This window comes from Magnolia sinica, chromosome 3, assembly GCF_029962835.1.
Source record: "Magnolia sinica isolate HGM2019 chromosome 3, MsV1, whole genome shotgun sequence".
Taxonomy (NCBI): domain Eukaryota; kingdom Viridiplantae; phylum Streptophyta; class Magnoliopsida; order Magnoliales; family Magnoliaceae; genus Magnolia; species Magnolia sinica.
The window spans coordinates 44,646,664-44,713,560 of NC_080575.1; the positions used below are offsets into that span (position 1 = coordinate 44,646,664).

At 42.2% G+C, this 66,897-nt stretch overlaps 1 non-coding gene across 1 annotated transcript; it reads right to left on the reverse strand.

The window, feature by feature from the left end:
* Positions 1–42,610: 42,610 nt before the first annotated feature.
* Positions 42,611–42,717, reverse strand: LOC131241575 (small nucleolar RNA R71). The gene has a single exon (XR_009169135.1). It is a non-coding gene; the product is annotated as a small nucleolar RNA R71 (small nucleolar RNA).
* Positions 42,718–66,897: the final 24,180 nt, after the last annotated feature.

Here is a 66,897-nt window from a genome sequence, read left to right on the forward strand (position 1 = left end):
TGCAGTTACTCCATCTGGGATACACATTGTACACGCATATATGGTGGAGCAAGTGATAATCCTCAGTTATGTGCAACGTCTTAAGGCTGTTTTCCCGCCTCCACTCAACTAGTCAGCCCAAAGTGTGTGCGGCGATCTCTCTCCCGTCCCTCAGTGAGGTTAGTCTCACTGGCATGCATAACACCGCACTCTATTTCCAAAATGTGGGCTATGATGTTCACATCAACTCTAGCTTCTGTTCTCCCCAAGGGAATAGTAAACTGGAGGGGATCAAGGGTCGGGTCCCTTATGTGCACGTAGAAGGCTAGCACAAAGCCCTCACTAGTATGCAATTTTCCTTCAAATATGGGGCCCCACCCATTCTCTAGAAGGTGGTCGATCATCGAGTACATTCTAAACAACTTCTCATCCATATATGCTTCAAAGATAATTCTACGTTAACAGAACTTACCAAGTTTAATGCCCGCCGGTAGAGACCTCTCTATCGGGATTTGAGGGTCAAGGTCCCACTTTGACCTCCGCTCGACGCTCAAACTTGCCCCAATAGTCGTCTTCGTCTTGGAACAAGTCGGATGGCTTAGCCCGGCCTCATCCGGGGCCGCTCATCTCTTCCCCATGAGGGAAAGAAGTGTAGAAATGGAGAAAATGGTGGCTACTACAAAAAGGGCCATGGAGGTGGAAAAGAGTATGGGAAGGAGGGATTTTGAGAAGATGAATGTTTTTGGGAGCCCTAGGTGGTTGATTTGTGCTCAAATGGGCAAGGAGGAAATGTAAAGGATGATTTAGGAAGATTGAGATGGAGGGGTGTAATGTATAGGAAATGCAATGAAGAGATGGGACTTAAGAGTTTAGGAATGAGGATTTGAGAGTGAGAATGGAGTTTAGAGAGGCTTAGGAAGGGTAGAGGGTTTGAAAATGGGTAGAAATGAGCAAAGGAGGAGTGGTAGGGTCATTTAAGTGGACTCTCACACGTGGGAGGGGCCCACACACTCGGGCCGGTGGCGGCGCGCTGCCGATCTCGCGGCACCGTCGCTCTCCGCTTGACAATACGGCAGTGCGCCGCTGATCGTGCGGTGCCGCCGCGCTCCGCTGGACAGTCCGACTGTGCGCCGCCGATCTCATGGGACCATCGCACCCCACTGGCATTTTCGGTGGTCCCCCCGCCGTTCGGCGGTGGCCACCTCCCTCGGGCTAATGTCCTCGCTCTGTGGGACCCCCTAGGCCCTACTGACTTATTAGTTTAAGTCCCTAATAGGTTAGGTCCACTCATCGTGGTTCAACGGATGTTTAATTGCATCTTATGGATCTGTCTCAAATTTAAAATTTGTCAATTAATGACCCAAATTCGTTAACTGATGACCCAGAGGCTACTTTAGGTCACTACTCATGATCTAAGTCCCTCAATTATAAGTTGTTGACGAAACTATAGTGCTTTGTCTCATTTATCAGTGAAACCTTGGGATTCTAATATCATCTCTAAATTCCATCACCCCCTTCCTAAGTCAGAGTGCGTCAGAGTGCGTCATGATAACCTATTACCCCAGGTCCAGTTTAATCCAATTCATGATCTAATACCAACTTGTAATGCCCTGAATTTTGAGGGTCGAGCAAAGCTCTACTCCTGAGATTCCGAACATCACTTATGTCTTATGGATGATAATATTTAGGTTTCTTTCATATTCATGAATTTAGCATGCATGGGATTATACTAAACAGGACATCATACTCTGGATTTAATGAAGTTAAGTGCAGAATTCTAAAACATGTCTATGTAAGTATGCAGGTATTGTACAAAATTTCTTCCAGAGTATGAGTACGTGACCGGGTTCAATATAGATATATGTAAAATTTCAAAATGTACAAAATGTGGTAGTGTAAATGTGTTTAACTAATCCCTGATGCCCAGTGTCCCCTGCGCAATGATACATGGCCTACATCGACCCGCCCGAGAGTTGGAAGTAGGAGAATTCCTCCTCCTCATCCAAGAAGTCCTCCTCCAGAGCATAGATGTCGTTTGTACTTACATCTAAATCAGTGTCTGGTTGGTGTTTTAAGACACCATCCCAGAGTGGGAGTGAGAGATCAACTCAGTGGTTCTATAAGGCAAAAGTGACACATGTTATCAAGTCAATCAAGCAGTAATGATAAAGTAATCATAAACAATCACTTCCTAACTATTCTCTTTAATGCAGAAATGGAGTGTAAGTAATGATGCATGCCCTCACCCATCAATGCTCCCTCAACACGCGACTCCGACCGCCTGTTTCGCATATGACAACACTTCCTTAGATGTGCAACTCCAATGCCTTTTTGCCACATCCTAACTAATGTAGTGTGATGCATGGTCATGTTATCCAAGTGATTAATTATACTCATTCAGACAGCAAGTTTGGGAAGTTAGGGTACCTCCCTTCTTAATATCGATCCAAATCAAACATTAAGCATCATACAACCACAACAGTCTTATTCCTGTGTTCTGGATCCATCTAGGTTCGTCACTCCTAGATAAACTCATACGATAGGCAAGTTGCAAAAAGTGGTGCTCGCGGTCACTACGGGGAGGCTCATTACCCCAGCGTAGGTCGACAGCACGAACACGGTGTCCCATACCACCATGCCCGGCTCATGAGTCTTGAGGATTGGGCTACCATGGTTAAAGGTGGATCTTTACATTTATGAGGGGTACCTTAGATTCGAACAGTCGCATCCATATAAGATAAACACATAATAGGTCAACCGGTTCCTTAGGCAGGCTCGATTGGTATAGGCGCACGTTGACTTAATCGGCATGGAGTGCATAAGCGCCCCTCATGGCCTAGCCACTGTCGGTAATCATCATACGACTCATATTCATCGATTTTACCCAAGGTGGTAAGACTAATTCAGCCACCCAAACATGGACGTTTACCGATTGCCTAGACTACAGTTGTAGCCCTAATCCTATCCAAATGCTGCTAACAACCATGTGTAATATCTATCCCGACATTCAAGAAAAAATCCAAGTGGATTTCTCATTTGGGCATTTCATCAAACACATAGACCATGTTAAATACAACTTGCATTTTATCAATTAATTTCATAGAGAAAAATATACATATGCATAGGACAGTAAAGAATCCTACCTTAATACTCATAGTAAATACAAATCATCAACAATCTCTCATTTAGACAATTTATCAAACACATAGACTACGTTAGTTACAACATATGCTTTATCAATTCTTTATACAGAGAAATCCATATGCATATGACAATGATGAATCCTAGATTAGTAATCATGGTGAGCACTAATCATTTTCTACTTCTCATTTAGACATTTCAACAAACACATAGGTTGCATCATTTACTTATCACAGTTCCTAGGTGTATCTCATACAGAAATCAATGTATTTAAGACAATACGGTAGCAATCAAGGCAAGCATAAATCATTAGCTGTGATGAAAGCATTCATAAACCGTAACCTAAGCGTTTATAGTCTACACCTTTCGTTGGTACGCTTGACTCAGACTCGGTCTAAATTCTACATTTCAAAAAATGAAACGTCAGTCACCTAAATGATGAAACTGGTTAGCTAAGTTAATGAAAAACTATCCGGGAGCTCTACATCGATATTAGGGTTGGTATTTCTTACCCAAAATCATAGCCGAAAGAGGTTTGGTAGTGTAAAGGGACGACGATTAGGCACGTGGATTTATGAGAGATGATCTCCTGCGGCGTTCTCCCAAACTTCCTCTTCTCTATTTTCTCTTTTCTCCTCTCTCTCCCTCTAAGGTTTGTGAAATTCGTATATGGGAGAGAGGGGGTGAAATGAGAACTATTTATAGCCCCAAATGGGGTGCAAATGACCTCAGGGCCTTCTTATACTATGTTTATACCCTGTGGGCGGCCGTTTCTGACGAACAGGGCTCTTAGGGAGGCCCACGGCTCATCTACGTCATACGGTACACTTCCTGACAATGGATTCATGCCAAGTCATGATTTCGGTGCGATCGGATGAGCCGATCGACCGTAGAGAGCCTGTGTCAGATCAATGGTCATACATGTCCAATCGGGGCTACGGTTGTACGGATATGTGCAGGAAAATTTCCTTTCTTCATGTGTGAAGTTTGGTCATAAACTAAGGGTCCGAACTCCTCAACTTTGCGTAAGAGCAAATGGCCCAATTCACTTAAGTTTCAGTCCATTTTCCAAGGATATTCGCATTTCTCATGCTCTTAACTCATGGCTCAAGTCAGGCATTTCTGGACACTATCTGGGCTTGATTCCCTCAATGGTTGTCAAGCCCAGTAGGACAAATATCTTCCTATAATTTCATGATCATCGAACCCTCGACGTGCGGTCTAGGTCCGTTATAGAGTTTTAATGTACTCCCGAGAGCGACAGACCCTTTGAATTTCTCCTAGGTCTTAAGATGACATTGAGCCAATGGTATTCCTGGTTCTAGGCCTTCCTATTTGTGAACATGGTGGCCCAAGGTTAATCTACTACTTACTTAACATTTAACTAAATCTCATCTAAATTATACGACCGGGTACGGTCCTTGGGTTGTTCCGCCTGAGGTTGTACTCGGGTCTTTGTACGAATTTTTTCGAGACATTACATGCGGCCCACCTGAATGTTTGGTGCGGCCCACCTGTTTGTGAGGTGTAGCCCATCTAACTATTACTTTTGAGCATCTCATAGCTACAGCCGAGCCTTTTGGCTCGACCCAGTTGTGTGGCCCACTACATTAACCAATGAAGCCCAACGATCGTGGCCCACTGAGATGAATGGTCAAGCCCGCTGGATATCAGCATGAAGCCCATTTGATGCTGATGTGCAGTCCACCACCTGCAACCCCATTCATTGTCCAGATTGGGCTTGATTTCAGCCCAACTTCCAGCTTGATTTTAACTGGAAATCAAGGTCCAGACCTGGCCTATTTTCGGTTAGAAACCGGGCCCATTTGCTGGGACATTTATGGCCCAACGTGTAGCATGTTGTGGTTAGACTAGAGGCTCAAAACTCAGTCATTATTTGACTTAGTTTTAGCCCAGCTAAAACCTAATTCCAGCTTATTGCGAAGCCCCATTTAAGGCCTACTTCTAGTTCAAATCTCAGCCCTATTTGAGGGCTAATTTTGGTCCATATCGTGGCCCATTTACAACCCACCAGTGGGGTTTGTTCAAGGCCCATATGGAGGTGCTTTATTGGTCTGCATCCCTACCCATGCCAGGCTCACATTCTGACCAGAACCAAGGCCTGCTTAAGGCCTGATCTTAGTCCGAATCAAAGCCTATTTACAGGCCATCCTCGACACGATTCTAGTTAACCTTAGAGTCTAGACGGATGCTCACTTTCTGCCATGGTTCTAGCATGAAACACAGGCATTTCCTGGCCTGATTTTGATATAGAACTGAGTTGCTTCTTGGTCTTTATCGTGGTCTGATATACAGTCATTAATTAGCTTGGTTTTAACCCAAACTATGGCCATTGTTTGGCCTGGTTCTGGCTCAAAACAGAGCTTCTATTTTACCTGGTTTCAGCCTAAAACACTACCATTTATTTGGCCTGATCAAAGGTTGCCTTTCCCATGGATTATGTCTGGACGTTCGGCCCAAAACATAGCCATGGCGTAGGCTGGCTTCGGTTCCTAACTCAGCTAGGACGAAGGCTAGCTTCAGCCCAAGACACAACCTGCTATTTGTTTGGCCTAATCAGAGGCTTCCTTTCCCATGGATTATATCCGGACGTTCGACCCAAAGCATAGCCATGGCGTAAGCTGGCTTCGATTCCTAACTCAGCTAGGACGAAGGCTAGCTTCGGCTGAAGACACGGCCATTATAGAGGCTAGACCAAACCTTGCTTTGCCAATTACGACCCTAATAGCTAGGTGCAGCTGAAGGATAGGCTGTTACCTGGTAATTTCAGGCTATGGGAGGTGGACACGGCTCTCACCTTCTCTCCCTCAACTGAGTCGACCCACAGACAGGCCGAGTCGACTCACGGACTCAGCTCTCCCTCTCTCTTCTCTCTCTCTTTGTCTCTCTCTCTCTTTTTCTTTCCTTTCTCTCTCTCTCCTTTCACTTTTCACCCTTGCTGGTGAGAATCCCAAGGGCATAGTGCTCTTCTTATAGCAATGGGAGAGAACCTCCAACTATTAGAAAAAGAGCTTCATAAGCGATGGTCATGATTTCAAAGTGGCCACACATGGGGTCCATCCATATGCTAGGATGAATTGCTGACGTTCTGATCTATCAAAAAAGTAAGTTTTTAGGTCTGGTGTGGCCCATCTCGTGATTAAATTCTGGTGGGTTATCGGGGAAAATGATCTGCCCTTTAATGGCAGATCACTACTCTACGTATTTCAACATAATCTGGTTCGTTTGAGCGGACCAGATGGGACCTTTGATCAACGTGGGGCCCACTTTTTGGACCCCAAATATTAGTTTCAAATCCTCTCATGAGAATGTCCGGTTTTCTTCATTTTCTCATGAGATGAGATGCCCTCCTTTCTTATCTCGTACTATCTCCCATGAAGGGCTAGGATTGCTCCATGTGGCCCAAGGAGTGGTTAGAAATGTGCCAGCACCCCCTTCTTAGAGGGAAATGTTGCTTTTTACTTTTTCTTATGCAGGACATTGTTTGGCCATTTTTGGAAATGGGAGAGCATGCCTCTCCCTAGGAATGGACGGTTGGGATGACATGATCAGGCCGATCGTGGGCCACCCATGCAGCCACAAATCGAGCCCACATCACAAATCCTAGCCACGCGTAGGTCTTTAGACGGTTCTATTCTAACTTCTTTGTTCCTTAGCATAGGCCTAAAAGTCTATACCGTTATGATGGGGCAGGCCCCACAAGCAAAATGAACGGTTTGGATCACCCGGAAAGTGCCCAGAGTGGGCAGCTTTGGGAGGTGAAATCCATTAGATTTGAAACACATGTTGGCGGGAGGAATTCGTAATTTTTTTTCTCTTTTTTGTAAGAAGCTCAGTTAAAGCTCGTTTGATCGAGCCCATTGCTCCAGTGCACATTGTGCACAAGTGCATGGGGCGCACATGCACTCTATGTGGGGGTCCACTGCGATGATTACGACAAATCCAGTCCGTCTAATCACCTTGGGAGCATCCCCTAGGGGTACTGGCCCATTTTGGGGTGGGCCGAGGCCCAAGTGGGCCATATCACAGTCCCAAGCTCTATTTATTCTCATGACCGATGATCCGATGGCTGGATCGGTTTGATATTAAACTTCAACAGCTTATTGTGGATTTAGAGCGCAATGGGTGCTCAGCTGGCTATTCACTAGCCTTTGAAGATTGATCTATCAGGTATTGCTACAGTTAGTTGATTTAAAACTATCCTGATTTAAGGTGTCTAATCAAAGTTACCTTCTAGACTGATATGGGGTGCATTTCAACTCCTAGAGCCTCTGATGAATGGTCTTTAATGGTGCCTGGAAGTCCCATCCTGCGTATCAAGTTCAAGTTGTCTAGTTAATCGATCTTGATTTTCATAGAAGTAGTTTTAAGGGGTAACACCCATGTACCAGAGGTACGGGGTGTTACAAATGACCATCGAATAGTCATTAGGTTCTTAAAAGAAAATATCCTTTCCCGATTTGGAACGCCTCGGGCCATAATTAGTGATGGAGGTTCACACTTTTGTAATAGGTCATTCAAAAATTTAATGAAGAAATATGGCATCTCTCATATGGTGGGCACTCCATACCACTCGCAGACAAGCAGACAAGCTGAGATTTTCAACAGAAAAATTAAACAAATTTAGGAGAAAACAGTTAACCCTGATCGTAAGGATTGGTCAATTCATTTGACAGATGCTTGATGGGCATACCGTACAACTTTTAAGACCCCCATTGGAATGTCTCCCTTTAGACTCGTCTATGGGAAAGCTTGCCACTTGCCTGTAGAGTTGGAACAAAGAGCCCACTGGGCTATCAAAAATCTGACTTTAACTTGGACAACGCTGGCTCACTACACAAACATCAATTGAATGAATTCGAGAAAATTTGGAATGATGCATACGAGAATTTGAGAATTTACAAGGACAGGATGAAGGTGTTCCACGACAAGAACATCCTTCAAAAATCATTCTTAACCGGTCAAAAAGTCCTCCTGTACAATTGTTGGTTACACCTTTTTCCAGGTAAACTCAAATCTGCTTGGACTGGCCCTTTCACTATTACTAATGTCTATCCGCATGAGACCTTCGAGATAAAGAACCCAACAAATGGCAATGTTTTCAAAGTAAATGGACACCAACTAAAGTCATTTCTTGAAAAGTTTGATTCAGAGGACATGTCCATACCTCTGATTAATCCTGTGTACCAGGATTGACCTTCTAGTCTAATAGAGGTGTGATTAGGTTTATTGCTTTCATAGGATTTAGGGCTAGGATAGTTTGCTTTCAGCTGTTTAGTCATTGTGCTAACTCATCTTCACATTGAGAACTTTGGAAGAGCTGCAATTAGCCTTCTTTAGGTACTACCTTTCCATCACTTCTCCATTCTTTTCGTTGTCTCATTTGCATTGTATGCTCATATCTTTTACATTGAGGACAATGTAGATTTTAGGTTGGGGGTGTGGATTAGGTAAACTAATCAGTGTTTCCTTAATCTTTGAGCAAATATGTTGAAAATTTTCAATTTCTCAAACTAAAAACATGTTTGGAAAGTGATAGTTTGTGTGCTTAATAATGCCGTGAGTATGATAAGATTGAGATTGAACTTTGAATTGTTGGAGTTTGATCAACCAAGTAAACTATCACCTAAGTTCTTACACTCAATTGATTAAAAGGAAGTTTTAATATCATGTTGATCTAAATCACAAGACACATTCAATTTGCCTTATGTGAAATGTACTAGAAAGTCTCATTGATAACATGTACATCATTGATAGATATGGAGAATTAAGTCTAGAGAATTTTATCCACCTTAAAAGATGAAAAGAACTAGTTTAAAAAAAAAACAGTAAGATTGACAAAAAGATCATGTCTGATGAAAAGACTGGAAAAAGTTTGAAAAAGAATGAAATATTCTGAAAAGAATAAATAATTAAAAAGGACGGTCGATAAAAAAATCAAAAACTAGGAAAAGAAGGAAAAAAGGGGTAAGTTCGGAATCATCACTTGATTATTCAATTAGTCTTGAAGTGATGAACATGGAAAATATTATGAAAAGTTCGTATTTTTATGGAAGTAAGTTGAAATTCACTAAGCATGTTGGGAAAACTTGGTATATGAAATTATTCTCTTAAGTGATTGATAGAGAACCTATTTGACTAATTGCTTGTTTGATTTGGCTATAGGTTTTCAGTTTTCACTCTCACGTATTTGGATTATACTCATTCATACTTGTCTGCACAGAAAATTATTTTCTAAAAAATGGTTTGAACTTTGAGAATTGAGGATTACTTCATGCATGTTTTGCTCGGGACTAGAAAATGCTGGTTGAGTAGTGTGTTGGGTGTCAAATATTGCATATTCTCCCCTATTTTTATCTTGGTCTTATGAACATGATAATGCTTAATGGTCTATTTTATACATGTCTGAGAGCTTCAATTAAAAAGAATGCTAAAAGCATGGATTTGATGCTCAAGAATCACCAAGGCAAGGGATGGATCTTAGGAGACCAAGAATGAAGAATTCACATGTTAAAGATCCAAGGAAACCAAGTACAAAGGATGAAGAAAGGACTTAAAAGACTTTGAAATCCGTAGTAGAAAATAGATAAGGTTGGTCCGACCAAACCCATGTTCGGTGTGACCAAACTCGCACAAAACAGTCCAGTGACCAAAGATGAAATTTAGAAGCTAATTTGGTTCAGCTGATAGAAAATTTAGTCTGACCAAAACCCAGTTCGGTCCGACAGAAAGGAGGATTCAGTGCAACCGAAAGTGCACAAAAAGCTCCAGGGAAGAATAATGAATTTTGGAGTTAATTCAGTTTAACCGAAGATTAATTCGGTCCGACCAACAACTTAAGTTCGGTCTAACCAAACCCAAGCTCGGTCCAACCGAAATCGAGTAACTGATGAAATAGAATCCTATCGGAGCTTGGTCTTGACTTCGGTCCGACTGATGCCTAACACGACTGCGTAAATTGATGCGGTTTGGCAATCAGATTGCGAAAATTCTAAGTCGGTGTGTAAGGTGGAGTTTTATAACTATAAATAAGAGTCCCTAGGACATTCCTAGGGATCTTCTAGGGTTTAAGGAGGGGAGTAAAAGGGTTGAGAGCCGCCACTAAGAGTTTTTCTTCTTCTTCCTTAGTTTGTTTTCATGTTTTATTTAAGAGATTTTGGTTTAATCATGTTTATGTTTAGCTAAACCTCTTAGCTAGGGCTAAAGGGTAAAGCTTGTAGCGTAATTGGGATGTTTATCTTGCTTTGATTCTTATTTATATTGAACTTCATTGATTTCTAGTTTATTTTAAGGAATATTTTCAGTTTTCTATGGTTTGTTATGACTCAAACTACAATAGACACTGCGATAGCTTTGAATATCTTCTTTTTCTATTTGAGATTGTGGGATTGGTAAATTTTGTTATTCACCATTATCTCCTGGGCATGGTAGGGTGATGGAATCCCTTCTAAATCTTTACAATTCTCATCCATTGAGGCTAATTCAAAGAAAAGTTCAGAGATTTAATCGTCTCTTCTTCCAATTGGATAAGATAGGACTTTGATTCCAATTGTGCTTCTTAAATCAAGTAAGGTAGCATCTTGATAGCTACAAGTGGATCCTTGGCAACCTAGTTCCCACCTTTAGATTCACAAGTTTTAATCAACAATATTCACAATCAACTTCAATTATTCTAGAATTCAGATTTAGATCTTCTTCTAGTTGTAGATCTAGTTATTTCTAAAAACGTACAAGATTAGTCCCTGTGGATTCGATCTCGGTCTCGCCGAGATTATTACTATATCGCGACCCTACACTTGGGGTTGTGAATAGTGGTGGGCTCGGGGTGCTCAGTAGATCTCTAGCTTCTTCCCGATTGGTAGTTGTTCTTTTGTACCTATTGTAATTATTGTGATTTGTATAATTCTCGCATGGGTGGTCGCCACTTTTGGAACTATAACTTCTAAGTGTTAGCCCTATATTGTTAGATCTTGCTATCTCTACCTCGCTTTGGTTCCGCTAAATTGAAATGTGTTACTATGATTATTTGTGTGAAATAAATGTGAATTTGAATCAGGACACATGTGTATTAGAAATAGAAATCATCCAGTGTAAGAGAGCAGACTTTGGATTACGGCCAAGGATTTGACTACTGGTTATGCACATGAACGTAAGTGACCGATTATGCTAGGATAATTAGAAGATAAACTTAGTTGGTTGAGTTGATTGGGTTGGGGTGAGACCCCTTCTTTCGTTGAATTTCCTTGATATTTATAGGCCTCTTTATGCACTCTTAGGATGACATTTTAGACTTAGAAACTATTTAGGCTCGGTGAAAACTTAGGCATCTATTAGATTGAATGTTAGGTCCTGTCAGTATGACCCTTAGAACGGTTTCTCCAAGGACTTATTATAATTGGGAACTCGGAATGCTGAAACTACAGATGAGCAAAGTATTCACGGTTTGAATCAAACTCTAAATCCTGGTAGTTATCAATAGACTCAATGCGTTACCAAGCAGAAGACTGAATATCACCAGGGTTAGGAGATCATACAATGAACCATCTGTACTGGTCAGGCAGAGGATCTATATATCAAGCTCAGACCCACTACAACCGTCATTCCGTGTTAACTAGCCCCTGAAAATAAGAGTTCATTACTTCACCCCTTCGGAATCCCTAACAATTCCTAAGGTAGTTGATATAACTTAGAAACTATGCTTAGAATCATGTAGGAAAGGGCGCCCCACCTAATTGTCCCCAAGTCACGATCATAATATAAAATAAAGGTTTAGGCCAAAGAAATTTTTTGAATGGGCACCGGGTAGTTAGGAAGTTAGGCCCCAAATTACAACACATTCTATCATAGATATTGTGCATATGAACTTAGAAAGATAGTTGCCCGTTAACCTATTTAGTCCAAATTCCTTATGTACTAATAATGTCTATATTATCTTGTAGTATTAAACTAGATACGTTTAAAGAAGTTAAGTCAAGATCGTGGCAAAAGTCATTTCTTTTGATAGAATTAGACAATTTGCCAGAAACTCACACCCGTCCCTAAAATCAACCACTACACCCATCATTTTTCGCTCCTTTCTATAACCATAGATACCGATGTCATAATACACATCATCGATGAAAGGAAGACAAATGTATTGAGAGATCATTTCCCATTTCATATCAAAAGTAGATCCCAAATTACAACTTGTTCTAACATACAGATTGAGACATAAGTTCTCGAGCCTTAAGGGTAGAAATGTTTTTAAGGGTGGTAGAAAATTATGAACCCAGCCTGGTTAAGTAGGTATACACGTTTACTCGATCATAGGCGTAGCGGAAGTATGGTATGCCCTTAAGACCACAATCCCAAGATTAAAAGGGATCTATCCACGTTACATATAGGGCTCGATTGCTAAACAGGATTTGAGTCAACCTAAACGTTTGTATTAATGAACTCATCGAAGGGAAAGAGTTTGGATTTAAGAAATAGACCAAGTCATATAAGTAGATCGAATCATTAAAGGATAGGCCTGACAATAGGTGCAAGCTAGATCACTATAGGCGAGGTCAGTGTATTCACAAATGGGCTCTTTGTTTGAGAACCTAATATAAGACATAGCCAATTTCGGGGATGAAATTGTTTTTAAGGGGGGTAGATTGTAATGCCCCGGATTTTTAGCATCTTGGAATTGGACGTCCTTGGACAGTACATTTGATTTTTGGACTTAAGTGCAAGTCCATATGTGTATTCACACATGTTTGGGACCAAAAGGAGTGACTTGGATCCACCAAAACTGCACAACCAAGTGAAACTTGAGAATTTTGAAGAATATAGATAACAAGGTTCAGTTGCACCGAGTAAAACTCTGTTGCACTGACCAAACTGAGGCAACTGGGGCAGCAATGCTTGGTTACACTGAGTAAACATTGAGTAATTGAGTAAATTTGGACAACAGGGCTCGGTTGCACCGAGTAACTCTGTTCAACAATATTCTGCACATTTGGATTTTGACAGTTTCAGTGTACTGACTTCAAAAAGTCATATCTATTTTTCTACAACTCCGATTAAGGTGATTCATAATCTAAATTGAAGCTTGATAAGTGCAATTTCATGGAAAAATAAATAAAATATAAAAATAAAACTAAACAGAGGTTAATTTTATAGTTTTTTTGAAATAGTACCAAAATCATTGGTTTCAGACACCTGGTACTCCCGTAATTTTTAAAATTTTTCTATAACTCAAAATGAGATAAAATTTTGTGGGGATAAATTAGACTTAATGATATAATAAAATAATTTTAAAAATAATTTGTCTACTAAAAGTATCAAAAAAATTACAAACAATAGACCTATTGAAACCGAAAAACTTTCTGCAACTACGCGTTGTCGATGTGCATGTATATCTTTTTCATCTTAGAGTTTTTATGCTCAGCCTCTTCTTAGAAATTGCTTCTAATCATATTGGAAATCATCCCATGTGATTAAATTAATATTTTATATTTTTAGTACATTTTACAAATTCGGGTATTTTTTTAGTATAATTGAATTAGGGTTCTTAATTAGGGTGATTAGAGTTGAATCACCGTTTTCGCTAATTGAAAATAGGCCACACTATGAATTTAACTAATCTAAATCCAATCATCATGCATGAAAAATCTCGTTAATCATTTCGTTCCAAAAATGCCTTGATTATTCAAAAAAGCTCAAGACCCCTCGTTAGTGGGCCACTAAACCCGAGACTATAGAAAGACCTTCGTCTTAGTGGGCTTGACACCCATCGTGAGTAGCAAAGCATGAAAGTGCCCATAAATGCTTAACTTACACCAAAGGTCGAGTGCTTTGGATACGCGAATGCCCTAAGCAGAAACCTGAAATTTAAGTGATTGGGCTCTCTAATCTTTCACGAAGTTGTGGCTTTCGGACCGTTATATTGTGACAAAATTTAGGGCAACAACTTCGATTAATATCCTACAAAAATCCATATAGTCACAGACTCAATTGAAGCTCGGTGACCGTCGATTATTGATTGGAGCGGTCTGTACTCTCGTGGGAACTGTAATCGAGATCGGCTTCATTAGGATTTCGGTTGTGCTCCGATTCTGAGTCCCGATTCATCGAACCGAGTTGAGAGATCATTCTAATCGAATTAGTTAAGCCATAATTCATTGTTTAACATTTAATTAGGATTAAATGAACATCATTAGTGATAGTCTTGTACTTTAATTTAGGTTTGGAGGATTTTCCCCAATTTTCCAACGCTAGGGCTGCATCTGAGTCAATGATGTGACTATAAGGTGAAGATCTACCCCCAAGCTTCTACTTTACATTTTAGAATATTTAAATGCATTTATTTTCTATTTAATTGATAACATGCTTGATAAAATTCTTGAATGATATGAAACTCTTAATATTAGAATTTTTCGATGTTGAATGCTTACGTATGCTAATATGATTGAATTGTGTTGTTGCGGTGCATCGAGCTTCGCAAATTATCTAAATATGCGGATAGCCCGCTTTAGGGAGACTATCCCAGGATTATATGACTAGCTGGAGTTGAACACGGACGATCGACAGTAGTTGGAGCTACACGGGATGCTTTGATACTAATGTTGGTTTGCCCGGGGTCCTCTGTAGTCGATCGCATCAGTCTAATGCAAGCTCGATCATTCTTGTGTTTGGTGATTGTATAAAATTTAATAAAATCTGGGATACCATCGTTACCATTGATTTAGTCTACTCATAACCATTATTGCGTTACGCTCCCCAAAGACTAATGAGCCGAGCATGGTAGTATATGACACCATGTTCAAGCAGTCAGCTTATGCTTGGGTGACGAGCCTCTCTATAGTGACCATTGAGCACTAATAGAGGTGATATAATGTTGTTCAAATAGCCCCTGTCAAATTACTTGGCTGATAGTTCAGTGTCAGAGTACCGTTCGAACAACCAAGCATAAGTGGAATTGGGTGCGAGCCCTTTTCCTTTGATTTATTTAGTTTTGAGTAACAAGCCCACACTTTGAATTGATGATTTATACTTGTTATTGGGTGATGAACCATACGTTGTTGATGTCTTAATTTGGATCAAGAGACACTGGTGACGAGCCGCCACATGCCGCAACGAACCACGTGATCTAGATAATGACATGTGATACGATAGCGATATGTTAGCTTCGCAACCTGCTATATGAACTGAGACTAATAATCACTTGGCTAATCATGTATATCCTAGTATAGGTTGCGATTTGCCATTGGAGTGGTTGTGAGAGAATGTTATCATTTACGAAATAGGCGTGGAAGTCGCTTGTGAGGGAATGTTGGATTTGAGGAACATGTATTATTTCATATGGTATGACGAGCCCCAAATCACACCTATTCTGGCATACATATTGTGTATATGAACTTAGAAAGATAGTCTGCCCATTAACCTATTTTGTCCAAATTCCTTATGTATTAGTAATATATATATTATCTTGCAGTATTAAACTAGATACGTTTAAAGAGATCGTGGCAAAAGTCATTTCTTTTAGTAGAATTGGACAACTTGCCACAAACTCACACTCATCCCTGAAATCAACCACAACACCCATCATTTTTACCTCCTTTCTATAACTATAGATACCGATGTCATAGTACACATCATAGATGAAAGGAAGACTAATGTATTGAGAGATCGTTTCCCATTTCATATCAAAAGTAGATCCCAAATTACAACTCGTTCCGACATATGGATTAAGACATAAGTTCTTGAGCCTTAAGGGTAGAAATGTTTTTAAGGGGGGTAAAAAATTATGAACCCAGCCTGGTTAAGTAGGTATACATGTCTACCCGATCATAAGCACAGCGGAAGTGTGGTGGGCCCATAAGACCACAATCCTAAGATTGGCAGGGATCGATCCATGTTACATGTAGGGCTAGATCGCTAAATAGGATTTGTGTTGAGCTAAACATTAGTAATGAACTCATCGAAGGGAAAGAGTTTGGATTTAAGAAATAGACCAAGTCAAATAAGTAGATCGAATCACTAAAGGATAAGCCTGACAATAGGTGTAAGCTGGGTCACTACAAGCGAGGTCAGTGTTTTCACAAATGGGCTCTTTGTTTGCGAACCTAATATAAGACAGCCAATTTTAAGGATGGAATTGTTTTTAAGGGGGGTAGATTGTAACGCCTCAGATTTTTGCCAGGTGGGAATTGGACATCCTTGGGCAGTACATTTGATTTCTAGACTTGAGTGACCTTGGATCCACCAAAACTGCACAATCGAGTGAAACTTGACAATTTTGAAGAATATAGACAGCAAGGTTCAGTTACACCGTGTAAAATTCGGTTGCACCAAGCAAACTGAGGCAACTGGGGCAGCAATGCTCAGTTGCACCAAGTAAAAATTGAGCAACTGAGTAAATCTGGATAGTAAGGCTTAGTTGCATAGAGTGGGACTTGGTTGAACCTAACAACTCTGTTCAGCAATATTCTGCAAATTTGGATTTTGACAGTTTTAGTGTACTGATTTCAAAAAGTCATATGTATTTTTCTACTATCCAATTGAGATAATTCAAAATTCAGATTGAAGCTTGATAAGTATAATTTCATGAAAAAATAAATGAAAAATAAAAACAAAATAGAAAGGAGGCTAATTTTATACATTTTCTATAACTGTACCAAAATCATTGGTTTCAGACACCTAGTACTCCCAGAAGTTTTAAAATTTTTCTATGACTCAAAATGAGTTAAATTTTGGTGGGGATAAATTAGACTTAATGTTAAACTAAAATAAAAAATTTTAAAATAATTTGGCTACTAAAAGTATCAAAAACATTACAAGCAATAGACCTATTGAAACTGAAAAACTTTCTACAACTACATGTTTTTTATGTGCCACGTATATCTTTTTCATCTTAGAGTTTTTATGCTCGGTGTCTTCTTAAGAATTACATCTAATCATACTAAAAATCATCACATATGATTAAATTAATATTTTATATCGTTAATATATTTTACAAATTCGGGTAATTTCTAGTATAGTTGAATTAAGGTTCTTGATTAGGGTGATTAGAGTTGAATCATCATTTTCGCTAATTGAAAATAGGTCACACTATGAATGTAGCTAATCCAAACCCAATCATCATGCATAAAAAATCTCGTGACCCATTTCATTCTGAATATGCTTTAATTATCTGAACAAGCTCTAGACCGCTCGTTAATGGGGCACTAAATCCAAGACTATATAAAGACGTTCGCCTTAGTGGGCTTGACGCCATCGTGGGTAGCAAAGCAAGAAAGTGCCCATAAATGCTCAACTTGGGCTAAAGGTTGAGTGTTTGGGATACGCGAATGCCCTAAGTAGAAATCTAAAATTTATGTAAATTGGGCTCTCTGCTCTTTCGCAAAGTTCTAGCTTTCGGACCGTTAGATTGTAGCCAATTTTAGGGCAACAACTTAGATTAATGTCCTACACAAATATGTATAGTCCCAGACCTGATTGACACTTTGTGACAGTCGATTTGGGTTAGGGCCTTTCCGGTTGATCGGCATGTTCCATCATCATATGGTTGTGTCCAAACATAAATCGCCTAGTGGGACACCTATCCCATGGCTTAGATTGACCTGTACACCTCCCGGTGGGTTCCATTGGTATGAAACAACCCCCTCCAAGGTTAATATAATGAATAAAGGGCCATTAGGGCTATTTTAATCAATTTTGGCTTTATAAAAGAACCTTATTTGCACTCTCCCTCTCCCCATATGAATTTTTGCAAATCCGAGGAGAGAAAGAAGGAGAAGAAGAGAGGAATGAGAGAGATGGTGGGGCCTGCTGCCGAATCACATCGTCCAATCCCCATGCTCATCGAATCTTGGAAGATCTCATCTCTATGTCTGGTCTCATGTCTTCCACGGATGAAATCCAAAGATTTTGGGTTGAATTCTCTACTCCCTTGTTAGGTAAGAGGTTTCCTACATGTCTTTCCCTCCAATTCTTTCATTTCTTGCATTTTGAGCCAATAGGGTTACAAACCCCCTTTTGTTTCCATCGATTCTTGCAAACCCTAATGTTAGGATTGAGTATGTTAGGGTTTTAAGTCACAATTATCGATTGGAGCATTCTGTATTCTTATGGGAGCCGTAATCGAGCTCGACTTCGTTAGGATTTTGGTTGTGCTCTGATTTGAGTCTCGATTCATCAAACCGAGTTGAGAGATAATTCCAATCAAGTTAGTTAAGCCATAATTCATTGTTTAATATTTAATTAGGATTAAATGAATATTATTAATGATAGTCTTGTACATTAATTTACGTTTGGAGCATTTTTTCCAAATTCCCGATGTTAAGGCCGCATCTGAGTCAAGGATTTTGAGTCTAAGGTGAAGATCTACCCCCAAGTTTCTACTTGGCATTTTAGAATAGTTAAATACATTTATTTTCGATTTAATTAACAACATACTCGATGAAATGCTTGAATGATATGAAACTCTTAATTTTAGAATTTTTCGATGTTGAATACTTACGAATGCTGATATGATTGAATTGTGTTGTTGCGGTGGATCGAGCTTCCCAAATTATCTAAATATGTGGATAACCCACTTTAGGGAGACTATCCCAAGCTTATACAATCAACCGGAGTTGAACACGGACGATCGGCATTAGTTGGAGCTACACGGGATGCTTTGCACCCAATGCTAATTTTTTGGGGGTCCTCCGTAATTGATCACATCAGTCTAATGCGAGCTCAATTATTCTTGTACTTAGTGATTGTATAACATTCAATAGAATCTGAGATAACATCATTACATTGATTCAGTCTACTCAGAACCATTACTGAGTTACGATCCCCAAAGACTCATGAGCTGAGCACAGTAGTATGGGACACCGTGTTCGAGCTGTCGGCTTATGCTGGGGTGACAAGCCTCTTTATAGTGACCATTGAGCACTGATAGAGGTGATAGAATGTTCTTTGAATGGTCCTCGTCAAATTACCCGGCTGAGGGTTTCATGCTAGAGTACCATTCGAATGACCAGGCGTGAGAGGAATTGGGTGACGAGCCCCTTTCCTTTGTATTTAGTTTTAAGTGACAAGCCTGCACCTCTAAATTGATGGTTTATACTCGGTATTGGGTGACGACCCGTACCTTTTTTATGCCTTAATTTGGATCAAGGAAAACTGGTGAGGAGCCACCACATACTGCAACGAACCCCATGATCCAGATAATAACTCGTGATATAATGGCGGTATCCTAGCTTCACCAACCCATTGTATAAACTGGGACTAATAATCACTTGGCTAATCATGCATATCCTAGGATAGGTTGCGATTTGCCATTGGAGTCACTTGTGAGGGAGTGTTGGCATTTGCGAAATAGGCGTGGAAGTCGCTTGTGAGGGAATGTTGGATTGTGAGGAGCATGTATCATTTCATCATCGCATTAATATACTTACCAAATATATTAGGAAACTGCTTGTTTGTTATGCTTATTAATGGGCTCTGTTGTGTTGGTAACATGTGTAACTTGTTTAGTAATTGTGCGTTAAAGATAACATGCTTGAGTGTATAATATGTATTAATATGTATTTGTTGTGAACCAGATGTAACACCCGAGCCAACCAAAACAGTGTCCTGAGGCGTCCACGTGGGAACTATCGTAGGACCGCTTGATTAAACCGCTTGTGTGAGGGATACCACCAACAAATTAATCTGGGTTATCCCATTAATGCGGTCGCATTTGATTATCTTTAGACCAAGTGTGGGCCGTAAAGTCGATTCGCTTGATTGTACCTAGCAATTGCCTGTGCGGATTGGGTAATGGCCAAGGGTAGAAAAATCTAAAACTTAGGGAGGTTGTGGACCTCACTGGGCTTGTGGTCCGACACAAATTACGGGGTGCCCAGAAATGAAATATCCATACTACCCAGTCGGCACTTGCCAAGCGCGACTCACCCCAGCCTTAACCCAAGGATTAAAATTTTAAATCAATGGCCATCTTATTTGAAACAGAGAAATAAGGAATTTCAGCCATCTGATCTCTTGCAAATTTACATCAAAGGCCAAAAACATTTCTCTATACCTGTCCACAAAATCTGAACCCTGATCGTGGAACGGTGACCGTTGATCGCAAATCGGCCCCTTGCAGTAAAACTCCACATTTGTTTGCCTTCAAACTTTGCACAGCCCTTCATCTGGCCATGGGGCACCTATCCTATAAATTTCATGGCCAAGGGGGCATCGGGGCAGCCCCATCAGCCAAAACGAGGTCCCGCAAGGCCATTTGAAGGGAAATAATAGAACTAAGGGCCATTTGGCCCAAAATTCAACGTATAAGACCCTTTAACTCTCTCTCTTGCTCACTTCCATAGCAACTCTAGCAGCAAAAGAGTGGACAGAGTGAAGAGAGAGAAGAGAAAGAGGAGAGAAAGGAGAGAGAGAGAGAGAGAGAGAAGAGGGAAAGAAGAGAGAGAAGGGGGCTGTTGTTGAAGGTGGGGCTCAAGGGAGGTAAAGCCTAATAGCTCCTCTTTCCTTTTCCTCAAGGAACCCCATATCCACAACTATAAGCACAACTTTCAACTGATTGGGGAGGTAACCACTCATCTTATCTAAAAATTCATTATGTTCAGCTAGGCCTTGCATGTAATCCTAACATGCAAATGCATTTGACTAAGGACCTTAAGAAATCAACCCACGAGTTCGGCACCCCTAGGACGATTCCTCAAGATCTCAGCGATCCATATGTGCGAACCATTATCCTTAGGTGGCCAAATACCAATTATATGATAAATTTAATGATTGTGGATGTTAGAATGATGTGCATGAGTAACTTAGAGAAAATCTAGCTAGGAACCTACATGATAGGTCTACCCAACATGCATGCGATGATAAATTGTTGTTTGATTGGTCTTCAATTTATTTGGGCATGAAATTGGTACTGCATGTTCATTCTTGCATCTGATTTTTGCATGTTCTTCCTTGTAGTATGCATAATTGTATTTTTCCTACTATATTTTGCGGCATTATGGATGATGTGTTATCCTTTGTTTCTTAGGTAATCTGGCACCACATGCACACACATCTAACATATGTTGTTAAGAATAGTTGCATTCATTTCTATATCTTAAAATTTTATGCTTGATGCGCTGTATGCTTAATTTCATCTGTACTTGAAGATGAACTCCTAGCTGCTTAGAAGTGTTATTAAATATAGTACATTCTCTGAGTTGGTCAGGAATTTGAGATTAGTAAGGGTGGTACCATTGGTTAGGCCATCCTGTGACTCGACTGACTGATTTGGGTGGACGCGAATGAGTGATAGTAGTGGGACTACGTGGGTTGCTTGCACCCGATGTCTTGCGTTACACGCTCACCTGAATTTGGGTAGGTCTAGTACACCGACTGACCAACCATGCTTGTTAACCATGTTTGCTGCCTGTTTGGAACCTAGAACACCTCTTACCCACAGACGCCCACTGATAACAGCTAGAAATTGATCCACAGTCTCGTGAGCCGGGCATAGTGGAATGGGACACTATGTCCGAGCTGTCGACCTACGCTGGGGTGACGAGCCTCCCTATAGTGACTGTGAGCGATCTCGCTTTCTAGCACTCCTCACGTGCTTGCAATTGGGGGTGAGGAACCCGATGGGGTCAAAGATCACAAGGCCCTGGCCTCACACATTAAGGGGTCATGGCCTCTCAAAAATGATAAGGGCATTGATATCGTCGGGGTGTACCAGTTTTTTCAATCTGCTGGATGAACGTAATTAATTAAAAACTCGGCTAACACGTTCATGATCGCTTCACATTAGTTAGGTTAGCGACTCGGCAGTTGAGGTCGCAATGAGAGAGTGTCGGTCATGCACGAACGTTAGACGAAGTCGCTTGAGGGAATGTTGTTGTGAGGTCATGCATCATACCATAATTCATACATATGCATTAACAAGATTATTTAGAGATGTGTGAATGTATATTTTTCATTAAATTCATCGTAGAATTGATATTTGATGTAACTTATGGCTAATGGCTCCCACTGAGTTGATCACTTACTCCCACTCTGGGACGGTGTTTTAAAATACCAACCAGATGCTTCATTAGATGCAGGTGATACAGAGCTTGATGAGCCGAGCGGGGTAAGCATAGACGAGGAAGAGGAGCTATCCTACTTCCAGCTTATGGGCGGGTCACTGTAGACTGAGCGGGCTGACTATGGGTTGTTAAGCAGGGGACTCAGCGCACTATTCTTTTAGACATTTCACATATGTATTTTGTCAGGCGATGCCTTGTGCAGCCCATTTGATATCTTTTTGTAGACTTGTATATCTTAACCGCCTTCATTTCAGTAGATTAGTTATGGTTATGGTTTATGTTCCAGTCGATTTCATTTCTGCTTATTTAAATTAGATTATATGCAAATCACTAAAATTAGGTTATAAGTGATACCCAGGAACTTGGAGGTCAAGTGTTTGCAAGACCCCCAAATTTCAAGGCGTTACAGGTTGGTATCAGAGCAATGATTTCGAATCAATTGGGCCATAGGCTTTAAACTCACTGTAACGCATCCGTTGATGTAGGAGGGGGCGCAATAGTGATATTGAAACAATAGAACCTATCCCAGGTACCCCGAATCATCAAATCTTAGATGGGAACTCTAATTTCCAAAGGGTTTAGACTAAGGTGAGAGAGCGCGACAAAACTGGGATTAGATCTAGGAGCCTTATAGTGTTCCAACCCATTTTTAGAGACGAGCTCGGGAACTTAACGATAGCGTTCCAGCCCATTTTTAGAGACGAGCTCGGGAACTTAATGATAGGACATAGTCCGACCAAATTAGGTGTTTGAAGTAAACATGCCGCTCACACCTTAGACAATCGGCATCTAAATTGCTCAACTTGGGCTCTAATACGTTTGCCGCCGGTTCGGAGGGATGAGTACCTTACATTTCCCATCGAGGTGTCATCTGGCCCACCTATACCACTGGACCTACGGATCTAATTCGAGTAAGCTAGGGGATGAGAGAGAGAGAGAGGAGATGTATGGGCTTAGGATGCCCGAGATCATTGCCCTAGACCTAATGAGCCAACGCCGGGTTGAACTTGACACTTCCGACCCATTCGAGGATGATGGACGCCTTTAGAAGAGTTTTTTTGTGGAAACGGCGTGAACTAGAGGCCAGGGACCAATGTGGCCCCCCCTCCCGGCCGGCATGGCCCCCGCTCAGGGAGCCAGACTGCGGCATGGCCCTCGCCTAGGGAGCCAGTGCTCCGCGTGGCCCCCGCCCGGGCCTCCGAATGGTGGCCCCCTTTGTAATTTCAAGTGCATATGGGTCCACTTCCTTGCCATTCTAAAAACCCTACAGCCCTTTTTCTCTCTTTTATTTCACTCCATCCCTCCCAAACCCTTAGAAAACTTCTTCCTCTCCAAAATTTTGAACCCATTCTCAAACCCATTTCTCAACCTTCACATCCACTCTCTCTCAAACCTCCACCTTCAACAACCCACCTCTTCTTCCTCACATCTAACCCATCCTACAACATTCAACATCAAACCCATCCTCCAACATTCAATCCCCAAAACCACCTTCCAACAATCAATCATCTCCTTCCTCCTATTTACATTACCCCATCCCAACTACCCCCACACCACCACTCCACTCCTCATCTCTAGCCTCTAAGAAACCCATCTCTAGCCGAAGAGGATGGCTTTCCTTGCAACTATCACCTCCATTTTTTCCATTCCCGTGGTTCTCTCTTTCATGGAAAGAAAAGGCCAACCCCCGAAAGCAGGACCGAGCCGTGAGAACCAGAGTAAGAAGAAGGCCAACCCACGAGAAGGGCCGATCCAAGAAAGGCGAAGCAAGCGTAATGCGGATCCAAGAGGGAGATCAAACCCCGAGGTCCGATCCAAGAGAAGAAACGATCCCCAAAAGGAGCTTGTGATACAAGCTGCCCAACCACCCGTTGAAGGTTTAGGAAACTTATGCAAGTGCAAGGTCGCCTTTGAGGCCTCAATTGTTCAGTAAGTATGACCTACTCAACCGGCTTATGAAAAAGGGATGGGGTCCATGTTCGACGGAAGCCCACGGGCTGATGTAGGGCAAGCTAGAACATTCTATACTAGAATTAGAAACCCCCAATACACACCTTTGGGTTTTGATATTGTAGTGGGTGGCCAGAACATCCACTTTGGAGTGGAGGCCTTCTCCCAAATACTTGGAGTGCCACTGGGAGAAGTGCAGATGGATGAAAGGAATGTGGAAACACATCGAGGTCGTGATGAGCGTGCACACTTTTTATGCGGCCATACGGCTAGTGGAAGCGGGATGCCGGCTTGTGTGCGTTAGCCATGACTCCAGAATACCTTAGAACTTTCGACTATTCCTTCCCTCTTAAAATTTATGAAATCAAAATGCAGTCTGCTCATAACCTACTAGCCATAAGATTGAAATGGTAATATACATATAAAATTTTATGCCATTAGAAACTTTTTTAGGATGATCTTTGACCATAAACATATGAAGAAATTTGTTAACCCCTAATTTGGACATAAATTAAAACAAGAACTCTCTTAGACCAAGACCCAAAGAACAATATTATAAATAGGAGATTTAAACTTTTCAATGATGGGTATTTCCTAAACATTTAGTTTGATCGAACTACGAAATTACAGAACTGTACACCTGCAAAGCATTCCCGGCTTGACCCAATTCTCAATCCTGGGCGACTACCAATGAACTCACTGCTATGACTGAGCAGAAGACCAGGATCCACAAGGACTAAGAAGGGATACAATGGGCCTTTTATCCTGGTCAGGTTGATGATCGATGTATCGGGTTCAAGCCCACTACAACCGTCTCTTCGTGTTGGTTGAACATTGAAAACATATATTTTTACACTAAATAGAGGGGAACCGTCGTCATAAATCTAAATCTTACAAAAATAAAATAAAATATGTAAATAAATAAAATTGTAGGAAACCATCAGGGTGAAAAGGTTTTAAGGGGGGTAGACTACAATAAGCTAGGCTAGCATAGATAATATGCACCTTACCATGCACATGAACATGAAATCAATGATACTTAAGCCTCTCCATTACTCTGAAGCTGAGAGACGAGCTGATCTCCTACTTCTTCGAAAGGGAGGCCGATTTATGGTGGGAGAGCGTTCTTAGGACCATTCCAGCGGATCACGTATGGACGTGGGAAGCGTTTGAGACCCACTTTTATCAGAAATATTTCCCACAAATGTACAGTAATGAGAGGGAGAATGAGTTCGTTTACTTCCAACAGGGAGGGATGTCCATAGCGCAGTACGAGAACCATTTCGCTGAGTTGTCACGCTACACTCCGGATTGTTGTCGATGAGGGGACCAAAGTATAGCACTTTACTGAGGGCCTAAGGAGCGGCATCCGCTCCAAGTTGTGATGCGTAAACATCAGGCCATACAGGTTCCTCCTTTGCGGGTAATAGGGCCTAACCAGCAGTTCCGTCGCCCTCCTGTACCTCAAGTTAGGCCACCACAACAGCCTATGCAGTGACCAAGTCACCCGCAGCAAGCTCAAGTCCACGCCTTGACGACAGAGGCCCTGGATGCAGTCACATCCACCCCCGTGGTCCAAGATTTCATGGAAGTGTTCAAACCTATACCTGGACTTCCTCCTCAAAGAGAGATAGATTTCACAATCGACCTGACTCTGGGGGCCACACCCATCTCCTTGCCAACTTACCGCATGCCCCCGTGTAAGATGGAGGAGCTTAGGACTCAAATTGATAACTTGTTAAAGTCGAGCTTTATCTGACCTAACGTGTCGTCTTAGGGAGCCGCAGTCCTATTTGTGAAGAAGAAAGATGGCATCTTGCGATTGTGCATAGACTAAAGGAGGATAAATCAGGTGACGGTCTGGAATAAATACCCGTTACCTAGAATCGATGACTTGCTCGGCCAGCTGAGGGGTGCTTAATACTTCTCAAGGATCAATTTACAATTAGGGTACCACCAGTTGCGAGTCAGGAAGGAGGATGTGCAGAAAACGGCCTTTAGAACCTATTTCGAGCACTACGAGTTCCTAGTCTTGCCGTTTGGACTCACCAATGTTCCAATGGTATTCATGGATCTCATGAACAGAGTCTTCAGGCCTTTCTTGTATAGGTTCGTCATTATATTTGTCAACGACATATTAGTATACTCGAAGAGTCGTGAAGAACATGAGGAACACTTGCGAGCGGTCCTCGAAACACTTAAAAAAAAATCAATTGTATGCGCAGTTTCGAAAATGCGACTTCTGGAAGGAAGAGGTCAAATTTTTGGGTCATGTGGTGTCCAAAGAAGGCATATCCATGGACCTTGCCAAGGTGGCAGCCGTACAAGATTGGAAGTAACTAGGATCAGTTACAGAAGTAAAAAGTTTTCTCAACCTTGCAGGCTACTATCGAAGGTTCATTAAAGACTTCTCAAAAATAGCCCGGCCGCTATCCCAGCTTACGCGAAAGGACATTAAGTTCACCTGGAATGAGAAGGCAGGGGCAGCTTTCCAAGAATTGAAGGATAAACTGACATCGGTGCCGGTACTCGTGTTACCCGAGCAAGGGGTCAAGTACACCATCTACACTTAAGCCTCTTGAGTGGGCTTGGGTTGCGTATTCATGCAAAAAGGCAAGGCGATTGCATATGCCTCTCGACAACTAAGGAAGCATGAGGAGAACTATCCTACCCATGACCTCGAACTAGCAGCGGTTGTCTTTGCTTTGAAGATATGGAGACACTATCTCTATGGAGAGGAGTTTGAGCTCTTCTGTGATCATAAGAGCCTCAAGTACATCTTCACTCAAAAGGGTCTGAACATAAGTCAACGTCACTGGATGGAGACATTGAAGGACTTCAAGTTGAGGTCTCTTACCTCCCAGGCAAGGCTAATTTAGTGGCGAACGCCTTAAGCTGCAAAAGAGCGCTTGAATTTACAGCCCCATTGATGGTGAAGGAATGGAACATGGTGGAATTTGTACGGGACTTCGACATGATGTTAATAATGGAAGAACCATATGAGATCATAGCCCACATCCAGGTACAACCACTAGTTGATAGTAAAATTATTGAAGCCCAGGAAGGTGATGAATTGTTGAGAAGGATTAAAGAAAAAGCAGGAAATGATGTAGAATCCGAGTGAAGAGTTGGTTCTGATGGAGGTTGCAGTACCAAGGCCGTCTTTGTGTCCCCAATCTTCATGGACTGCGGGAAGAAGTCCTGAATGCTGCCCACAACTCCAAACTGGCAATGCACCCTAGTAGCACCAAGACGTGCCGGGACCTAAAGCGAAACTATTGGTAGGACAACATGAAGGGGGAAATAGTGGATTATGTATCTCGATGTCTAACATGTCAACAGGTCAAGGTAGAGCACTGCTGATCACCGGGACCCTTGCAACCCATGCCCTTGGCTGAATGGAAATGAGACTTTATATCCGTAGATTTTATCTCCGGATTGCCCAAGACTAGGAAGGGGCATGACTCAATATGGGTGATTGTGGATCGGTTAACGAAATCAACCCACTTCCTTCCAATACGGACCTCTAACATTGCCGATGACTTGGACAAGTTATACATCAAGGAGATAATATGACTTCATGGTATCCTGTTCGAAATTGTGTCAGACTGAGATACCCGATTCACATCGATTTTCTGGACATGCATCCAAGAAGCTATGGGAGTGAAGCTGAAATTTAGTACCGCCTTCCACCCGCAAACAGATGGGCAAACCGAACAGGTAAACCAAATATTGGAAGACATGTTGCAAGCTTGTGTGCTAGATTTTTAGGAGAGTTGGGATGACTGCCTCCCCTCTGCTGAATTTGCTTATAATAATAGCTTCCAGGCTAGCATCGGCATGGCGCCTTATGAAGCTTTATATGGGCGCCCGCGTCGAGCTCCACATTGCTAGGTAGAAATTAGCGAGAAGAGCTTGCTAAGGCCAAACATAGTACAAATGACGACTGAGAAGATTGAGGTTGTTCGACACCGCCTCTTAGCGGCCCAAAGCAAACAGAAAAGCTATGCCGACACAAAGCGGAGAGACTTGAAATTTGAAGTAGGGGATCATGTATTTCTCAAGATTTCGCTAATAAAGGGAGTTGTGTGCTTCGACAAGAAGGGGAAGCTCTCACCACGATACATTGGGCCGTTTCAAATCATAAATCGTGTGGGCCCAATTGCTTATCGCCTGGCCCTATCCACACCACTCACTGGAGTGCACAACGTTTTTCATGTTTCAATGTTGAAGAAATACGTCCCTGACCCAACACATGTCATCCAGTGGGAACATGTGAAGCTCAAGGAAAATGCCACATGTCCTCTAACCCACTCAAATACTAGACAGGGAACAAGTACTCCACAACAAAATCATCCTGTTAGTTAAGGTGTTGTGGACGCACCATGATGAAGAGGAAGCCACTAGGGAGACGGAAGCAAAAGTCCGCAAGCATTACCCAAACCTTCTCCAACAATATGAATGGTTACAAATTTCAATGATGAAATTTATTTATAAGGGGATAGATTGTAACACTCGGCCCAACCAGAACAGTGTCCTAAGGCGTCCACATGGGAACTACCGCAGGACTGCTCGATTAAACCGCTCGTGTGAGGGATACCACCAATAAATTAACATGGGTTATCCCATTAATGCGGTTGAATTTGATTATGTCTGGACCGATTGCAGGCCGTAAAGCCGGTTCGCCTGATTGTACTTGGCAACTGCTTGTACAGGCCGTGCAACGGCCAACGAAGGACAGAAAAATTTAAAACTTGAGGAGACCCTGGACCGCGCTAGGCTTTTAGTCCAACACAAATTACGGATCCAGAGGGCGCCCGAAAATAAAATATCCATACTACCTAGTCGACACTTGCCAAGCGCGACTCACCCCAACCTAGGCCTAAGGATTAAAATTTTAAATCAATGACCCTCTTGTTTGAAACAAAGAAATGAGGCATTTCAACCATTAGGTCTCTTCTAAATTTACATCAAAAGCAAAAAATATTTCTCTACACCCATCCACAAAATCTGAACCCCGTCGTGAAACGGTGACCGTTGATCGCAAATCGGCCCCTTGCGGTAAAACCCCGCATCCGTTTGCCTTCAAACTTTGCACGGCCCTTCATCGGGCCATGGGGCACCTATCCTATAAATTTCATGGCCAGAGGTGGCATCAGGGCAGCCCCATCAGCCAAAAAGGGGTGCCACAAAGCCATTTGAAGGGAAATAATAGAACTTAGGGCCATTTGGCCCAAAATTCAGGGTATAAGACCCTTTAGCTCTCTCTCTCTCACTCACTTCCACAGCAACTCCAGCAACAAAAGAGAGGAGAGAGTGAAGAGAGAGAAGAGACAGAGAAGAGAAAGGAGAGCGAGAAGAGGGAAAGAAGAGAGAGAAGGTAGCTAGAGTTGAAGGTGAGGCCTAAGGGAGGTAGAGCCTTACAGCTCCTCTTTCCTTTTCCTCGAAGAACCCCATATCCACAACTACATGCACAACTTTCAACTGATTGGGTAAGTAACCACTCATCTTCTCTAGAAATTCATTGTGTTGAGTTAGGCCTTTCATGTAATCCTAACATGCAAATGCATTTGACTCAGGACTTCACAAATCGACCCGCGAGTTCGGCACCCCTAGGATGATTCCGCAAGATCTCAGCGATCCATAGGTGCGGACCATTATCCTTAGGTGACCAAGTACCAATTTTAGGATAAATTTAATGATTGTGAATTTTAGAATGATATGCATGAGTAACTTAGAGAAAATCTATCTAGGAACCTACATGATAGGTCTACCCAACATGCATGCGATGATAAATTGTTGTTTAATTGGTCTTCAATTTATTTGGCATGAAATTAGGGTTTCATGTTCATTCTTGCATATGATTTTTGCATGTTCTTCCTTGTAGTATGCATAATTGTATTTTTCCTGCTGTTTTTTACTGCATTATGGATGATGTGCTATCTTTTATTTCTTAGGTAATCCGACACCACGTGTACACACGTCTAACTTACGCTGTTAAGAGTAGTTGCATTCATTTCTATATCCTGAAATTTTACACTTGATGTGTTGTATGCTTAATTTCATCTGTACTTGAAGATGAACTCCTAACTGCTTAGAGGTGTTATTAAATATAGTCCATTCTCTAAGTTGGTCAGGAATTTGAGATTAATGAGGGTGGTCCAGTTGGTTGGGTCGTCCTGTAACTCGACTGACTGATTTGGGCGGACGCAAATGAGCGACAGTAGTGGAACTACGTGGGTTGCTTGCACCCGATGTCGTGTGTTACACGCTTGCCTGAATTTGGGTGGGTTTAGTCCACCGATTAACCAACCATGCTTGTTAACCATGTTTGCTCATGCCTGTTTGGAATGTAGAACACCTCTCGCCCACTGACGCCCACTGATAACAGCTAGAAATTGATCCACAGTCTCGTGAACTTGGCATAGTGGAATGGGACACTATGTCCGAGCTGTTGGCCTACGCTGGGGTAACGAGCCTCCTCGTAGTGACCGCGAGCAATCCCGCTTTCCAGCACTCCTCACGTGCTTGCTATTAGGGGTGAGGAACCCAATGGGATCAAGGATCGCGAGGCCCTGGCCTCGCACGTTAAGGGGTCATGGCCTCGTAAAAATGATAAGGGCATTGATATCGTCAAGGTGTACCAATTTTCCCAATCTGCTAGATGAACAGAATTAACTAAAAACACGGCTAACACACTCATGATCGTTTCGCATTAGTTAGGTTAGCGACTCAGCAGTTGAGGTCGCAATGAGGGAGTTTTGGTCATGCGCAAACGTTAGATGAAGTCGCTTCAGGGAGTGTTGTTGTGAGGTTATGCATCATACCATAATTCATGCATATGCATTAACAAGATTATTTAGAGATATGTGAATGTATGCTTTTCATTAAATTCATTATAGAATTGATATTTGATGTAACTTATGGCTAATGGAACCCACTGAGTTGATCACTTACTCCCACTCTGGGATGGTGTTTTAAAACACCAACCAGATGCTTCATTAGATGCAGGTGATACAGAGCTTGATGAGCCAAGTGGGGTAAGCATAGACGAGGAAGAGGAGCTATCCTACTTCCAGCTTATGGGCGGGTCACTGTAGACTGAGCGGGCTGACTATGGGTTGTTAAGCAGGGGACTCAGCGCACTATTCTTTTGGACATTTTACATATGTATTTTGTCGAGTGACGCCTTGTGCGGCACGTTTGATATCTTTTTGTATATTCGTATATCTTAATCACCTTCATTTCAGTAGATTAGTTGTGGTTGTGGTTTATGCTCCAATCGATTCCATTTCTACTCACTTAAATTGGATTATATGCAAATCATTAAAATTAGGTTATAAGTGACAACCGCGAACTTGGAGGTTGAGTGTTTGCATGACCCCCCAAATTTCAGAGCGTTACACCTGATAACCACTAAAATGTCCCAAGTAACAATCTTGGGGATATTTCTTCACTATGTTGGTGTTTGACGCCTCCTATTTGACATATGCAGATAACTCAGGAATACAACCAGTTGGTGGTGTGCTCAGGGTGCCGAGTAGATCTCTAGCTTCTTCCTGATTGGTAGTTGTTCTTCTATCCCTATTATAATTATTGTGATTTGTATAATTCTCACATGGGTGGTCGCCACTTTTGGAATTGTAGCTTCTAGGTGTTAGCTCTATATTGTTGGATCTTGTTATCTCTACCTCGCTTTGGTTCCACTAAATTGAAATGTGTTATTTTGATTATTTATGTGTGAAATAAATGTGAATTTAAATTAGGACACATGTGAATTTTATTAAGTTAACACCCAGAAACTAGGGATCAGAGTCTATGCACTCGGGTACCAATTTTCGGGGTGTTACACAAGTATTCTTCAGGAATCTGTAAGATTTTATTTTTCAAGTCGGATCGTGACTAATATGGCTTGTTACTCCCCAGTAGAGTCGTCATTCTCTGGATGTTAGAGGGAGGGGATTCCCCAAGGGTACAGGAGATCTACTCTCTCGTTTCCACTTGTTGCCTCGCATAAGGGCTTTTGTCATGGGGGTAAAAGATGTGATATTTGACCAAAGTCACCACTAACCAATTATTACGATTCTATAGTCGATTAGAGCCAATAGAAACGCTTAAGATCGAGAACCCGAAGATTCTTAACCCTAAGATGACTCGTGAATTTACATTCCAGAGATTCCGAGTAAGGGGTCGTGGTTATAGAGAGGGAATGTGTTAGGCACCCACTCTGTCTGTATGGATGTACGGTCTTTACTTCACAAGATTTGACTAATTTCTAAACAATAAGGGTTATTTTCAAGCGCAGAATATGTAATACGATGCAATGATGCTAGTGATTGATTGATCCAAATTTATGGTGGGTAGGATTCCCCTCTATCGATAGGCCGTAGAGCATACGTTCGAAATGATCAAGTGCAAGGTGCAAAGGATGCTTGATGCCATATGGATGCTTATGATAAAACAACGGCCAATAAGTTAAGGTTTCTGGTGGACCTACTGTGATTATATCGACGGGTCTTAGATCATATGACCGCTAGTCAAATACGATGGAAAACGATGGAATGCAATGTATATGTTAAAACGACGGCTAACTACCTAAGGTTTATGATGGGAAAGATCTGATTATATCTGCAAGCCGCAGAGCATACGCTCGCCTGTCAGATGCGTGAAAACAATGAAAATACACTATGATGCTGATGTATATGAGGAGCAGTGGGTCGAGAAAGGAATGAATGTTGCATGACACTGATGCATTGATTTGATGAAAATGATAGAGGTTGGGATAGTAGGAGGAATGGTAGTATAGCAAGCCTAGATTGAGTGGCTCATATTTGAACTTGTGTGTCTCAAGAGACTTGGACTCTGGCTAGGCTAGGTTAAATTAAGGTCGGGCTCTCTCTCTCTCTCTCTCTCTCTCTCTCTCTCTCTCTCTCTCTCTCTCTCTCCCCCTTGGTGGAAGAATGGCCAAGGCTAATGGGTGAGCTTCTCTAAAATGAGAAGGCTCTCTGAAGCTTGGTGTGTGTGAAATGAGAAAGGGAAGGGGGCTATTTATAGTCCTCCAACCCAGTTTTCTTGTAATTCCTTGTGATCTTAGGGGTAAAATATGGTTGAATGGCTAAGATTTGAGATTGCCACATGGCATCATCTCATGGGTTGGATGAGTTGGTAAAATGATAATTTTGGGTAAAGAGATGTGCATTGGAGTAAATGCACCTCAACCGCACACTTAAGTTTTGAAAAAGGAGGAACCTACATGCTTGTGGGATATTGCCCAAAAGAGGGGAAGTGCCACGTAGCCGACGCCAACCAGGTTGCCACCAGTCACCACTTGGACTCCCTACAGCATCCTTCAAGTGTGTGAAGACTCTATTGTGAAAGTTGCTACTTTGAGTTTCTGACTATCTCTCCGATTGGGATTAGTTTTGGGCTTGGCTAGGTGAGTTGACTGGGTTATGGGCTTGGGTAGGTAGACTGGGTGAGTTGACTAGGTGAGTTGACTCGCCGAGTTAACTTAAGGCTATAGGGTTTTGGGTTCCTAGAGTTTCATGTTAGGCTGACCGGGTTGACTCGGTTGGATGGACCGAGTTTAAGGTTTAAGATTGAGTTTAATAGGATTTAGGCTTATAGGGTTAGGGTTTAGGATTGGGGTTTATTTGGGATTGGGGTTTTTAGGGTTTAAGTTTTAGGATCAGGGTGTGGTTGTCCATCCATCCATTCAAACTCTACCAACTTATGAGCCCGATGTGGGGTGTTTACGGTCATTCAATCACCATTGTTTCCTATGCACCTGAGATTTGGATCTGCCTCTTTTTACGGATAAAGCCCTAAAATGACATAGCAAAATGGATGGACGGCAGGGATAAAACACATACATCAAGCAACAACCAGGTCGGTACAAAAGGGGTCATAGCCGAAATCGAGTCCGTGCGTTGCATGGACTTTCCGCTTTATGGAGAGGAAATTCCCATCTAGCAGCGCTTACGTTCCACGTTAAGACGTGGAAGGTCACGGGCCTCCCGACAGCATCCAACCAGGAGTGGCAGAGGAATTCTAGGATCTTTCTCATCAGCCAACTTTTATGTTTGTGGACGCATGTAGGGACATGTTTCAATGATCCAAAACCGTTGGAAATCTAGGCCCCACAATAGGAAGGCACTAAGAAACCACATATACTGTAGTACTTCATCTCTTTCAACATTGAACAAATTTCATTTACATATAACCATGATCTTATTAATATTATGTGGATCATCGATCTATGGGGTGACGATCCCTAAATCGTGAACATTTTCAAAGCAGCTCCCCTCAATCATCCACATAATCCGATCAACGATGTGCGAAGGGTGCTGGAGACTGCATCCCGATCAGACCCGCACATCCATTTTTTCCAGCTTATTCTATTGAATGAAGGAAAAAATGAGGCTGATCGAAATCTCAGGTGGACCATACCAGAGGAAATAGCGTTGATTGAATGCTTACCACTGAAAACCTACGGGGGCTCACAAAAGTTTTGGGTCCAGCTGTTATTTGTGTTTTCCCTTCATCAGCTCTATGTGACCTAATCTACAGGTTGGATGGCAAACATTCTCCGTAGAATCGGCTGGTGGTGAGGAAGGAATGGATATAAAACAAATCACTATATATATATATATATATATATATATATATATATATATATATATATATATATATATATATATAGTTTATGATGTGGTCCACCTGAATTTGGATCTGCCTCATTTTTGGGCTCATGCCCTAAAATGAGCTGGAAAATTAAAAATGGATAGATGACTTTGGATAAAACACATGCATCATGGTGGGGCCCCACAGAAAATCCACGCTGCACTGTAGTGCGTGAGCTCTTCATCACACCAGCCGCGTATGGTGAGCATAGCGTGCCTTTCGATCCTTACCCTTGCTCAGGTGGTAGACTCTTGGGAGTTTCAACGCCCGGCCAAGGGTTCGAGTATCATAGATGTTGAAATTCCACTAGCGTGAGTGTGTGGGGGTGTCGCGTGTGTTAAAAATAAAAAAATTAAATAAATAAATAAACCATGGCGTGCCTCTGTGAGACCTTGAGCCCGGTGGAGCTAACAATTTCCAAATTAACATGCTTTGTGTACCCCAATCAAACAAAGCCTATTAGACTAAGCTTAACCTACAATAGCATATGTTTGCCTACACTATATTGTAGATGAAATCCGATCCCTACACGTTTAGGGCCCGTTTGGCCGGGTGGATTGGAAGGGATTGAATGGTAATAAGGTGGATGGCATGGATTTCTAGGTAATGATGGCGTTGTCAGCGGATTGTCTGGAGATCCATGGGATTGCTATATCCCTGGATTGCTAAATCCGGTCTGTTTGGCACGCCCAGCTAATCCCGGGATTAAACCTTCTCATCCCTTCCAATCCCTCAAACCAAACACGTCCGGGGCAAATTTGAACGGTTTAGGGTGGATTGGATGGGATTTAAAGGTAATGATGGTGTTGTCAGTGGATTATCTTAAGATCCATGGGATTGGGATCACACCACCGACTCTGTTTGGCACGCCCGGCCAATCCCGGGATTTAACTTCCAATCCCTTCCAATACCATCCAATCCCTTCCAATCCGACCGGCCAAACGGGCCCTTACCCACTCATTGTTTCGAAGGGTTTACATAAAACGGGCCGGCCGACCTGAAACTCAGTCAGGTAACATCTCGTAAAATCATGCTTTAAATCTCTTAAATCACATTGTGTAGCCCACATGAGTTTCAAAATGTTTGGAGTCTCCACTCATTCTGACGGGGCTTGTCATCTTAATAGATTGGATGGAATACAAAACACTTCATGGTCCACAAATAATCTGGGACAATTTTTAACGGTAGGCATTTACATAAAAAATGTTCCCTGTGGTATGGCCCACGTGAGTATCGGATGGACCCTTCATTTTAGCATCATGGAGACCATGACTTTTTACACTTGATGAACGGATTGGATGTCATGAAATCATCACTTTGGGCCTCAACAAGTCGTGCTGTATGTTAAGCTTAACCAACGATGCTATGAAGTGGGTCCGGCCTCACAAGAAAGGAAGCGGATTCGCTACCCGAATATCATCGGACGCAGATTTATAGCAGGAAGTTCCTGCACTAGGAACCTAGGTTGGGCCACGTTCATGTTTTTGAGAAATCCATTCCGTCCATCCTTTTTTCATGTTTTTGAGAAATCCATTCCGTCCATCCTTTTTTAGCTTATTCTAGCACATGAGGCTAAAAATCAGCAGGATCCAGTACTCAATTGGTCTGAAAACGTGAGGATTGAACTTCCACAGTTTAAATATTCGTGGGCCACGGAGGTTTTGAATCTTTGTTCTCGGTTCATCCGCATAGGAATGACTTTATGAACGGTATGTATGGCATGTAAACATCACCGTCGACCTTAGGGAGGTTTCAACGGTAAGAATTTCCCTACCCACCTTTTCCTTCAGCGCGGCCCCCTTGAGTCTTGGATCCGGCTTACTTTTACTCTCAAGTACTAAAATGAGCTAAGAAAACCGATGGACGGGGTGGATTTCTCAAAAATATGACGGTTAGCCCCACCTACGTTTACAGACAGGAACTTCATACAAATCCGCGTCCGTTAACATCCTGGTGGGTGTTACCGCTTACAGTGTAGCCCACCTTGATGATGTGTTGTATATCTATATCTACGCCGTCCATCCGTTTTTTAAGACTAAAAACATTAAGCAGATCCAGCACAGGAAACCGTGGTGATTTAACACCCATCATTAAAAACTACCCAGGGCCCACTGTAAGCAGATCTACTAACTTTTCAAATGGTGTGGCACACAAAAGATTTAGATTGCTTGGTTTTGGATTAACGTTCTAAAATGATCTGAATCAAGGGATGGACGGCGTGGATATATATTAAATTCATCAAGGTAGGCCCCACACGGTAAGGGTAACACCCACTAAGGTGTTACCCGGGTAACACGTAATCCGCTCTTCAAAAGAAAATACGAATTTCTGACAAGAAAAGGGCTCGAGACATTGGCATGTGGAGACCGAAGATGATTTTGTCTGGTTTGGAATGGATGCTCGCTTGTTGGGATTTGACACATGCCGTACCCCTCTCTTTCTCGCTATTGCCATTTATATCTTTCCACATTCAAGCTAAAAACGGCAATCTTGGAAGGGGATTTATTTGCTAATCTGGCAGAGTGTGATGGTGATATGCAGGCACTGAAAATCATACACTTTTCATACATTAACCAAAGTTAAACCTTCTAGCTATTGAGACCCACTAACATCAAAAATTCATATTAATTGAACGGGCTTGATATACCATTAAATGGCAGTGGTTTGGGTCCATCACCGAGGGGATCCCATTCAGCTCGCCCCTTCTGCCCATTATGTCATGATCCATACCGTTCATCAAGAATAAACACGGTAGCTTTTAAAGGATGGTGGATGAGCCACCACTCCCACAACACACTAATCAGATTCTGATGGCTTGCAAAATGGAGGGTTCATATCCTATTTAACAAAAACTTCCAATCATCAATCTGGACGTCAGCTTTTAAATGGTGAAAAACTAACATAGGAATCCGTTTCTTTGATGCTCCTAGTGCGTAGTACTCTTCAGATGCAGGCACGTAGAAATTGTACATTAGGCATATACTTAGACAATTCAGACGACTAAAATGTCGAACTCATTCTCCCTAAGTTAGGGTCCCAAAATCAAATTGTTCCAACAATCTTAACCTTTGATTCTTAGACACTTGTTTGTTGAACTGGGGCCATTGGATTATTTTTCAAACCATCGAATGATTTTTATTTTATTTTTACATACTCACCCACCCTTGATGCGCACTTGAACTCATGATCTCAGTTTTGAAACGCACTCTATCTTTGCACGCCATACATGGTTTTTAGGTTACTACAAGTGGGCCATGGTTAGCTAATCCAGACCGTTGGTCTGTTGTGTCCGATGATGGATGGACTATGCCTCAAAGTTCTTATTCATAGGCTCTCACATTATAAGTTGGTTAGGAAGAGAGATACAACAACAGTCCACAGTCAAGGGTTCTAACATCAGTCTGATCTTTCAATGGCACTCTCCATTCGCAGTGAGATTTGGATTACTGAAAAATGGCTCCCACTATTCAACTAGTCAATCATGTGTATTGTGCAAAGATGCTGCCACATCTCATGTATCAGTCAGGGTGCGTGCTTATCAATTTCATTTTGGCTTATTTTAAACAGAATACAGGCATTGGGATGATCACGGTCACCCACATCATTTATTAGGAATTTGGTCGCGTGTGGTTGGGATATATAGCATTTGTACCAAAATTCGTGTGAATAAGGCACTAATGTTGGCACGCAGCACAAAAGATAACTGAGAGATAAATAACACAGATTCATAGATTAGTTTGTCTTCGAGCATTTTTGACATTTTAGTTCTTTCAAGTGAAGTTGAATGGTTGCTCCAGCCACATCAACTTCAAAACACATTCTGATAGATTCAATTATGGTTGATAAAGTGTAACTGCTTTTTTCCCAACTGTTTACACACAATAAAAGCAGCGAGGATGGATGATTATTCCACCGTCTTTCTTCCTAAAGCATATAAATATCAGAAGCTGATCTAATAAGAAGATACTCAAAAACCCAACAGCAAACACTACTATCAATCCGGTCCAACGCTATATATTTAGGTTTAGTCTCTCCTTGCTAAATAGCAGCGGACCTTTAGCATAGAATTAGGTTCAGTTTGTCCTTGCGCACGCACTAGACTGACTTACGTCTTAGCTACTAGTTGTAATTCCCCTCCATCTGTGCCTGCATGTCGGATATGAAGGAAAATGGTAGATCAGAACCCGTCCGCCTATACTCCCACATTAGGCTTACTATAATTGTAATTTTCAGCATCGCCTTTACTTCGCTCATCAGCACGCTACTCTTGGAAGCACCATGCTACTCTCAACCAGGTAGGCAATCATTTAATAGTGGTAATTTATTCATATCTTCTCACTACATCCATATTTTCTCCTTTTCGTTCCAATTATACAACTTCTTCATCTTCACAAATCCTTAAATATCCAAAGCAAAAAAAGAGCTCATTTGGAGAAAGAGTCTCAACCTCCGCCAGTCGCTTGAGTAACAAGTGCATGAAAGTTGGCTGAATAGATGAAAGGCCGAGCAATGAGTGAACTTCACTCTATCTTGACGCTAGGGGTTGGTGGTCACAGTCGAACCCAATCAGTTCTAGCATGCCCTCAATCCTCGCACAAATTCAGCAGGCCGAATTCAAGGACCAACACCATTTTGGCATGCCCTATAGAACTGATGCATGGTTGTTAATTGAAGCTTTTAATAACATAAGTAGATAATCTATTCAAGTTAGTGGAAATATTGAAGAACATGGAACTCAATGAGGCCTCTGAAGCATTTGTAGTGCAAGCCAAACCAAAAGTCCATAATCCACCACTTCCAATTGTTTCAAAAGTAGGATCAACATCCCTGAATAATTCCATGGACTCTAATGGAGTTCTAAGAAATATGAATGTTAGTGTTGAGGGTCAAATATTGCATATCAAACCCTATTATTACCTGGGTTTTCAAACATGATACTGTTTAATGGCCCGATTTAAAATGTGTTTGTGTTGCAGGGCGTGTTTATGAGCCTGGACTGGGAAAAAGGTACTAAAAGCATGGATTTAGCAGTCTGAAATCACCAAGGCAAGCGACGGACCCCAGGAGACCAAGATCGACGGATCTGCATGCCAGGGATTCAAGAAAATCAAGAAATTGGAGCTTAAGTGGCCCAAAAGACGTCCAAAATACAAGATCACAGGGTTCTCGCCATCCGATCAGCTCAAAACTTTATACATGGCCTGAGGGTCATAAATTAACCGTACACATAAATTTTCATCCATTGGATCGCTGTGTAAGGGGCCCAACGGACAGATCAGCCCATAATTTACTGATTTGGGACTCACCTGATCTCTGGATACACCTCATCTTCGGTCTCAACGCCTTAAATCATGAGAAGAATAAGATGGATGGTGTGGATTTCTCATAATCATCATACAGTGTACATAGTACACTTTTTACACTAAGACGTGCATGGCAACACAGGGACGTCTCCCTTTCCAAATCAAATTCTCACCACCGCACAAACAGAGCTCGCGGTTGGCGTTTGTGGGGCCCAGGCATTGTTCAAAAGACAGATCTGGACCGTCCATGTGAATCACAAGGACCATATCATGCATGCTTACGTGGAAAATTCTCAAAAGGTCGCGGAGATTCATTTTTGATCGTCCAAAAGAAAGATAGACGGTGAATGGATCTGGTCCAATGGGTCGTGCATAATTTAAAGAAAACCCACCCTTCCTGACCAGTTTTTCGTCAGGAATCCAAATAACGGAGTGGATTTATCATTCGAACTCAATAAGTGGGTCCCACCGACAGCCAGCGCAAGAAGCGCTGGCTCTGTTTCGCACGTCCGTGAAATCCGGCGCTGAGGGACCGTTCTGTGAGCAAGAGGTCGTCCGAATCCATGATCTGGACCGTTCATAGGCTGAAACAGGTACCCATAAGACCAGCTAAGAAGTCGGTTTTGAGGTTACTGGACGGCGAGCCTCCCAAACTGAGGCCAAACGCAACTCCTTTTGCGTTGCTGCGCACGCTGCTGCATCGCTGGCTGCGTAAGAAACTTTCTAGGAGCTTTCCGCACCGACTCCAGGAGCCACGGCATGCGCCTAATGCATATATAAAGTGGGGAGCTGAAGACAGAAAGGGAGAAAAGAAAGAAACGTGAAGACATGGAGCGTTTTGAGGAGATCAACGTTTAGAGGGAGGTGGCTGGACGATTGCAAGAAAGAGAGATCCGGTTTTTTTTTCTTTTCCTTTTATTTATTTCTTTCCTTTGATTTTTTTCCTGTGGTTCTAGCATGATCATGCTAGGCTAAACCTCTTATCTGGGGCTAAGAGGTGAAGCTTGTAGCCTGATGGGAGTTTTTACTTATGCCTTTTTTTTTGTTTAAACAGAACTGATGTTGTTTTTAGTTTAATTAAAGGAATGTTTCTTGTCTTTAATGGTCTGTTGTGACTGAAATTACAATGGATCTGCAATGGCCTTGAATATCTCTTTTTCCCTTTTAATGTATATGACGTCAGGAAGCCCTGTTGTTCACCATCGTCTCCTGGGCATGGTCGGATGATGATACCCTTCCTAACTTTCATGCATTGTTGATTGGTTGGTAATTAGTTTAATTCTGTTGTTTGCTTTGCCTCCCGGGCATGGGTTGATGATGGAATCCATTCTAATTCATATACCTATCATCTTTTGAAAACTAGATCAAGTAACGTTCAGTTTAAATTCCATAATTCTTGATGCAGGCATAAGATCTCCCTGATCCCTACAAGTGGATCCTCTGAATCCCTAGTTTCCTTCCGTTGAATTCCTTAAAGTTTTACATTAATCTCTCACCATTATTCATCAATTTATATTTGATTTAGACTGCATCTTAGACTAGTTCTATTTCTACCTAGTTCCAGGAAACGTACAAGTTTCAGTCCCTGTGGATTCGACCTCGGTCTTACCGAGTTTATTACTACATCACAACCCTATACTTGGGGAGTGAACAAGTTTTTGGCGCCGTTGCCAGGGACTGACGGTTGCGATTCTCTGAAATTAATTAGGTTTAGGATTAGTTTAATAACTTTAGTTTTAGGTTTTTAATTGATTTCTAAAACTAACTTGTTTCCATGTTTTTCTGGATCCTAACATAAGTTCCTAAATTGGTTTTTAACTTAGGACTCCAATTTGGTAATTTCTTTCCAACTCTCCCTTTCTTCCTAGATTTTCTTTTCCCTTCTTGGGATTAGGCTTTGAATTTAGTTGAGGGCTGTGAGTGTTTCATGCCCAAGTGGGCCCGTGACAACACTCGACGTCTCTTGACTGAAGGAGGATTGGTTGAGGGGTTGACTATCCATCGCAAGACTAGACACCGCTCGAAATCCCTGAGTTAACTGAAGTTATGGCTGAAGACCAACCTCCTCTACTTCAACCCAGGGTGGAGGATACCCAAGATGAGAATGAGGTGCAACAGGCACCCCCGCCTCGTACTTTACGAGATTATCTACAACCGGCGGGAGTGAGTACGCTCTCATGCATGATTTTCCCTGAAAACACAGGACAAATGGACATCAAGCCAGGAGTTATCTAACTCCTTCTCAAATTCCATGGACTTGAATCAGAGAGTCCATATTTGCATTTGAAAGAGTTCGATGAGATTATAACTACATTATGTTTTCCTAATGTATCTGAGGATACAATTAGGCTGAAACTCTTTCCTTTTTCTTTAAAAGAGAAAGCTAAGACGTGGTTACATTCACTGCGTCCTAGATCCATTGGCACATGGAACGACATGCAAAGGGAATTCATAAAAAAATTCTTCCCACATCATAAAACGATTACCCTCAGAAAAGCAATCATGAACTTTGCCCAAAAGGAAGATGAAACATTCTTCCAATGTTGGGAAAGGTTCAAAGATTTGGTCAGTTTATGCCCACAACACGGATTTGAAACGTGGCGCATTACAAATTTTTTCTACGATGGACTGACATCTTCCATGCTCCAAATGGTCGAGACAATATGTAATGGAGAGTTCATTAATAAAGATGTTGACGAGGTATGGGACTACCTCGACAGTTTGGCTGAAAAAACACAATCTTGGGACTATTACCCAAAATCAAACACCACGTCTAGGCCGACTCAATTAAAGGAGAAAGGTGGATTATATCTCTTAAAAGAAGAGGATGATCTCAAGTGTAAAGTGACTACGCTCATAAGGAAAGTTGAGGCCATGGAAGGAAAGAAGGATAAGGTCAATGAAATTGTTTGCGGCATCTGTGATTGTAACATTCACACAACTGAAAACTGTCCTACAATACCTGCCTTTCGAGAAGTGTTGAATGAACAAGCCAATGCCGTAAACAACTATCAAAGACATTTTACTGGACCAAACTCCAATACATACAATCCTGGCTGGAAAAATCATCCAAACTTTAGTTGGAGGAACGGACAAACGGCTACTCCTCCAGGTTTCTTCAATCAAAATCCAAATCAAGTGAAACCTCAAGAGGAACCGGTTTAAAATTCCATACAAGAGCTAGCTCAGGCAATGTGGGAAATTACAGATTTTATGCAAAAGATAGATTCTCGTATGACGGTTATTGAAAAGGGGATGCTTCCTGCACAACCTCTCCCCAATCCTAAACCACAGTACGAGATTAATGATCCCAGCTCTTCAAATCAGATGGGGCACGTTAAATCCATCACCACTCTTAAGAGTGGAAAGATCATTGATAAAACTCTTCCGGTTAGGCCCGAAAAGCCTCAAGAACCAGGAGAGGACAACAATGATGGATCTAGTGATGCCCCACAAAAATTAGAACCGGAACTTCTAGAGAAGCCAGTTGCTCCGTTCCCCCAACGGTTGGTTTCACCGAAACCTCTCTCTAACTCTCAGGATATCCTAGAGGTGTTGAAACAAGTGAAAGTCAACATTCCTCTCCTTGATGTCGTGAAACAGATACCTTCATATGCCAAATTCTTGAAAGACTTATGCACAACCAAAAGATGAAAAATTACTCAAAAGAAAATCTTCTTGACTGAGAAAGTGAGTGCCATCCTGAAGTAAGACGTGCCGCAGAAATTCAAGGATCCCGGTAGCCTAACCATATCATGTGTAATCGGGAACCATCAAATTGATCACGCACTTCTTGACTTAGGAGCGAGCATAAATCTGATTCCCTACTCGGTATACAAACAGTTAGATTTGGGTGAGATAAAACCCACCCTGACCACACTACAACTTGCTGATCGCTCTGTTCGTGTACCAAGAGGGATAATTGAGGATGTGTTAGTCCAGGTCGATAGATTTACTACCCTATAGATTTTATCATCCTGGACACCGAACCCATCAATAACATGAGCACTCAGATTCTCGTCATTCTTGGTCGCCCATTCCTTGCCACGTCAAATGCAATTATCAATTGCAGGAATGGTGTCATGACTATGTCTTTTGAAAATTTGACATTGGAGTCAAACATTTTTTTCAATAACGGCAGCAACTCAGAGGATGATGACGATTTCCACGACATTAACATGATTGACTCTTTCGTGGAAGATACGACACCTCTGACCTTATCCTCCGACCATCTAGAAACGTGCCTGGCCCACTCCCATGATTTTGATGATGACATGATTAGGGAGACGTGCGCCTTGCTTGATACTGCACCGGTACTTGAAGTTAACCGGTGGAGGCCACAATTTGAAGAATTACCATAAACTGATGTAGTGCCTTTACCGTCTAACCTCAAGCCGCCGAAGCTTGACCTAAAACCTTTGCCCTCTGATTTGAAATATGCCTATTTAGGTCAAGACGAGACATACCCGGTGGTGATCTCTGCCCACCTGGAGAAAGAACAGGAGAGTATGCACATTTCTACTCTCATTGAGCATAAAGGAGCCCTGGGATGGACGATAGCGGACCTCAAGGGAATCGATCCCTCGATTTGTACTCACCGCATATATCTTGAGGATAATGCAAAAACCGCTCGGCAACCACAACGTAGACTAAATCCAAACATAAAGGAAGTGGTTAAGGCCGAAGTTCTTAAACTATTGGACGTGGGTATCATATACCCTATATCTGATAGTCAATGGGTGAGTCCAACTCAAGTGGTCCCTAAGAAGTCCGGAATCACCATCGTAGCCAATGCCAATAATGAACTCGTGCCAACTAGAGTCACTACTGGTTGGAGAATGTGCATTGACTACAGGAAGTTGAATACCGTCACGAGGAAAGACCACTTTCCCTTACCATTCATTGATCAGATCCTGGAAAGGTTAGCTGGTCATTCCTATTACAGTTTCCTTGACGGGTATTCGGGCTACAACCAGATAGAGATAGCCCCTGAAGACCAGGAAAAGACCACATTTACATGTCCCTACGGCACCTTTGCCTATCGAAGGATGTCATTCGGACTATGTAATGCCCCTGCCACCTTTCAGTGATGTATGCTTAGTATCTTTTCTGATATGGTGGGGCAATATCTAGAGGTCTTCATGGACGATTTCTCTGTTTACGGTCCATCTTTCAGCAAGTGCTTGGAAAGTCTTAAATGTGTGCTGAAAAGATGTGAAGAAAAGAACTTGGTACTTAATTGAGAGAAGTGTTATTTCATGGTTCAGAAGGGAATTGTCCTTGGGCATATCATCTCTTCCAAGGGAATCGAGGTAGAAAAGGCAAAAATCGATCTTATCTCTAACCTACCTCCACCCAAGAACATCAGAGACGTGCGATCCTTCTTAGGACACGAAGGATTTTACAGGCGATTCATAAAGGACTTTAGTCTCCTCTCTCGTCCTTTATGTACTCTTCTTCAAAAGGATGCTCCGTACGAGTGGACTGAGCAATGCTAGGAAGCTTTCACTAAGCTTAAGGGCACGTTAACCACTGCACCTATCATGCAGCCACCTGACTGGAGCCTTCCTTTTGAACTTATGTGCGGCTCTTCTGATTATGCTCTTGGGGCGGTCCTAGGCCAGAGAAAAGATAAGAGGCCCTACGTCATTCATTACGCAAGTAGAACTTTAAATTCTGCCCAAGTGAACTACTCGACTACAGAAAAGGAACTCCTAGCCGTAGTGTTCGCTTTGGATAAATTTAGGTCCTACTTGATCGGATTCAAGATCATTATCTACACAGATCATGCGGCACTTAAGTATCTTCTTTCTAAGAATGATTCTAAGCCCCGCCTGATACGACGGATCCTTCTACTCTAAGAATTCGATTTGAAAATTAAAGATAAAAAGGGAGTAGAAAACGTTGTGGCCGATCACCTTTCTCGCCTTAATACCTCTGATTCCCTTGAGACGCCCCATAGCAATGACATGTTCCCTGATGAACAACTGTTCAGAGTCTCCCATTCACCTTGGTTCGCTGATATTGTTAATTATCTTGCTACAGGTGTCATACCGACACAGTGAACGGCGCAAGATAAGAAGAAATTTTTCACCGAGGTGCGCAACTTTTTCTGCGATGATCCTTATTTATTTAAATATTGCCCAGACCAAATTCTAAGGAGATGTGTATCAGACGATGAGCATCAGAGCGTCATCTCCTTCTGTCACTCACAAGCCTGTGGTGGTCACTTTTCTGCTAAAAAGACCACGGCCAAGATTTTGCAGTGTGGCTTTTACTGACCCACTATGTTTAGGGACACTCATGAGTTTTGCAAAGCTTGTGAGCGTTGTCAGAAATTGGGAGCATTGTCCCATCGAAATATGATGCCTTTGAATCTCATCCTTATCATTGAAGCATTTGATTGCTGGGGCATCGATTTCATGGGACCATTCCCCCAATCGTTTGAAAATCTGTACATTTTGCTCGCCGTGGATTATGTCACTAAATGGGTTGAAGCGATTCCGTGTCGAACTAATGACCATCGCACGGTCATTAATTCCTAAAAGAAAACATACTTTCTCGATTCGGAACGCCTCGAGCCATCATTAGTGATGGGGGCTCACACTTTTGTAATAGACCATTCGAGAGCTTAATGAAGAAATACGGTATCTCTCATAAGGTGAGCACCCCGTACCACCCACAGACAAGTGGGCAAGCTGAGATTTCTAATAGGAAAATTAAACACATTTTAGAGAAAACGGTTAACCCTGATCGTAAGGATTGGTCAATCCGATTGACCGATGCCTTATGGGCATACCGTACTGCCTTTAAAACCCCTATTGGAATGTCTCCCTTTAGACTTGTCTATGGGAAAGCTTGTCACTTGCCTGTGGAGCTGGAACATAAAGCATACTGGGCGATCAAAAATCTAAATTTCAATCTGGACAACGCTGGCTCGCTACGCAAACTTCAGTTGAATGAACTTGAGGAAATCCGGAATGACACGTACGATAATTCGAGAATTTATAAGGACAAGATGAAAGCATTTCATGACCAACACATTTTGCGAAAATCATTCATGCCTGGTCAAAAGGTCCTTTTGTACAATTCTCGATTACATCTCTTTCCGGGTAAGCTTCGATCTCGTTGGACCGGCCCTTACATTGTTGTTACTGTTTTTCCTTATGGGGCCGTTGAGATAAGAGATCCCGACAATGGCAAGGAGTTTAAAGTCAATGGACATCGATTGAAACCATTTGTCGAGAAATTTGATTCAGAGGACATGTCCATGCCCCTGACTGCTCCTGTTTACCAGGATTAATCTCCTAGTCTGATGGAGGTATAGGTAGGTTTATTGCTTTCATAGGACTAGGGTAGTTGCTTTATTTGTCTGGCTGAAGACGGTAAACTTAGCGCTCTTGGGAGGCAACCCAGCTCTTTATTTCATTTCCTTAGTTAGTTCAATGTTTGTGGGTAACATTACTGCAAACCCTCACGAGACTACAACTCGTCCACTAGGGGCAACCTAGGGGTTTAAAGGCTTGTTGCATACGCTAAATGCAATCGAGAGTACCTGCGAAAGTGGTGTAGGTAGGATTTCATTTTTATTTTTCTTCTGTTGGTTTCTCTCTTGTGCTGACCCACTCTTACGTAGATATCTTTGGAAAGCCTCTTGATTCCTTCGTCCAGGTACTATCTTTTCATCACTCCTCTTATATTTCCGTTGTCCCATGTGCATTGCATGCTTATTTCTTTTACATTGAGGACAATGTAGATTTTAGGTTGGGGGTGGGAGATTAGGTTTCCTAATCAGTATTTTCTTAGTCTTAAGCAAAAATTGTGAAAGCAGAAATTGTGAAAATTGTGAAAATTTTTAAATTTTCTAGAATTTCGTATGAATTCGAAGCGATTTTGACGGCCATCTTGGATTTAGAATTACAAGATAAGTGATGTTGGAATTGATGACTCTTGGATTCAACTATTTGTTAGATTTCACAGTTAAGTTAGAACTATTAATCCATGATTAGAAGTTTTAAACATTGATTGAATCATAATTTTACATGTCACATCTCGCTTACACATTAAGGTTTCATTCGATATTGAAGGATTAATTTGGTGATCACTAAGCTTGAAAGGAACCAACCTGAGAAATTAAAAAGAGTGGGCGAATGGTTTTCACCATAGGTTTGCTCCCTACAGGTATAGATTCGATTCCCCAAGGTTGACATCCATGAACTTTTTGGCGACCGGTCCTTACCATAGGTTTGCTCCCTATAGGTGTTGATTCGATTCTCCTCCTTGGCTGTACTTTTAAAAAGTGGACATAGTGTGAAAATCATCAAAAGCTGGAAGAATGAATCAAGCTTTGGTTTAGGTGTTGGTTATCATGAATTCTCTTGTGGTTACCAATGATATCCTGAAATAGAGAAGTGAATTTTAATAAAGTTAAGCCGAGATTACACTATACACTCATGGAACTCAATATTTAGAATCGTTCTAATTAATGGATTAATATTTGAGCTTGATTATGAAGTTTACCGTGAGCTTGATCTCAGGAGAAAGTAATGCCAACATTCATGAATCTTAGAATTCGAATATCTGAATTGTTTTCATAAATCTCTTGAGTTTGTAGAAATTGTCCTGTAATTCTCAATTTATTTTTCGCATACCTTGCTTGGGACTAGCAAGATGCTGGTTGGGGGTTGTGTTGAGGGTCAAATATTGCATATCAGACCCTATTATTACCTGGGTTTTCAAACATGATACTGTTTAATGGCCCGATTTAAAACGTGTTTGTGTTGCAGGGCGTGTTTACGAGCCTGGACTGGGAAAAAGGTACTAAAAGCATGGATTTAGCGGTCTGAAATCACCAAGGTAAGCGACGGACCCCATGAGACCAAGATCGACGGATCTGCATGCCAGGGATTCAAGAAAATCAAGAAATTGGAGCTTAAGTGGCCCAAAAGACGTCCAAAATGCAAGATCACAGGGTTCTCACCATCCGATCAGCTCAAAACTTTATACATAGCCTGAAGGTCATAAATTAACCGTACACGTAAATTTTCATCCATTGGATCGCTGTGGAAGGGGCCCAACGGACAGATCAGCCCACAATTTACTGATTTGGGACCCACCTGATCTCTGGATACTCCTCATCTTCGGTCTCAATGCCTTAAATCATGAGAAGAACAAGATGGATGGTGTGGATTTCTCATAATCATCATACAGTGTACATAGTACACTTTTTGCACTAAGACGTGCATGGTAACACAGGGACGTCTCCCTCTCCAATTCAAATTCTCGCCAGCGCGCAAACAGAGCTCGCGGCTGGCGTTTGTGGGGCCCAGGCATTGTTCAAAAGACAGATCTGGACCGTCCATGTGAATCACAAGGGCCATATCATGCATGCCTAGGTGGAAAATTCTTAAAAGGTCCCAGAGATTCATTTTTGATCGTCCAAAAGAAAGATAGACGGTGAATGGATCTGGTCCAATGGGCCATGCATAATTTAAAGAAAACCCACCCTTCCTGACCAGTTTTTCGTCAGGAATCCAAATAACGAAGTGGATTTATCATTCGAACTCAATAAGTGGGTCCCACCAACAGCCAGCGCTTCTGTTTCGCACGTCCGTGAAATCCGGCGCTGAGGGACCGTTCTGTGAGCAAGAGGTCGTCCGAATCCATGATCTGGACCGTTCACAGGCTGAAACAGGTACCCATAAGACCAGCCAAGAAGTCGATTTTGAGGTTACTGGACGGCGAGCCTCCCAAACTGAGGCCAAACGCAACTCCTTTTGCGTTGCTGCGCACGCTGCTGCATCACTGGCTGCGTAAGAAACTTTCTAGGAGCTTTCCGCACCGACTCCAGGAGCCACGGCATGTGCCTAATGCATATATAAAGTGGGGAGCTGAAGAAAGAAAGGGAGAAAAGAAAGAAACGTGAAGACATGGAGCGTTTGGAGGAGATCAACGTTTGGAGGGAGGTGGCTGGACGATTGCAAGAAAGAGAGATCCGGTTTTTTTTCTTTTCCTTTTATTTATTTCTTTCCTTTGATTTTTTTCCTGTGGTTCTAGCATGATCATGCTAGGCTAAACCTCTTAGCTGGGGCTAAGAGGTGAAGCTTGTAGCCTGATGAGAGTTTTTACTTATGCCTTTTTTTTTGTTTAAACAAAACTGATGTTGCTTTTAGTTTAATTAAAGGAATGTTTCTTGTCTTTAATGGTCTGTTGTGACTGAAATTACAATGGATCTGCAATGGTCTTGAATATCTCTTTTTCCCCTTTAATGTATATGACGTCAGGAAGCCCTGTTGTTCACCATCGTCTCCTGGGCATGGTCGGATGATGATACCCTTCCTAACTTTCATGCATTGTTGATTGGTTGGTAATTAGTTTAATTCTGTTGTTTGCTTTGCCTCCCGGGCATGGATTGATGATGGAATCCATTCTAATTCATATACCTATCATCTTTTGAAAACTAGATCAAGTAACGTTCAGTTTAAATTCCATAATTCTTGATGCAGGCATAAGATCTCCCTGATCCCTACAAGTAGATCCTCTGAATCCCTAGTTTCCTTCCGTTGAATTCCTTAAAGTTTTACATTAATCTCTTACCATTATTCATTAATTTATATTTGATTTAGACTGCATCTTAGACTAGTTCTATTTCTACCTAGTTCCAGGAAACGTACAAGTTTCAGTCCCTGTGGATTCGACCTCGGTCTTACCGAGTTTATTACTACATCACAACCCTATACTTGGGGAGTGAACAGTTAGCATATAAGAATTAACTGAATAAGGTAGGATACAAGTTGAATATTCTCAAACACAAACCAAAGTTATAAATGAAAGTGCCCTGGTTTGTCAATTAATGTGACAAGTGAGTCATAGAATCCAGTGAGCCCCACATGATGACTACAAGCTGAAGTATCAACAAAATAGATGTGTACAACGGTTTCTAAAGGTAAATAAAAACCTCACATTCCATGACCAAAACACCTCAGGTAAAATCCCCTTTAAAAAGCTCTAATCTATTCCAAAACCATCTAGAAAAACATCTTTGGTAGATTAGAAAATGGAAAACATAGTTGTAAGAACAGATGAAAATATACAAAGTTTTTTTTACAGCTATCGATGACATCGAAACATGAGTTTCAATGACATCGAGATGTATTCGATGTCATTGAAATTGTGCCCAAATATGTCTAGCAACCATTCGACATATCTCTGGAATTATTTGATGTAATCAAGCTCCATTCGACACCATCAAAATTCAAATTTCGATAACATCAAAACATAGGCACCAAGTGTCTAGCGAGCTATAAAGGAAAATCATGATTTATTCGATGACATCGAACTTCTTTCGATGACATTGAATTTCAAACTTCGATAACATCGAGGAAGAAGAATCGATGACATCGAAATTGAGACCAATCCATTCAGAGAGTTTATGAAGAAAAAATAGAAATTATTCGATGTCATCAAACTCTATTCGATATCATTGAATTTCAAACTTCGATGACATTGATGTAATCTTGATGATATCGATGTTTGAATTCCATAACTCGCCAAGCAAACCTCAAAGTTCTCTTAGGAAGAAAAACTCGATGACATCGAAGTTTGTTCAAGTCATCAAAGGAAACTTCGATGACATCTAATGGAGATAGATTTCTGCCCGTTTTCTTACCGTTTGAACTTTATTGCCCATTTAAAGAAGCTTGCTTCTTAGGTTTCAATTAGAGAAACAGAGAGAGATTTAAGAAAGTTATTGCTATATTTGTTCTACCCTCAATCTTGAATCCCTTTTCTCATGAGAGTTCATCCTTCAATCCCATTTTAAATGCAATAATTGGGAAATCAATATATCGGATTGAAGTATGAACTCCACCATTCAAGAATCTTTCCGCAACACTCTTAACGATAAATTATTAAACTGAAATTCTTTGAATGGAAAATATTTTGGAATCTCTCCCTTACTTAATGACCAACATTTAATAGAGAAGATTCATTAGAATACCCTGACCCAACACAAAGACCTTTTTATTAGAGCATCTACAACAGTTGCGAATCAAGGGAGTTGAAGATACTTAATCAACAAAGAAGGTTATCTTCAACACGTGCTAACAATGGGGCTCACTTGCTTACTAGTAAGCCATTAGAGTCAAGTGACCCTGGAGATCCTTCCTTGTGTAGGACCGATATTCAGTGGTTAACATATTAAGATCTTCATAGGCCTCCGGTGGGAGAATACGCCAAGTCCTTGTGTAGGACTTGTTAGCCTTGTGTCAGCTTCACCTTGTGTAGGCATATGTAGCCTTGTGTAGGCTCCTGGTTATGTTCTTGTGTAGGACTTGTTTGCCATGTGTAGCCTTTTAAGGTTGTAACAACCTGAAATTCGGGGGTCGAGCATAACTCAGCTCCCAAGTTCCAAAACATCACTTATGCAACATATTTAATGATGGATGTATGTTGTCTGTATTAGTGCATAAAACATGGAATAGATTAAGCCAAAGCACAGATATAATTCAGGGATAAGTGAAGAAAGCAAGCGGAAGACTTATAAAATCATATGTGTACATGTGCAAATCCCTGAAGTACATATACATACCAGGTCGTAATGTAAGTGTTGCTATCAAAATTACAAGTATCAAATTACATCATTTAATTCCCAAAAGAAATCTCAGCATCCCGCGCATCAGAACAAGGCTCACTAGAACCCGTCTGAAAACTGCATAAAAGAGAAAGCAGCCTCATCATCATCAATCTCCCGCTCTGCCTCAGAAGTCGCATCAACATCTGCAACATCAGCAGCTAAGACAGAGTCTGGTGGGTGTTTAACATCGCCCCAGAATGTGGGAGTGAGTGATCAACTCAGTGGAACAATAAAGTAAAGGTTAACATGTTATCAGTTCAATCAAGCAGTAATGATAAAGCAGAACAATTAAACATGTCCTAAGTACTCTTGTTAATGCAAGGATGTATGAAGAATGATGCTTGCCCTCACGCATACACCCTCAGCGTCTTCATCTTACGTTACGCATGACATCGCCTCAAAGTGCGCCACGTCTACAAAGCACATGCAAATGCGGTGCATGAATATAATTACCAAGTGGTTATTAGTCCTTTTCATACAGTAGGATTGGGAAGCTAAGGTACCTTCCTCATGTCACCATCCAAACAGTGATCCATTCTAGGGTCGTCAGTCCTAGACATCTCATACAATCATATGGTTTGTGATCGTTGCAAAGGGCTCGTCACCAATCAATGCACGCCTATCACACCTTCATTACTACATTAAGGCTCGTCACCTCAATGTGGTATCCAGGCATGCTCGAGGTCACTATAAAGGGCCCGTCACCAATCAATGTAGGCCGACAACGCGAATATAGTGTCCCATACCACCATAATCGACTTACGAGTTTGGTTGTTCACTGGTCACTACGGGGAGGCTCGTCACCCCAGCATAGGCCGATAGCTCGACCACGGTGTCCCATACCATCATGTCCAGCTCATGAGTCTTAGCGGATCAAGGTATCATGGTTAATAGGATTTCATTGGTAAGTTTGGTACCCTAGATTCAAACAGTAGCGTCCATACATGGTGAACATACATCGGACAATCGGGTTACTTGACGAGCTCGACTAGCACGAGCGCACGTTGGGTTGAACGACATAGAGTGCGCAAACACTCCGCGTGGACAAACCACTGCCGACAACTCTAATACGACTCGGGTTCGTCTAATCATGTCCTTCGTGGTGAAAGCAACCTCAGCCACGATGTTAAGGTCGATTATCGATTTCCTGGACTAATTCATAGTTCCAAACACATCCCACTATAACAGATATTGATATCAACAATTTAGAATAGTAATGGAACAACAACTCAAATCATATGTATGTAAGCATCTGAAGAATATCAACTTAACATGGATTTTCACATAAGTAATACTTGAAATTAAACAACAAGGAATATAACTTGCATGAAGGAAATCATACACACTAGTGGGAGAGTTGAGAATCGCTTCTCAATGCCCATACTAGGTTGATATATCACACTTTAGATCATTCAGACATTTCTACAAACACTTAGAATACATAATACAACATACATGACGTATGTTGAAATACACACATTTGGACAATTCCTCTTACCAAGGAGTTGTCACACATACATCTAGCATACATACATGACAAATAATCATGGCAAACACATGTGCATATTTTATACGCATACGGTACTTTATACATACACATAGAATACACAAATCTCAATATAACACATGCATATCAGGAACGCAAGGTAAACATAACATTTGGCATGTGAAATCTCATCCAAAACAAGAATAAATCATTCACTGGCATTGAAAGCCTTGAAAACCATAACATATACGTTTAAAGTCCACACCTTAATCCAGAAAAGAACACCGAACTGATTTCAGACGATATCTCTTCGTCAACGGCGACAGAATAACCTAAGGCAAGAATAGAAATGAGCTACAACAACACAAAGACTATTCTAAGCTCTAACACAGATTAGGGTTAGGTTAACTTACCCAAAGATGAACTCAGAATCGCCGAAATAACGATTCAAAAGTGAAGGTTCAAGGAAGAAGAAGAACAGGAAAGAATCTAAGATGATTCACCAACTTCTCTCTCACTTTCTCTCTTTTCCTTTCTCTTTCTTAGCTAGGGTTAGGAAATTCGTATGGAAAAGAGAGCTAGGGTTTTAAGGTCTATAAATAGGCCTAACATTGATGAAAATAACCCCAAGGCCAAGGTATACTTAGGGTATAACCAAAACCGGCCTCTCACGATTCAAGGAAGCACTTCCGGTGGGCCTATTACCACGAAAGGTCGAACTTAAGCTCACTGACCATGGATCTAGGTCAAGCTGAGTTTTCGTACCGACCGGATCTTCAAATTAGTCGTGGCGGACTACACTCAAATCAACAGTCACCGAATCTCGATCAGGTCCACAAGCACAAGGACATGCCTGGGCCATCTTCCCTGATCAAATGGTGAAATTGGGTCAGAATCCAATGGTCAGATTGCTTAAAATCGTCGCGTAAGCGACACGACTCAGATTTCATAAAATCTTATTAAATTTCCAACCATTCTCACACTTTTCACTCCGGACTCAATCAAATCAACCCAGAACATCATCTGGACTTGATTTTTGAGGTGATGGTCAAGTCCAACATGGTGACCGCAACAGCCTAAGATCATCGCTATCGGACTTTCGACGCGCGGTCCAGGTCCGATCCAGAACTTCCAAAAATTTCCAAGAACAACTGGCTTTAGCAATGAATCTCAGATTTCAGAGTAACATAGCGCTAACTAATCCACAGGTTTTGAGTCATGCAGATACAATTTAAAGTGATTGATGCAAATTTCACAAGCAATCGAGTTGTGCTAATTACCCCAAAAAGCTACTAAGGAAAGATTAGCACAAAATTTTCAGGGTCATTACAATCTACCCCCATTAAAGAAAATTTCGTCCTCGAAATTCATACCTTCTCATATTCCTCAAGGATCTGAGGGTAGCTCTTCCTGACCTCAACTTCAGATTCCCAAGTAGCCTCTTCTTCACTATGATGCGTCCATAGCACCTTCACAAGAGGGATAACCTTGCTACGCAATACCTGCTCCTTCCTAGCGAGAATACGCGTCGGTCGCAGTACATAAGTGGCATCCTCACTCAACTGCACTTGCTCCCAACTGATAAAATGCGAAGGATCAGGAACGTACTTCTTCAGCATAGAAACATGAAATACGTTATGTACGCCCGCAAGAGGTGTGGGCAAAGCAAGGCAGTATGCTACCTCTCTCACTCGATCCAGAACTTGAAATGGACCAATAAATCTCGACGTCAGCTTCACCTTCTTACCGAACCGCAGAACTCCCTTCATAGGAGAGACCTTCAGAAATACATGGTCTCCAACCTCAAACTCAAGCGGTCGACGCCTCGTATCAGCATAACTCTTCTGCCTACTCTGGGCTGTCAGGAGTCGACGTCGAATGATGTCAACTTTCTCTGAAGTTACCTGCACCAATTTCGGGCCAAGCAAACTACGCTCCCCAACTTCTGCCCAGCAATGCGGTGCTCTGCACGGGCGACTATACAACGCCTCATAGGGAGCCATGCCAATACTCGCCTGGAAACTGTTATTATACACGAACTCTGCATACTGAAGATAATCATCCCAACTGTCCTTGAAATCCAAAACACAAGCTCGCAACATGTCTCCCAGGACCTAATTCACGGGTTCCGTCTGCCCATCTGTTTGCGGATGAAACACGGTGCTGAACTTCAGTTTCACACCCATCGCTTCCTGAATACGAGTCCAGAAGATAGATGTGAAACGCATGTCTCTATCAGACACAATCTCCAGGGGAACTCCATGCAGACGTACTATCTCCTTGATATACAGCCTAGCCAACTCGTCTGCAGAGTTTGTGACTCTGATCGGTAAGAAATGCGCCGACTTCGTCAATCGATCGACGATCACCCAAATAGAGTCATATCCCTTCCTCGTTCTCGGCAACCCAGAGATAAAATCCATAAAGATGAAGTCTCACTTCCATTCTGCTATGGGCATGGGCTGCAGCAGCCCAGGAGGTCAGCGATGCTCTGCCTTAACCTGCTGGCACGTGAGACAACGAGAAACAAACTCAGCAATCTGGACCTTCATATTGTCCCACCAATATGATCTCCTCATATCCTGATACATCTTCGTGCTACCCGGATGCATCGCAGGCTTAGAACTATGGGCTAACTCGAGAACCTCCCGTCTCAAGTCAGGGATGTCAGGAACACATAACCGGCCACAAAATCGTAGGCCCCCATCAGAACTAACACTCCAGTCGGAGTTCTCATCTATACCAACCCGCTTCCTCATCTTCACCAAAAGCTCATCATCTGCCTGAGCTGCAACGATCTTCTCGTCGATAAGGGGCTGCACACGAATGTGTGCGATAACCTCATACGGCTCAACCACCGTAAGCTTCTGCTCAAAATCTCGCACGAACTCCAACATATCCCACTCTACTATCATCAACAGAGCCGCAAACTCAATAGCCTTCTTGCAACTCAACACATCTGCCACAAGGTTCGCCTTGCCCGGATGGTAAGAAACATCGAACTTAAAGTCCTTCAATGTTTCCATCCATCGGCGCTGCATCATATTCAAGTCACGCTGCGTGAAAATATACTTAAGGCTCTTGTGGTCGCAAAAGAGCTCAAACTCCTCACCATAGAGGTAATGTCTCCAGAGCTTTAATGCGAAAATGACAGCTGCTAACTCCAAGTCGTGCGTAGGGTAATTCTCTTCATGTTTCCTCAACTGACGCGAAGCATAAGCAATCACCCTGTCCTTCTGCATAAGGACACAACCCAGGCCAACGCGAGAGGTGTCAGTATATATAATATACTTAACCCCTTGCTCTGGCAATACTAGCACAGGGGCGGACGTCAACTTGTCCTTCAGATCCTGAAAAGTTAACTCCGCCCTCTCATTCTAAGCAAACTTCAAATCCTTCTGTGTCAACTGCGACAACGGTCTGGCAATCTTCGAGAAGTCTTGAATGAAGCGTCGATAATAGCCTGCAAGACCGAGAAAGCTCCTTACCTCAGTAACTGAACCAGGCATGAGGTCGATAGTAAAATCAATCTCACGCTGAGGAGGTAATCCAGGAATCGACTCAAACACATCTTCAAACTCCCGAACTACCGGCATGCTAACTAACACCGATTCAGCCATACTCTCCAACAGAGAAGTATAATAATCATTACGAAAAGGGTAACTAACCTGAATTGGAAAGGTAACTGTCTCGCCCTCAGGTCCATGAATGGTCACCGACCTTGCTTCACAATCAATCTTAGCTCACATCTTCGTGAGCCAATCCATACCCATAATAACATCGTAATGATAAAGAGGTGCGATAAAAAAATCAACCCAGATCGATCCACTTCCAAGATCGACCAAACAATCCATACAACGCTTGTTCATAGCAGAGGAAATCCCCATAGCGGTAGTAAGCGTCACTCCTTACATAGAAACAGTGCTCAAACCCAAACGCCTAACTGCCGCATAAGATATAAGAGAAGTAGTGAACCCTGTACCACCAACATAGAAACTGGAATACCTTCAATGTGCGCTATAACCTCAAAGGATCTCGGCACCAAGTCAGACATAGGCACTTCACTGAGAGCACATGAACTCGAGCCTTCTGCTGACGATTCGGCGGAGGAACCATGAGCCGCTGAGGTGGCCTGAAGCTAGGCACTGCAGGTCTGAAGGATGGATGAGCTGGCACTGAATGAAGAGGTGGAGGAGAAATAACTTGAGGCATCGGACGGCTAATCCTCTGCAGTGGAGTAAAACCACTGGCCTGCATACGCGAAAAGCAAAAACGGTCCAAATGCCCCATCTTCCCACAATACGAACAGCGAAGATCAGCTCGCATTTACTGAGCGGGCCGCGCTAAATGCCTAGGAGGAGAATCTGCTCGCGGCCTCTTGCCGAGAAAAGGTGCACCCTGAAAGTCCGGTCGCGGCTTAGAAACCATCAGTGCTCGCATATGGGACGACCTGTCCCCGTCCTGCTCTGCTCGCAAGGACATGCTCACCAACTCTGCATAAGAAGAAATGCTAGCACAGCAAATCTTCGATCGGATCTCAGGCCTCAATCCCTCAGAAAAGCGCCGCATCTTCATCGGCTGATCGTCCAGAATCAAAGGCACATACTGACCCAGCTCAGTGAACCGGTTCTCATACTCCGTCACTGACAGCCCTCCCTGGCGGAGGCGAAGGAACTCACTCTCCTTCTCATGTCGGTACGTAACCGGGAAATACTTCTCGTGGAAACGTGCCTCAAACGCCTGCCACGACCCTCAAAACCTTCCTCGACAGTGCGAAGAACACTGTCCCACCATAGACTGGCCTCCTTAAACATGAAGGAGGCAAGCTCAACCTACTCAACCTCTGAACAATGCAGCGGTCTCAGCATCTTAGAGATGTGATCAATCCAATACTCGACCTCCTCGGGTCTATGAGAACCCGCAAATGTAGGAGGTCGTAAGCGCTGGAATCGCTCAAAAGTGCTGCTCGCACTGGCGCTTCCAGATGGAGGCATAGGTGAAGCAGGTGGAGTCGCCCCCACTGACTGAGCAAAGATGCCAGCCATGGAAGATAGGAACTCCTGCTGCTGCTGCTACTGCTGCTGAATCTGCTGCTGCTACATCAACAACATCATCTGCTCAAACCTATCAATAGGCAGAGCAGACGAAGATGCACGGCTCGGCTCAGGAACTGAGGGCATGATTGGAGGAGCCATAGGTGTCGACCCAACATCGGCATGAGACGGGCCCGCCTGTGGATCCGTCTGGCTATCGCTCAAGGGAGGAACCCCAGCAAGCAACTCAACCAAGGAGAGACGGGCCGAAGTCTTCGAACCCTTAAGAGGCATCCCTACATTCAACAGAGGATGCAACCTGTCAGATTCTACGTCCACATAATCCATCCACACAGCATTCACAGCACAACTTCAAAGATAAACAACATGCATTCCATTAAACAAAATTGTCGCAATACAAGTAGTGCAGCATTACATGAATCACGACTAGGAAAGCATGTGAACTACAACATCTAACACTTCAAACAACCACAAACACTACAAACAACTCCAACTACAATGCCAACAACGGCTACACATGGAAAGAAAATAACAAACAAAGCAAAGGATGACTACAACGACAACTACTCGTCGGAATCAGGAGATGGAGGCGGGGCACCCTTATCCTGCAAGCAACACAGGATTGACTTCAGAGTTTGAGTCACCTTCTTAAACTTATGCTTCACAAGGCCTCGAAGATCCATAATATCCTGGCGTAGAACAGCCTGCCCTTCTTCAAGCCAAACAATATGGGCATCTCTGACAGCCTGATCTACGCTTTGCTCTGGTGCCATAGGAGGAGAGCTCTCACTCGTATCCTGTGCCTCTATCTCTTCCTCGTCCTGCTCTGTTTCTTCCTCAATCTCAGCACCACCTTCAGCATAACTCTCTTCATCATCGCTCTCTGACTCATCCTCACTCTCTGAGGCTTGTCGACCAGAACCAATCTCCATCTGCTTAAGGGTCGTCAGGCTAATATGACGAACAGGAACCAGCTTCTCTGCTCCAAGCCTATAACCAAACTCATGAGCAAGCTTACAAATGAGGCGGCCAAAAGGAAGCGATTCGGTCCTCATAGTCGAACGAGCGATGAGAATAATCTGGAGCAGGATGTACGTCGGCACACACAACTTTGCTTCTTGCCCCACCTGATATAGGAAATCTACCATCAGGCACGTACACTCGCTGCGGTTGCTCCACCTTGGGTATACATTGAACGTACACATGTGGTGAAGCAAACGGAAGTCGTCCGTCATGTTGGTAGCCAGAAGACTCCTATTAAGCTGCCATTCAACCAGAAGACCACACAAGGATTGGGTACGACGATCCCTCTCGCGCATACTGTTCAAATTCTTCTCGCTAGCATGCACCTCATCAAGTGACACATTCAGGAGTCGGGATATCAAAGCGATGTTGACCGTAGCTTCCCGACCACTACCACAAGGAATCTTGAACTGCAGAGGCTCCAGCGAAGGATCACGAATATTGGCATAAAAAGCTCGAACAGTACTTGCATTCACACGATACTCGCCCTCAAACAAGGGACACCAACTAGCCCCTTCCAGGCGCTCCAACAACAGAAACTCGTCATACAGCCGCGGATCAACATGAGCCTCAAAAAGGACTCTACAGCCTTCATAGACTCCATGTGATAGCTCCGCCAACAAGGTTCTACCAATGAGAACTCGAGGATCGAGGTCCCGCTTGGTCTGAAATTCACCGGTGGCGGACGTGCTCGCGGTGGCACCTCTCGGCCTCCGTGCACGGGTTGGGCGGCTAGGCCCAACTTCATCCACGGGGGCTCTCTTCTTCCCCTTCAAAGAAAGAAGGGAGAAAATGGAAAAGATGACCGTAATAAACTCAAAGAGGGCCATGAGAAATGAGAGAAAGAGAGAAATAGGAAGATGGTGAAGCTTCCACACACTTGAATCCCAAAAGAGGATTTGAGAGCCCAAATGAGAAGAAAAGGAAGTGTAGACAGCAATGGGGGTGAGGGTTTTGAGAAGGGTAGGTAGGGTTTGCATGAAAATGGAGGAAGAAGAAGATTTGGAAGGGATTTGAAAGAGTTTGGAGAAGAACTTGAAAGAAAAGAGAGCTAGGGAGGGTGAGTTATGAAGGAAGTAGGGCTTAGAAGGTGTTTTAACCAACGAACCATGGAAGGGTGGGCCACACTAGGCCGTACAAACATCGGCCAGGGCCATACAAACGGCTTGGCCTGCTGATCGGTGAGGCCTGGCCGAGCCGGCGATGGCATCGCCGGTCTCTGGACCATCCGGCGATGCCTTGCCATTTGGGCAAGGTCTTCCTGGTCCCCCATGCTCAAAATGATGTGGGTCCCCCCCTGGGCCCCACTGGAAATGCCCCGATCGGCCCCTTGCATGATTCGACGCCTATCGGGCCATTCGGACAGAAATCTGATACAAACAGAGATTTCTTAAAGATTGAAGGGTTGAAATGGGATGATAGACCATCTAGACTCATTAATAGATGGTCTAGGAAAGGTTTCAGGTCGCTATGTGTGATCAGGAGAGAGCACAGACTCGATCTCGGCGATCGTTTTCAGTAAACTTTCGCCGATAGAAGCAACGGAACACAAACACACAATCTACGATAGACTCGCACCCAAATACACTAAAGTGGCAACAGCGTACGGTGTATGACCATAACCCAGGTCCGGTTTAATCCAAAACATGCTCTGATACCAACTTGTAATGCCTTGAAATTCGGGGGTCAAACATAACTCAGCTCCCCATTTCCAAAACATCACTTATGCAACATATTTAATGATGGATGTATGTTGTCTGTATTAGTGCATAAAACATGGAATAGATTAAGCCAAAGCACAGATATAATTTAGGGATAAGTGAAGAAAGTAAGCGGAAGACTTATAGAATCATATGTGTACATGTGCAAATCCCTGAAGTACATATATATACCAGGTCGTAATGTAAGTGTTGCTATCAAAATTACAAGTATCAAATTACATCATTTAATTCCCAAAATAAATCCCAGCATCGCGCGCATCAGAACAAGGCTCACTAGAACCCGTCTGAAAACTACATAAAAGAAAAAGCAGCCTCATCATCATCAATCTCCCGCTCTGCCTCAGAAGTCACATCAACATCTGCAACATCAGCAACTAAGATAGAGTCTGGTGGGTGTTTAACACTGCCCTAGAACGTGGGAGTGAGTGATCAACTCAGTGGAACAATAAAGCAAAGGTTAACATGTTATCAGTTTAATCAAGCAGTAATGATAAAGCAGAACAATTAAACATGTCCTAAGTACTCTTGTTAATGCAAGGATGCATGAAGAATGATGTGTGCCCTCATGCGTACACCCTCAGTGTCTTCATCTTATGTTACGCATGACATCGCCTCAAAGTGTGCCACGTCTACAAAGCACATGCAAATGCGATGCATGAACATGATTACCAAGTGGTTATTAGTCCTTTTCATATAGCAAGATTGGGAAGCTAAGGTACCTTCCTCATGTCACCATCTAAACAGTGATCCATTCTAGGGTCGTCAGTCCTAGACATCTCATACGATCATATGGTTTGTGGTCATTGCAAAGGGCTCGTCACCAATCAATGCACGCCTATCACACCTTCATTAATACACTAAGGCTTGTCACCTCAATGCGGTATCCAGGCATGCTCGAGGTCACTACAAAGGGCTTGTCACCAATCAATGTAGGTCGACAGTGCGAATATAGTGTCCCATACCACCATAATCGGCTCACGAGTTTGGTTGCTCACTGGTCACTACGGGGAGGCTCGTCACCCTAGCGTAGGCCGACAGCTCGACCACGATGTCCCATACCACCATGTTCGGCTCATGAGTCTTAGCGGATCAAGGTACCATGGTTAATAGGATTTCATTGGTAAGTTTGGTACCCTAGATTCAAACAGTAGCGTCCATACATGGTGAACATATATCGGACAATCGGGTTACTTGACGAACTCGACTAGCATGAGCGCACGTTGGGTTGAACGACATAGAATGTGCAAACACTCCGTGTGGCCAAACCACTGCCGACAACTCTAATACGACTCGGGTTCGTCTAATCACGTCCTTCGTAACGAAAGCAACCTCAGCCACGATGTTAAGGTCGATTATCGATTTCCTGGACTAATTCATAGTTCCAAACACATCACACTATAACAGATATTGATATCAACAATTTAGAATAGTAATGGAACAACAACTCAAATCATATGTATGTAAGCATCTGAAGAATATCAACTTAACATGGATTTTCACATAAGTAATACTTGAAATTAAATAACAAGGAATATAACTTGCATGAAGGAAATCATACACACTAGTGGGAGAGTTAAGAATCGCTTCTCAATGCCCATACTAGGTTGATATATCACACTTTAGATCATTCAGACATTTCTACAAACACTTAGAATACATAATACAACATACATGACGTATGTTGAAATACATGCATTTGTACAATTCCTCTTACCAAGGAGTTGTCACACATACATCTAGCATACATGCATGACAAATAATCATGGCAAACACATGTGCATATTTTATACGTGTACGGTACTTTATACATACACATAGAATACACAAATCTCAATATAACACATGCATATCAGGAACGCAAGGTAAACATAACATTTGGCATGTGCAATCTCATCCAAAACAAGAATAAACCATTCACTGGCATTGAAAGCCTTGAAAACCATAACATATATGATTAAAGTCAGCACCTTAATCCAGAAAAGAACACCGAACTGATTTCAGATGATATGTCTTCGTCAACGGCGACAGAATAACCTAAGGCAAGAATAGAAATGAGCTACAACAACACAAAGTCTATTCTAAGCTTTAACACAGATTAGGGTTAGGTTAACTTACCCAAAGATGAACTCAGAATCGCCTGAATAGTGATTCAAAAGTGAAGGTTCAAGGAAGAAGAAGAACAGGAAAGAATCTAAGATGATTCACCAACTTCTCTCTCACTTTCTCTCTCTTTTCCTTTCTCTTTCTTAGCTAGGGTTAGGAAATTCGTATGGAAAAGAGAGCTAGGGTTTTAAGGTCTATAAATAGGCCTAACATTGATAAAAATAACCCCAGGGCCAAGGTATACTTAGGGTATAACCAAAACCGGCCTCTCACGATCCAACGAAGCACTTCCGGTGGGCCTATTACCACGAAAGGTCGGACTTAAGCTCACTGACCATGGATCTAGGTCAAGCTGAGTTTTCGTACCGACCGGATCTTCAGATCAGCCGTGGCGGACCACACTCAAATCAATGGTCACCGAATCTCGATCAGGTCCACAAGCACAAGGACATGCCTCGGCCATCTTCCCTGATCAGAGGGTGAAATTGGGTCAGAAACCAACGGTCAGATTGCTTAAAATCATCGCGCAAGCGACACGACTCAGATTTCATAAAATCTTATTAAATTTCCAACCGTTCTCACACTCTTCACTCCGGACTCAATCAAATCGACCCAGAACATCATCTGGACTTGATTTTTGAGGTGATGGTCAAGTCCAACATGGTGACCGCAACAGCCTAAGATCATCGCTATCGGACTTTCGACGCGCGATCCAGGTCCGATCCAGAACTTCTAAAAATTCCCAAGAACAACTGGCTTTAGCAATGAATCCCAGATTTCAGAGTAACATAGCGCTAACTAATCTACAGGTTTTGAGTCATGCAGATACAATTTAAAGTGATTGATGCAAATTTCACAAGCAATCGAGTTAAGCGCTAATTATCCCAAAAAGCTACTAAGGAAAGATTAGCACAAAATTTTCACGGTCATTATAAAGGTTGTATTGTGTAAACTCCTTAAGTAACCTTGTATAGGTTGTGAAGGTTAATGGTTAACCTGATTTTAAACCATTTGATAGTGAAATCTGGCACACTCCAAGGGAGAGTGTGTCAGCTGGGAGTGGAGTAGGCACATAGCCGAACCACGATATATCGCTGTGTTTGTGATAATTATTTATGCTCACATGTATTGACTGATTGAATGTTTAAATTATACATAATACATGTTTTAATATAATACAGCAGTTAGAGTTTCACTATCTAAGTTGATATCGAGATAACCCTACTTAACTCATGTTAAAATTTATAGAATTTTCATTTAAGAATGATTAAAATTTTAAAAGTCCTATTCACCTCCCTCTAGGACATTTGGTCATATATCTATACTTTAATAACAGCGGTCCTACCACAATTTCAATTGGTATAAGAGCGGATTCCTCTTAAAGGGTTTAACAACCTAGAGGGAGATTCTAACTGAAGTTGAAATTATGGCCAAAGGAGAGGGAACATCGGTCTCTCAACCACCTATTTTTTATGGTTCAAATTATGCATATTGGCAAGCAAGAATGAACTACTTTCTGCAATCTTCGGACCATGATGTTTTGGAAATTGTTGAGAATCGATATGTGCCACCAACTGAATAAGTGTTACTTAAAAATGGCACAACTGTCACTAAACCCAAACCAAAAGAAAATGGACTGCCTTTGATAAAGAAAATAAAACAAGTGAAGCAAAAGCCATGAATGCTATTTATTGTGTGGTTTCACAAGAAGTATTTAATCAGATCAGTATATGTGGAACATCAATACAAGCATAGGATTTATTGGAAACAACCTATGAAGGAACAAGCATAGTAAAATGGTCAAGGCTACAGCTCTTGACAACCCAATTTGAACACTTAAGAATGGAAGAGGATGAGACCTTTATGGAGTTCTTCGCAAAATTAAATATCATATATAACTCCATGGGGGGACTTGGAGAGAAAATTCCAGTACCTAAAATATGTAGGAAAATTCTGAGAGATCTTTACCAAAACGTTTTAACTCTAAAGTCACCACTATTGAAGATTGTAGAAATATCGATGAAATGAAAGTAGAAGAACTAGTAGGTTCTTTACAAACTTTTGAACTACATCTCAAACCACCCACAAAATCCAAAAATAATGTTCTCAATGCATCGAGAACTATAACTACAATAGAGGAAGAAGGAAGTGAGAACGAAGATGGGGATGAGGATGTTGCCCTCTTAGCCAAAAAGTTCAAAAGATTCTTTAACAAGAACTGTGGAAAACCATACAACAACAAAGGGAAACAATTGGACCACAAGCGTCAAATAGGAAAATCCTTTAACCAATCCAAAGAACCCCAATGTTACAACTGCAAGAAGTATGGTCACATATCCTCGGAGTGTCCCACCAAGAGACAAAAAGGAAATGCTATAGCAACCACATGGGATGACACTGATGACTCCAACTTAGAAAAAAAGTGAGTCAAAAAGTGATGGAGACCAAATATCATTGAAAATACTAATGGCCTCCACCACTACAGTCATTCCCAAGGACCATAAAGAGGAAGATGAATATAACCTTGAAAAAATCCGGTATAAAGAAGAAGTTGTTGATAATTGTATTACTATCAAAAAACTAATCACGAAAGTTGATCTTTTAGAATCAGAAGTTGAGAAACAGAAAAAGGAAAACAAAAGTCTGAAACTATAAGTAGAAAAATCTAATTATACAGTAGAAATAAGTCATAAATTCACTCAAAGTAATAAAAAGTTAGACTTCTAGGCCTGGGTAGGAACTCCAAAAAC